The 68,799-nt window shown below is 34.1% G+C and overlaps 9 protein-coding genes across 23 annotated transcripts; 4 read left to right on the top strand and 5 right to left on the bottom strand.

The window, feature by feature from the left end:
* The first annotated feature begins 2,300 nt into the window (after nt 1–2,300).
* On the top strand, nt 2,301–6,091 carry LOC100811284 (MDIS1-interacting receptor like kinase 1). Its single transcript, XM_003553462.4, has 2 exons — nt 2,301–5,299; nt 5,537–6,091. Exons 1-2 carry the CDS (start codon nt 2,644–2,646, stop codon nt 5,947–5,949), a joined length of 3,069 nt encoding a protein of 1,022 aa, XP_003553510.2. The 5' UTR covers nt 2,301–2,643; the 3' UTR covers nt 5,950–6,091.
* A 2,424-nt stretch (nt 6,092–8,515) lies between these two features.
* On the bottom strand, nt 8,516–12,912 carry LOC100813788 (auxin-responsive protein IAA13-like). 4 transcript variants are annotated; one of them, XM_041012416.1, is made up of 6 exons: nt 12,799–12,912; nt 12,581–12,740; nt 10,892–11,226; nt 9,574–9,712; nt 8,820–8,881; nt 8,516–8,741 (listed from the first exon to the last, which is right to left on the bottom strand). In XM_041012416.1, exons 2-6 carry the CDS (start codon nt 12,682–12,684, stop codon nt 8,689–8,691), a joined length of 693 nt encoding a protein of 230 aa, XP_040868350.1. In that variant the 5' UTR covers nt 12,685–12,740; nt 12,799–12,912; the 3' UTR covers nt 8,516–8,688. The 4 variants fall into 4 exon arrangements, with proteins under 4 accessions (XP_040868350.1, XP_006603740.1, XP_006603741.1 ...); XM_006603677.4 differs by having other exon boundaries at nt 12,581–12,840; NM_001255834.2 differs by lacking the exon at nt 12,799–12,912 and having other exon boundaries at nt 8,595–8,741; nt 9,574–9,709; nt 12,581–12,720.
* A 980-nt stretch (nt 12,913–13,892) lies between these two features.
* LOC100813252 (uncharacterized) lies at nt 13,893–19,008 on the bottom strand. The gene is made up of 5 exons (NM_001255743.2): nt 18,920–19,008; nt 18,672–18,805; nt 17,921–18,055; nt 14,520–14,707; nt 13,893–14,327 (listed from the first exon to the last, which is right to left on the bottom strand). Exons 2-5 carry the CDS (start codon nt 18,728–18,730, stop codon nt 14,125–14,127), a joined length of 585 nt encoding a protein of 194 aa, NP_001242672.2. The 5' UTR covers nt 18,731–18,805; nt 18,920–19,008; the 3' UTR covers nt 13,893–14,124.
* A 3,836-nt stretch (nt 19,009–22,844) lies between these two features.
* LOC100812713 (uncharacterized) lies at nt 22,845–25,410 on the top strand. 2 transcript variants are annotated; one of them, XM_041012600.1, is made up of 4 exons: nt 22,845–23,122; nt 23,351–24,176; nt 24,694–24,866; nt 25,107–25,410. In XM_041012600.1, exons 2-4 carry the CDS (start codon nt 23,409–23,411, stop codon nt 25,228–25,230), a joined length of 1,065 nt encoding a protein of 354 aa, XP_040868534.1. In that variant the 5' UTR covers nt 22,845–23,122; nt 23,351–23,408; the 3' UTR covers nt 25,231–25,410. The 2 variants fall into 2 exon arrangements, with proteins under 2 accessions (XP_040868534.1, XP_040868535.1); XM_041012601.1 differs by having other exon boundaries at nt 23,017–24,176.
* Nucleotides 25,411–26,572: 1,162 nt separating this feature from the next.
* Nucleotides 26,573–33,429, bottom strand: LOC100812165 (nuclear transport factor 2). 3 transcript variants are annotated; one of them, XM_003554253.4, is made up of 9 exons: nt 33,050–33,429; nt 32,815–32,949; nt 31,337–31,643; nt 30,667–30,932; nt 29,912–30,104; nt 29,331–29,452; nt 29,172–29,237; nt 28,083–28,164; nt 26,573–27,183 (listed from the first exon to the last, which is right to left on the bottom strand). In XM_003554253.4, exons 1-9 carry the CDS (start codon nt 33,086–33,088, stop codon nt 27,038–27,040), a joined length of 1,356 nt encoding a protein of 451 aa, XP_003554301.1. In that variant the 5' UTR covers nt 33,089–33,429; the 3' UTR covers nt 26,573–27,037. The 3 variants fall into 3 exon arrangements, with proteins under 3 accessions (XP_003554301.1, XP_006604512.1, XP_006604513.1); XM_006604449.3 differs by having other exon boundaries at nt 30,667–30,929; XM_006604450.4 differs by lacking the exons at nt 32,815–32,949; nt 33,050–33,429 and adding an exon at nt 31,733–32,732.
* A 3,713-nt stretch (nt 33,430–37,142) lies between these two features.
* LOC100810738 (pre-mRNA-processing factor 39) lies at nt 37,143–46,862 on the bottom strand. 4 transcript variants are annotated; one of them, XM_006604448.3, is made up of 14 exons: nt 46,701–46,862; nt 45,920–46,397; nt 45,000–45,106; nt 43,943–44,172; nt 43,146–43,313; nt 42,653–43,016; nt 42,029–42,172; nt 40,746–40,898; nt 40,541–40,657; nt 40,013–40,093; nt 39,727–39,882; nt 38,257–38,553; nt 37,507–37,620; nt 37,143–37,399 (listed from the first exon to the last, which is right to left on the bottom strand). In XM_006604448.3, the coding sequence occupies exons 2-14, from the start codon at nt 46,374–46,376 to the stop codon at nt 37,298–37,300; spliced, it is 2,490 nt and encodes an 829-aa protein (XP_006604511.1). In that variant the 5' UTR covers nt 46,377–46,397; nt 46,701–46,862; the 3' UTR covers nt 37,143–37,297. The 4 variants fall into 4 exon arrangements, with proteins under 4 accessions (XP_006604511.1, XP_003553509.1, XP_014627291.1 ...); XM_003553461.5 differs by having other exon boundaries at nt 45,000–45,103; XM_014771805.3 differs by having other exon boundaries at nt 45,920–46,391; nt 46,701–46,839.
* Nucleotides 46,863–50,329: 3,467 nt separating this feature from the next.
* LOC100810212 (plasmodesmata-located protein 1) lies at nt 50,330–52,522 on the bottom strand. Its single transcript, XM_003553460.5, has 2 exons — nt 51,442–52,522; nt 50,330–50,598 (listed from the first exon to the last, which is right to left on the bottom strand). Exons 1-2 carry the CDS (start codon nt 52,181–52,183, stop codon nt 50,465–50,467), a joined length of 876 nt encoding a protein of 291 aa, XP_003553508.1. The 5' UTR covers nt 52,184–52,522; the 3' UTR covers nt 50,330–50,464.
* Nucleotides 52,523–55,143: 2,621 nt separating this feature from the next.
* Nucleotides 55,144–64,064, top strand: LOC100809678 (probable inactive histone-lysine N-methyltransferase SUVR2). 6 transcript variants are annotated; one of them, XM_006604445.4, is made up of 12 exons: nt 55,144–56,353; nt 57,010–57,128; nt 57,298–57,507; nt 57,607–57,639; nt 57,754–58,234; nt 58,844–58,995; nt 59,199–60,017; nt 60,176–60,438; nt 61,564–61,630; nt 61,749–61,799; nt 62,137–62,236; nt 63,740–64,064. In XM_006604445.4, the coding sequence occupies exons 3-12, from the start codon at nt 57,325–57,327 to the stop codon at nt 63,763–63,765; spliced, it is 2,175 nt and encodes a 724-aa protein (XP_006604508.1). In that variant the 5' UTR covers nt 55,144–56,353; nt 57,010–57,128; nt 57,298–57,324; the 3' UTR covers nt 63,766–64,064. The 6 variants fall into 6 exon arrangements, 5 of the variants coding, with proteins under 5 accessions (XP_006604508.1, XP_006604507.1, XP_025983029.1 ...); XM_006604444.4 differs by having other exon boundaries at nt 55,144–56,795; XM_026127244.2 differs by having other exon boundaries at nt 55,144–56,935.
* A 1,898-nt stretch (nt 64,065–65,962) lies between these two features.
* Nucleotides 65,963–67,249, top strand: LOC100811636 (60S ribosomal protein L23). The gene is made up of 4 exons (XM_003554252.4): nt 65,963–66,082; nt 66,182–66,466; nt 66,572–66,613; nt 66,990–67,249. The coding sequence occupies exons 1-4, from the start codon at nt 66,070–66,072 to the stop codon at nt 67,070–67,072; spliced, it is 423 nt and encodes a 140-aa protein (XP_003554300.1). The 5' UTR covers nt 65,963–66,069; the 3' UTR covers nt 67,073–67,249.
* The last annotated feature ends 1,550 nt before the right edge of the window (nt 67,250–68,799 follow it).

Genomic DNA, 68,799 nt, shown 5'->3' with positions numbered 1-68,799 from the left:
CAATTAAAATAGAAACTCATGTCTCAATGTCACATCCTATCAGAGCATTGTGTCCCGATGTCCTCCATAAGATTCCTTAAAACAATCCACCTAATCATTTACTTCCATGAACACAAGATTCGAGATCATCACAAGATCCAAACACAAACAACGCACATGGAGTGAGTTATCACATTCCTAAACAGACATAGATAAACAAAGACACATACATGTGGTATAAGTATAAAAAGCTCAACTTATCACAATTCGCATCATTTTACCACTCATTGCGTAACATCATTTGTCCCAAGGATTTAATCACAAAATTACATTTCACGCCTTCACATTAATCACATGTTCAGAACAACAAATCTCAAGTACAACACAACATCTCACACTCACACAATTCATTACCCACCATCACGTAGCAAGTCACAATGATCATTACATAAGCATTATGTATCAGATACACTAAGACTCAATCTTATATGCAATGTGGTATCATGTCAGTGAAAAACAACACCAAGGCGCCTAGGAGTTCATAACAAAATACACCACACAATGGGTATGTCAAGTCACTTTCACTAAGTGAAATCATAAGGTGACCAGCCAGAATCACTCTGTTTTGTGAAAATTCTCCAACCATATGGGATCGACATAGGCTCAAAGGAACACTCAAACCGAGTGTATTTATCCCTAAGGTCTAGACTCCAAAAAATCCATTAGGATTTTACCTTCATGATCTAGTTCCAACCTTAAAATAACTTTTGCATGTAGATACTGCTAATGAATTATATAATACTCACGACCTCACACTTATTTACAAACACATTTAACACAATACGTTACAATTTAACACCTCAGGTTCCTAACTTAGAACCATACAGTTTCATTTTAACACCTCACGCATTGCGCTACAATTTAACACTTCTGGTCCCTAACTTGGAATCCTACGTTTTCCTTTTAACACCTTGTGCATAAACACTTTTCTCAAAGTAAACACCAGTCGAGTTATTATATCATTCACAACTCACAACATAAGTAATATCACCTCAAGTATTAACCACGCACTTATTCACAACCAAATTTCATGTCCACAATTTTAACATCTCACAATTTAACACATTCAATTTATTCCTTACACACAATTTCAATCACAATTTCATCCCAATATAATAATTTATCAGGTTAATCTAGTAAATCTTGTCCAAAACACAAACAAATTATATAAAAATGTTCCTCACAACATGGGGAGTAAAACCCCTTAAACAATTTCATATAATCATATCAAAATCATAGGCCAAAAACATCAAAAGCACTCAATTTTATCAGCCAATTCGTATCATGGCATCAATTGATCCATCAAACACAACAATCTCATAATTATAATCATAAATGAAGAATTACAATACAATAAACATCTCAAAATAAACCTCAATTTGATCCTTTAAAGATCCCTACACATATTTATTATAACCTCAATTGCAATAAAGTCATCACTTACCTCCAAGCGAGCTCACGTGTGTAATTCGACAGCGATAATGGCATCTCTAGTGGTTCCCTAAGATTTCTCAAGTTTTTTCTCTAGTTGTCTACTAGGGTTTCCAAGCGTTAGAGAGAAGGAGAAGGGATTGAAGTCTCTATTTCACTGTCTCCGTACGAGGGACAATTCTATCTCCACAGACAATCCAATGGTGGAGATGTACGAAAATGAATTCCCAACCTGATGTTCAAATTTCACAACGATCCAACGGTTAACAAGTCCGAGATCATAGTTTTACTAGAACAGGTTTGGTGTATGCAGAAAAAAAAAAGATTTTGGAATAGGAAGAAGAAAAAACGAATTTAAAAGAAAGAGAAAATGTAAAGACTTATATCTCTATTTATAGTTAAGGTATTCTCAGTATATTATTTACTCTATTTTTTATTTTTTTATTTTATAAAAGGAACTTTATTTTACTCTTTATCAAATAAATAAATAAAATATTTTTTATTTTCTAAGAACATATATTTATTTTATTTACCTTAAAATCATTATTTTAATTAATAAAATTATTTCTCCTTATTTATTTAATTACAAAAATCTTATTATTTTCCTAAAACTCTACTTATTTTTAAATAAAATCATTTTTAATTTATTTTAAAAACACACAATGTTACACCTTCTCTCACAATCTTGTTGGCAAGAATGTGATTACCGTAAAATGGAATTCGAAATAAAAAAAATAAGAGATAAACTCTGTTTAAATAATAAAAATTTACTGCATTATCCCTCTTCAAATTGACAAGGATGACAACCAAAAGAGGAAGAAGTAGAAAACTAAAACAGCATTAAGAGCCATATTCTCTCCCATGTTTTATGTCGGATAAACTCCAAATAGGTCCAAAGTTTCACCTATCACTACTTGCACTGTTGCACACTACTAGCTGCTTTGAAATACCATTTCATAAAGCTGAATGAGTAGTTCTTAGAATTGACCGAAACAAATCAACTGGTTTATTTATTGGTCATATAATACACAGAATCGTATGCATATGTTCTTCTTTCAACCACTTCTTCACAAACTTGGCATATTACTCTCTGCCAGTTTTGTGTCCATCCCCACAACCTTCTCCCTCAGTTTCACTAGAATGCAAATGATGGTGAGCCATTAACCAAGCAGAATGAAGAACAAGATGCAAATGAAAATCCAGATTTTCATTTTCTGGTACATTGGTTGTTTCTCTTATGGTTTTGCCGCTGCTGTCACAAATGAAGTATCAGCTTTGCTTTCTATAAAAGCAGGTCTCGTTGATCCGTTGAACGCCCTTCAGGATTGGAAACTGCATGGCAAAGAACCAGGACAGGATGCATCTCATTGTAACTGGACCGGCATCAAATGCAACTCAGCTGGAGCTGTAGAGAAGCTCGATCTCTCCCACAAGAATCTCAGTGGCAGAGTATCCAATGATATACAAAGACTTGAGAGTCTTACTTCTCTCAACTTGTGTTGCAATGCCTTTTCAACACCATTGCCAAAATCCATAGCCAATCTCACCACACTCAACAGCCTTGATGTAAGCCAAAATCTCTTCATTGGTGACTTTCCATTAGGCCTTGGAAGGGCATTGAGACTTGTGGCCTTAAATGCATCCAGCAATGAGTTCTCTGGTTCTCTTCCTGAGGACCTTGCAAATGCCTCTTGCTTGGAGATGCTTGATCTCAGAGGCAGCTTCTTTGTAGGGTCAGTTCCAAAATCATTCAGTAACTTGCATAAGTTGAAGTTCCTTGGTCTATCTGGCAATAATCTCACTGGTAAAATTCCTGGCGAGCTGGGACAACTTTCATCACTGGAGCATATGATCCTTGGATATAATGAATTTGAAGGTGGCATTCCTGATGAATTTGGAAACCTCACCAATCTTAAGTATCTTGATTTAGCAGTAGCCAATCTTGGTGGTGAGATTCCAGGCGGATTGGGAGAGCTCAAGTTGTTGAATACAGTTTTCTTATACAACAACAACTTTGACGGCAGAATTCCACCAGCAATTGGCAACATGACCTCTTTGCAGTTGCTGGATCTTTCTGATAACATGTTGTCAGGAAAAATTCCATCTGAAATAAGTCAGCTGAAGAATTTGAAACTTCTCAACTTCATGGGCAACAAGCTGTCTGGTCCTGTGCCTTCTGGCTTTGGAGATTTGCAACAACTGGAGGTACTTGAGTTATGGAACAATTCCTTGTCAGGGCCATTGCCTAGTAACCTTGGCAAGAATTCACCATTGCAATGGTTGGATGTATCATCCAATTCACTCTCTGGAGAGATTCCAGAAACTCTTTGCAGCCAGGGCAATCTCACCAAGCTTATACTATTCAACAATGCATTCACTGGTCCAATTCCATCAAGCCTATCAATGTGTCCTTCACTAGTTCGTGTTCGAATTCAGAACAATTTTCTTTCTGGGACGGTTCCTGTGGGTCTTGGGAAGCTTGGGAAGCTTCAAAGGTTAGAGTTGGCTAACAATAGTCTTTCTGGTGGAATTCCAGATGACATTTCCTCTTCCACATCCCTTTCCTTTATTGATCTCTCAAGAAACAAACTTCATTCTTCGCTTCCTTCCACTGTCCTTTCCATTCCAGACTTGCAAGCTTTCATGGTCTCCAACAACAACTTGGAAGGTGAAATCCCAGACCAATTTCAGGACTGTCCATCACTTGCAGTTCTTGATCTCTCATCAAATCATCTATCTGGAAGCATTCCAGCAAGCATTGCTTCATGTCAGAAGTTGGTAAATTTGAACCTCCAAAACAACCAATTGACTAGTGAAATCCCAAAAGCATTAGCTAAAATGCCTACATTGGCCATGCTTGATCTTTCCAACAATTCTCTGACAGGTCAAATACCTGAAAGCTTTGGAGTTTCTCCAGCTCTGGAAGCACTCAATGTCTCATACAATAAGCTAGAAGGTCCAGTCCCAGCAAACGGAATACTAAGAACTATAAACCCAAATGATCTTCTCGGTAATGCTGGCCTATGTGGTGGTATCCTCCCTCCATGTGACCAAAACTCTGCATACTCTTCAAGACACGGAAGCTTGCGTGCAAAGCACATTATTACAGCATGGATCACTGGAATATCTTCAATCCTAGTCATCGGAATTGCAATTTTGGTAGCAAGATCTTTGTACATAAGGTGGTACACCGACGGGTTTTGCTTCCAAGAAAGATTTTATAAGGGTAGCAAAGGGTGGCCCTGGAGATTGATGGCTTTTCAGAGGCTTGGTTTTACAAGTACTGACATTCTAGCTTGCGTCAAGGAAACCAATGTGATTGGCATGGGAGCCACCGGGGTTGTTTACAAGGCCGAGGTACCGCAATCAAATACAGTTGTGGCAGTGAAAAAATTGTGGAGAACAGGAACTGATATTGAAGTAGGAAGCAGTGATGACCTTGTTGGAGAGGTGAATGTTTTAGGGAGGCTAAGGCATAGGAACATTGTCAGATTATTAGGATTTCTTCACAATGACATCGATGTCATGATAGTTTATGAATTCATGCACAATGGCAACCTGGGAGAAGCCTTGCATGGTAGACAAGCAACAAGACTACTTGTAGACTGGGTTTCACGGTACAACATAGCTCTAGGAGTTGCACAAGGACTTGCTTATCTCCATCATGATTGTCATCCACCCGTTATCCATCGAGACATCAAGACAAATAACATATTGCTTGATGCAAATCTTGAGGCAAGGATAGCAGATTTTGGTTTAGCCAAGATGATGATCCGGAAGAATGAAACAGTCTCCATGGTTGCTGGATCCTATGGCTACATTGCCCCTGGTGAGTTACTAGTTCTTCAACCTTACTCTTTTTGTTATTAACAGCTAGATTAATTTCCAAACCACTTTAGAGCAAGTAGGATATATAGTTAAAACTTAAAAACATCAGAGAACATATATTTCAGTTAGCATGTCATTAGATGTTTATATTTGTGAACATTGTCTATAGTCATGTTTGCTGTTTCTTAGATGTACAAGACTTATATGCATGACACTTGAATGATTTAATATTTGGCAGAATATGGATATGCCTTGAAGGTGGATGAAAAGATTGATGTTTACAGTTATGGAGTAGTTTTGTTGGAGCTTCTCACAGGAAAGAGGCCATTAGATTCAGACTTTGGAGAGTCAATAGACATAGTAGAGTGGATTAGAATGAAGATTAGAGACAACAAATCTCTAGAAGAAGCATTAGACCCCAGCGTAGGAAACAACAGGCATGTTCTAGAAGAAATGCTTTTAGTTCTAAGAATAGCAATTCTTTGCACTGCCAAGCTCCCAAAGGACAGACCAACCATGAGGGATGTCGTAATGATGCTTGGAGAGGCAAAGCCTCGGCGAAAGAGCAGTGGCAATAGCAACGATGTAGCTAACAACAAAGAGACACCAGTTTTTAGCACGTCACCAGTTAATGATAATAACCTTGTGTAGGAACTAACAATAAGTTTGTTCTGTCCATCAACCAGTTTAGAGATGTAATTTTGTAATCAGCAATGCGTATTTATGTTTAAAATGTTAATTGGTATATCAAGATCTATTGATTTTTGCAAATAAAATTTCTTTTGTATCCTGATTTTGGTACAGAGCCATAGATTTCAAATAGAAACCAAGACAAAGCAATTGTACCTATTATCCTTTGAATAGGAATAATAACTCTGTAGACGTACTAAGGAAGTAAACAAAAGTAACTTGGTCTGAGTTTTTTTCTTTTCTTTACCAAGTATGAATGTGAGGAACTTTCTTTTGCAAAGATCTATTGTATCGGTGCACTTGACAAAGTCATGATTCCCCTGTTATTCATAATCCCAATCCTGGCAAACATTAAAAAAATAATCACCAGAGAAAATAGTGCATCAAGCTCTAGCCTCTTTATTTTTCTTGCACTAGGCTTTTTTTATTTTTTATTTTTTTTCTCTAGGCTCTTAAGAAGTGTTAGACAATTTTTTTTTTAGAGATCACAAATTATCCTCCACTAGTGACAAGTAAAACTATCATAGATAACAAAATTCTCCATCTAAGTATTTATATGAAAAGAAGAATCACCACTCCAAAGCATCTAAAAGACTACGTCTAAATTGAGCAAAAGGAAAGCAGGGCAGTATGTTAGCTTGATCTTTGAATTGTATTCTGTTAGTTAGTTAGTGCTTGTTGTAGTGGAGTAGTGGTAGTTTGTCTTTTCTGTTGGTAGTGGAATAGTGGAGCATTTTCATAAATTGTTATTTCTGTTGCAATCACTCTATGTAGCCTTTGGGCAAGCAAGAAATTAAACACTCTTCCTTTACCTTGTTCTGAAGGCTCTTAATCTAAGTTTTCCTCCCTGTACCCACCAGTAACCCAACTCCTTGATGCATGCGTTTGGTGGTAAAGTATTAGACTCATAGTAACAAATTAAAATTAAAATCATACCGTTAGTCAATGTTCTCATTTCTGGTACATTTATTCAAGTCTATATCGAAGTCGTATCAACACAAAAATGGCTGTCAATACAATATTCACAGCCGACAGATGGCCGAAATTCCAGGCATGAATTCTTTCTAAATTCGACAGGATTGCTTGTATGTTTTTGACCAAAACATTGTTGTAAGACAAAGAAATGTATAGTCTGGACCACTATTAATGTGATAATATAAGTGAGGAATATGATTTTAATTTTAACTTTGTTAAACGCAAAAGACAGAGCTCGTGAATCATGGATACTATCCTTTAGCAATAACGTCCATCGTGCATATATATCATGCATTCCCTTGGGTTCTGAATATAGCAATAATAAAGTCAAGCAAGTTGTACACAGTAGAGACCAGACACAAGAGAGGTAAACAAAAAAATGAGGAATCTTCACACCTTCCCCAAAAACATATTTTGTAAACCACTAACATATATTAATTTAGACTTAACTACACTTTTTATTTCTGACTTTTTAATTTTTAAGAGATTTTACTACTGATGAATTAATTTGATACTTGTCATGGACTCACATATAAGTAATTTTATTATATTTAATGTTATCATTCTTAAACCATCCTTCATTTAATTCTAATTATATTTGCAAGAATTTTTTTTATTTATCATATCAAGTTACAATAAAATGCATTTTAAAAAATAATTTTATTTTTTACTTAAGATTAATAAAGTTAAATTAAGTCAACTATTTTTAAATTAATATAAATTTAATTATTTTTATTTATATATAAGTCAAGAGGAAGTACGTCCTACTATATACTTTTTATATACTATTTAAGAAACTTACAAATTTTTTCTTTTTTCATTTGTCCATTAATAAGAGCAAAAGTTGAGAATAAAATTTTCTAAAAAAATAAAAAATAGGAGTAAAATTTACCAAAAAGTAAAAAAGTTAGGTGCAAAATTTGTTAAAAAAAGTTAAGAGTAAGAAATGTAATTATGTTAAAAGTAAAATGATGGAAGGTAAAATTCATAAATTTTTTAAAAAGTAAAGGATAAAATACATCAAATTAATTTATTGAGAGCCAGTCAAAATTAAAGAATTGAAGATAAAAAGTTGAATTAAGTCATTAATTTAACAGATATTTTTATGAGACTACACATTTTCTACGAATGACAATCCCTAGTCAAGTCAAATAGAACCACTGTAAACAGCGTGTAACTATTTTAACTCAAATCTGTATAGGAACATCCCAAGGTATAAAAATAATAAGTATGCCAATCATACTAGCTAACCAAAGGTTGGTTTGCATTTTTGCAACAAGTATTATGCGACTCACTATTTTCAAAAGAGTGCTGGCAAATTTAAAGCAATGGTTCCCGAAAACAGCTCTTATTTCAACTGAAAATTTGAAATACAATAGCAGGGAAAGAGAAGGCAATCAAAATTTGATAAGAAAGCTAGCATACATCTCATATTTACATTTACATTATTAACAAACAGCAATCCCTTATATGACAAACATTACATGAAAATTTATGGGGCCTGTGCCTTTCAAGTGATATACCAAGAGAAATTAAACAAACACCATTTGAATTGAATCCAGAAACAAAAAAGCGAGGTTTGATCATTTAAAAATAAAAATCCGTTACTCACAGTATTAATTAACTTCCCTCTTTCTGTTTTTTCTCACATTTATATTCCTTCAACTCATGTTGTACATTTTAGATCATAAGTTTTGTGTATCCTAACATGTAAAGGTGCAAACATTATCTATATGAGCTTGTATTCGATCTTCTGTTCTTTTCTTCCAATCTTGGAGCTGCAAAGTAACTACATTAGAGAAAGGGGAAAAAAAAGTAAAAGAAGTTATGTTAGGAATAATAAGGCATCTATTTACCAAGTCCATTATCTTCAGGTGTCCTCATGATTCTTAGCCTCCTCACAGAGTTAAGGAACATCCTGATTGCAATTTTAAGGACAAAGGTAGAAAAATATCAAACTAGATAAAACAAGAGGTCCTACGCCTCAATAAATCAATTGCAATTCTCAAATCTCAAGATTTGTTCTAGTTACAATTGCTCACACCATTGCCCTTGTTCCAAAAAAAGGCCATGACGTGGTGAACTCTAGTAAATGATATGCTGGATAGTGCACTGAATGGTGGCTTGAGTGTTATGATATTCGAATAGGCCGTGCAATCAGTACCAAATAGTTATATATTTAAGTCTTATATCTTGCAGCTAATTTCTGGCACCATCAATTATTCATATAGAGTCCTGGTCCATCAAAAGCCAATACAAGGGTAACAGCAATAGAGTAGAAGTTTAAAGGTTTACCAAAAAAATAATGAGTTGACAACATATAATACTAAGGAAAACCATGTTTGTTTCTGACAGTTATTAGCATTAGAGGCATTGAGATTTTTCAAAAGGGCTAAGGGTCATCAAGATAGCAGCAAGTACTTCCTAGCACACAGATAAATTCTTAGATTTGCCACACCAAATGAAACAATACATTTACTATTTGAAAATCAATCAACAATGCAAATTTTAGCTGGATGGAAAAATATACTGCACGCCAATGATATCACTACAAAGGCAAAGAAATTTTGACACTAAAGTCTAATTGATGAGTATGAACCAAACACTTACCACCAAGGAACATCTCCAACAAGCACCCAGTCTCCTTCCTTGTCTTCATAAGTGAGCACAAAGTCAGAAGAACCATCCAGCAATTTTGAATGCCCATCTGTTCCAACTTCAGTACCATGATCTTCTCCATTTGATCCTACTGACAATGATGTCAATGCCATTAGGAGAAAAGAGAAATCAAACACATTGGAAAGACAAAATTAAACTCTATGTTTTATCTCAAATCAATATACACAAGACACTGATAGGAAAAAAAAATGACATGTCAGTATTTTATTGATGAAAACAAAATATCAAGTTGTTATGTAGTTTTGTTTCATATCTTTGAAATTTGTTATATTTTGATAGCTCATATGTTACAGAACTGAAATAATGAGAGTCTTGAAAGAAAAGGAATACATAAGATATTTATTTTGTACACAATGAGAAAAATAAAAAGAAAGGTAGAATAATAGTTTAAACCCCTACTGCTGTCACCTTCATAATGTAACCAACATGTGCTTGTCAGCTATTCAACCTTTTATCAGCTACAAATATACCTTTTGGACAATAGTCAATCATACATACGTTTAGATTTGGCAAAGTGACAAAAAGAGGAGGAACATATCAACTTATCGTCATGATTCATGTCATGCCAAAAAAATCCACTTCAGTGGATACCGGATGGTAAAACATCCATTCATGTACCTTTTGGGCAATAGTCAATCATACATATGTTTAGATTTGACAAAGAGAAAAAGAGGAAGAAGTTATCATCATTTCATGTCAAAAATATCCATTCCAATGGGTATCGGCTGGTAAAACCCACCAGTTGGATTTGTGGGGCTCATTTTCCACCTACTTATTAAATGAGGTAAGGGGAGGATACAGAGGTATCCATATACACAGATACCCTATATGTGAATGCACCTAAATGTACTAAGTTTAGCTTTTAAAATTAGGTGTTTTGATTTATGTGTCGATTAACTTTTAGATTTTGTATGTGCTTTAAGAAATATGGAGCTGTTGATCATTAGATTTTGTGTGTTGAGTTATTCAATTGTAACTTTGTATATCTATGGATATCCTTGGAAACCTTTAGATTGTTGTCAATCTATTCAAATTTTAGCAGATATCCACGCAGGTGATTGTGCACCCCTACTCTGACCTTTTGCATTTGCATCATATTTAAAGAGGACTCAAGAAAGAAATGACAAAGTTAACTATATATTCACCAAGCACATAAAATCTCAGTGATCTGGAGAACATAATATAATTCCATACAGGAGTTGCATTTTCTTTATTAGGAATATGATTCATGAAGACAGAAAAAAATCACCTTTGTGAGTGAGGACTGTAGTTGATTCATCAAACATATCCTCCAAGGTTTGAGCTAAGGTTTCATAAGAATCGTGAGCACCCAAATCAACCTTCCTTCCGATTGGTATCCCGTCCATTTTTACTTTCACAAACAGGGAAGTCCTGAGGTTTCCTTTTTCTTTGGAAATAATGTTGCTACTATCACTGCCACCATCTGCACTCTTCCTAACCCCAGCACTATTGCTTGCTCTTTTGTCAAGTGTAGAATTGAATACTTCTGTGGCTGGTGATTTTGCATGGCTATTATAGCTGTTCATTCTATATGCTCCAAGGGGAGGCCATCCAACAACTTGACTGAATAAAAAAAAAAAAAAATAGTCACAACTCACAACGGAAGTGATAATCCCCTCAGCAAAGAAGTGTTTAAAAAATTGACAACTATTTGATTTATTCTGTTTTCTATAAAGGGTATGACACTGAGAACATCATTGAGAAAAATTAGAACCAAAAATATCACAAAATGAAACAGTACCTCTGTCACATGGCAAACTTTTTGTTGAGAAATGTAACCAATCACTTTTATATAGTTAAACCACTACAATTAAAAAGTTAAAAAATTACCCTACAACTGAAGAATTTTAGTCTACTGATGTAAAACTATAACTCTGCGTGCCTCCCTTCACAACGTGGGTAGTTTCTACAGCATAAGTTGAGTTGCTACTTGCTACTATACTTTTGTTAAACAAGGTTGTTAAAATTTACCCGACAAACCAAACAGATAAAACCTGCCATAGTTAGTAACAGTTCTTGGAAATTTTCAATTGTTTTACTAACAGCCAGACTGAATCCTAAAGTACATGTAGATTGTACGAATCATTGCATCAAATTTTAAATTTTGTCATTCAAGATTCCAACACTTCTCCCTTCAGTCTTGTCCAAGAAAATTTATAGAACTTCACTCAATATCTCAGTCATTCGTATATATATCCATGAAGAATGTTGACTTTCAACAATATTACAGAACTTAAAAAATATGTATAATACCACTATAATAAATATTACTTAGATACTCTTTTTAGTACACTTTATTATTAGTCACATCCCACATTAGACATGATCCTTTTAGAATTTAGGTTTAACTCAACTCTATAAAATTGACTTTTATAATGAGGATTGCCTAAGTTTTATTAATATTATCTCTAGTCTATGTGAGATCTCAACCTCTTAAGAGCCAACGAAGTCCTATGATGCTTCACTCAGCCTTTCTAGTCAGTCCAGTCATAGGTATCTCTTTTCGACACATGGGCAACCAACTTTGATAAGCCACAATTAAGGCTATCTAGCCATCTAGGGTGACTGCAATTAAAGTGACTTTCCAAAAGATCCAATAATAAAGAATGTATAAACACTAAGACTACGTTTAGATATCCGATGATGGTGAGTGAAAGGAAATGGGATGCAGCGGAATAGAGTCTCATCGCATAGATACTTTTACGATTGAATGAATGGAAATATAAGAGTAGTGTTAGAGTGGTTCCATCCTATACCCGAAAACGAATGAAATTTTCATTCCACCCCTTTCTGTAAACATAGCAGACATATTTAATACACTAATTTGTTTTTTAGATTTTGCCTCCATACGAGATCAAGCTCTTGTAGCATATAAATAAATTGGAAAAGAACAAGAGCAATGAATTGGTATTGTTACCTGGGAGCGGTAATGGGAAGAGAAGTGAAGGAGGAATTAGCGGGGGCATAGGGAGAGAGAAAATTCAAGGTCAGATGAAGAATCCTGAGAAGAAGAGTTGTCATCTTTAGACATTGAAGCGGCTTCTCTGCTCTTGTCTCAAGTTGTGAAGTGAGGGAATATCTACAACAAGAAGAAGAGTGGCGTGGTGAACAAGACTCTTTAGACTTGAGACTCATTGCCGAGTGGCCCACGTGTTTGCTTTGTTTATCCCTCCAATCCAATCTAATGGAAATTGGAACTCAAGACTAAACTTACTTCTTAGGAAGGAGAGGTGCTTCGTTGGTTGTAACTAGCAAGTGCGGTAGGACCCACATAGTGCAATCCGACAAGACAAAGGTCAGGGAGGAAAATATACCATGTTCCTGTCTCTTTCATGCATCCTTCTCCACACCTCGCCTTTGTCCACGCCCCAGGAGACCGCCATCCCTGTGGAGCCCATCATTTACACGTGGAATGTACAATATGCTCATTTTTATCATAATAAATGATCACGTCTTGCTATTCTTATGCATTATTACCAATGGATCATTGATAATTCTTCCCGTGGTAGACACCCTGATGATACGAACAATAATTTCTATAGCATTTTAATGGCTAGATATGAACACATGTTTGGTACTTCCAACTTCCAAGAGGAAACAAATGAATGAAACAGTGTGGAAGAAAATGATAACACATTAGTACATTGCTTTTGAGAGAAGAGGGAAGAGGGACAATATATAGGGACTTGGTAAATTTTAATTTTTTGTAATAGTCGTCCTTTGGAAAGTGAAAACATTGTTGACAAGAGGGGAATATAATTATTATTTGGTTGCGGAGGAAAATACAATTATAAAACCATTGTACAACTTTGTATATGAAATCCCTTTCTACTTCCTCGCGAGGCACCACCCTTCCTCGGTCTCTTCTCTTCTCTTGCATTCATTGTGCATTTTCGCCGCCATTGCAGAAACCACTACCCCCAGCAGAGCACTTCAGTCAAGTAAATAGTTTATGCAATCAGGATACTTTCACTGTTGTACAGTTTGTGAACCAAAGGATCGGGAGCTTATCTATTTTATCAAGGCATTATCTTGTAAAATATAAGATGCATGAAAAACACGGCCTAGCAGTATATAACTATAACTACATATAGTTAAGTAGACATGAAGGTAAACGCTGCCAACTGACAAAGTCACCAAACAAAAACTACCTCACTTTAGTAGTAAAGGAAATTACAATCTCAAAAAATAGTTAGCAACATCAAAAGGAAAAAAAGAACAACGCAAAATAAATAAAATTTACATCATTGCACAAGGCAAAATTTATTTTCACAATGAAATAAGACTGGTGAATAATACTACAACACATTACCAGAAGAAAATTTGAAAATAAATTTATTCTGTCGGCCAAATATTGACGCCCACCTAGTCTAAAAATCATGTAAATGGTTTAGAACATAAAAATGTCAAAAACTTGATTTTAGATGAATTAAATATTGTGTCAAACTGCCAATTAAGCTTTTATTGCTTAGAACTCAATTTTGCCTTTGAATTTTCTGATGGATGAGGTGTGCACTCGGTGCAAGTAGTACAAGAAAGAGGCTTGTCAGCAAGATTGATCCGCAGTGTTTGGTGCTTCTCCTCATTCCCAGGTACATGGAGGAGAGCATCCATGATTAAAATGTCCCAATCACGAGGAAGGAAAAAGGAAGACCAAGTGTCATCTGTTTCAAAGAAGCCAAACCAATCATAACTTCAATTAGCTATCAAACTGGCCTAGGTGTTCACTAGCAAAAGAATATAATCATTCAAGTAAGCAAGCAGATCATAGTAGTTATACAGATTAAAACAGTCAACTGGCAGTTTGGCAAAAGGTTGTCACTCAAATTGTAGAGATAAATTTTCAAATTGCTAACCTCCATTTCGAACCGCCTTCAGCTGCAAGACACCAGTGCCTTGTGGTCCAGAAACAGGAAATGAGCATGAAACAGAATGTCTTTTATGAGCTACTGAAAGAGATGCATTGTACCATGGACCTTTAACAATTGGTTCTCCAATAGCATCTATTAATGCCTGGTTCTTGCTCACTTTCTCCATCGCCTTGCTGAAAATGTCACAGTTAATAATTTTAGGGGCTGCCACCAAGGTGGACAAATTTTCAATTTTGAAATATAAATAACAAAAGTTGAGAAACTTCTTTGGTGATAAGTCATATGTATTACTAACAGTCTCATAAAAGTATTCATGAAGCTTACTATCTAGTATCTAATATGTAAATATGAAAGAAAAATAAAAATAGAATAGGATTTACAAGGTGGGATAGGATGGTTAAGAATTTGAAAGTAACGATTATTTTAATCAAAGTTAGAGGGCTGCTCCCATTTATGTAGCAAGATATCACAACACACAAGGTAGCTATACTTGTAATGCTGGAGAGTAGATGGAAAAGGACAACAACAACAACAACAACAACAATGCCTTATCCCACTAGGTGGGGTCGGCTACATGGATCAACTTCCGCCATAATGTTCTATCAAGTACCATACTTCTATCCAAATCATTAAGTTCGAGATCCTTCTTGATAACCTCTCTTATAGTCTTTTTGGGTCTTCCTCTGTCTCGAATTGTTTGCCTTCTCTCCATCTGGTCTACTCTCCTCACTACAGAGTCTACCGGTCTTCTCTCTACATGCCCAAACCACCTAAGTCTATTTTCCACCATCTTCTCTACAATAGGCGCTACTCCAACCCTCTCTCTAATAGCTCCGTTTCTAATTTTATCCTGTCGAGTCTTACCACACATCCACCGCAACATCCTCATCTCCGCTACACCTACTTTAGTCTCATGTTGGCTCTTGACCGCCCAACATTCTGTTCCGTACAAAATCGCCGGTCTTACCGCAGTCCGATAAAACTTTCCCTTTAGCTTGATCGGTACCTTTGCATCACATAACACCCCCGATGCTTTTCTCCATTTCATCCATCCTGCTTGAATGCGATGATTCACATCCCCTTCAATTTCTCCATCATCCTGTATTACAGACCCAAGATATTTAAACCGTGTGACTTGAGGGATAATATGGTCTCCTATTTTCACCTCTGAGTTAGATACCCTCCTACTTTTGTTGAACTTACATTCCATATACTCCGATTTGCTTCTGCTTAGACGAAAGCCATGTGTTTCTAGAGCTCGTCTCCAAGTTTCCAACCTCTCATTCAACTCCTCCCTCGACTCTCCAAGGAGGACTATGTCATCTGCAAAAAACATGCATCTCGGCGCTATCTCTTGGATTTGTTCCGTGAGGACATCCAGAATTAAGGTAAAAAGGTAGGGGCTAAGGGTTGACCCTTGATGCAAACCAATTGTGATGGGAAAATCGTCTGACTCTCCACCCTGTGTCCTAACACTAGTCGATACCCTATCATACATATCTTGAATAGCTCGAATATATGCAACCCTAACCCCTTTCTTCTCTAGAGCTTTCCACAAAATCTCTCTAGGCACTCTATCATACGCTTTCTCCAAGTCAATAAAAATCAAGTGCAAGTCTTGTTGGTCCATGCGATATTGCTCCATCACCCTCCGTAATAAATAAATCGCTTCCATGGTCGACCTTCCCGGCATGAAACCAAATTGATTCTCAGTAACTTGAGTCTCCTTTCTTAATCTCCGTTCGATCACTCTTTCCCATAATTTCATGATATGACTCATGAGCTTGATTCCCCTATAATTTGCACAATTTTGTATATCCCCCTTGTTCTTATAGATTGGCACTAACGTGCTTCTCCTCCATTCCTCCGGCATGCGTTTTGACCTCATAATTTCATTAAAGAGTTTGGTGAGCCACTCAAGACCTCTATCTCCAAGAGTTTTCCACACTTCAATAGGTATGTTGTCTGGCCCCACCGCCTTACCGTTACTCATTCTTTTCAACGCTTCCTTTACTTCCTGTTTCTGAATCCGACGATAATACTTATAGTTCCGGTCCTCTTCTCTTGTGTCTAGACTGCTAAAGTCGTATCCATATCCATCATTAAATAAGTTGTGGAAATACACCTTCCACCTTTCCTTGATATCTTTTTCATGCACTAAGACTTTGCCTTCTTCATCCTTAACACACTTTACGTGATCCAAATCTCTAGTCTTCCTCTCTCTACCCTTAGCAAGCCTATATATAGATCTTTCTCCGTCCCTAGTTCCTAGAGCTTGGTATAGTCCGTCAAAAGCTTGGGCTCTTACCTCACTCACCGCCTTTTTGGTTTCATTTCTAGCTATCTTATACTTATCCCAAGTTTCAGAATTTCTACACCTAGACCACTCCTTGAAACACTCCTTTTTTACTCTAACTTTGCTCTGAACACTTTCATTCCACCACCACAATTCTTTACCCCTAGGTCCAAAACCTCTAGATTCACCCAACGTCTCTTTAGCCACTTTAATAATCTCTTGGGACGTCTTGTTCCACATATCATTTGCACTTCCTTGTGATTGTCCACACCATCCCTCCCATATCTTTTGTTGGAAGATTCCTTGTTTCTCACCCTTCAAGTGCCACCATTTGATCCTTGGTGCTACCATAGGACTTCTTCTCTTTGTCCTATCTCTAATTCTTACATCCATAACCAAAACTCTATGTTGGGTAGTCAAGCTCTCTCCCGGGATAACTTTACAGTTCAAGCAATACTTCCTATCAGACTTTCTGATAAGGAAGAAATCTATCTGAGAACATGTCCCTCCACTTTTGTAAGTGATAAGATGTTCTTCTCTTTTCTTAAACCATGTATTGGCTAAATGAGAAACTTTTATAGTTAGCATACTAGACGTAGAATTATTATCTCAGTCTTCGAGATCCAATTTGCATGCACCACCTTAGCGCCTTTTTTTCTATGAAAAATGAAAATGCCACAAGAGTTATTTTGAAAAAAAAAAAAAAGATAGCTACAAAATTTAGATGCTAAACTCACCTTATAAATTGATACTTCCCTAAATATAGCCATCGCATTGTTAGTTATTACTATTACTATGTAGGAGGCATAAGAGAATGAAGTTTCAGTAAAACAAGGAAAAAGCTTTGGCCTCCTTGAGGAACAGCTACTCGACAATGAAGATGGGAGATAGGAAATATCATAAACAATGTAACTTGAATCAAAAGGTCTATCTTGGGCATCTTATTCTAAAGTCTAAAACCAAATTATGTTAAAATGCAGCCCTAAATAGTTTTCTCAAGTCTGCCAAATGCATTCCCAAGAGATTAAAGTAAAAAACTAACTATCATCAACTCTTAACACAGAATAACCCGTTACAGCTCAATATATACCGGCTACATCCATGATAGATGGCAAGGTCATCAAGGGCACTCAAAGCAACACCACCTGTAATAGTAATCAAGAAAAATGACACGGCCTTTTTACCATAGTATTTTCCCGTCTCTTCATCCACTTTCTTCGTGGAACTGCAAGAGTTTAAAAAATGGTAGTCACAATCAAGCACCATAATACAGTTCATATTATGATCACAATTTCAACAAATTAACAATAACAAGTAGTTCATGTTTTTCACTTACAAAAAAAATCAGCTGAAAAAAAAAAGAGTATTATTTTGGCTAAAATTAACATTGTTAGTGCAAAAAATAGACAAAAGGACCATTTTAGCTAACAAGATACTAAAGGAACCAAGATAAAACTTTTTAACATTTAACGGACCAAACTGAAACAGAAATTCACATGAGGGACCAAAATTATAGCCTATTATCTTACTTCCTTTGTGTTTGGACTCATCTCACTAATTTGGGTTACAGAATATGATGATTTTGTTGAGCTATGATGCCTGAAATTTCAAAGCGTGAAAATTTGAAGGCAGAATGAGTCTATGAGTACACTCAAAATCCACAATTTTCACATACATATACTTTATAAATTGGCCTCTAATAGAAACACAGAACTCAAAGAAGTTACAAAATTTGAAACCGCCGAACGAATTTACGAGTATCAAGCAACAACAGCTAAATCCATATACAAGATGGAAAAAAAAAAAAAAAAAAGGAATAGAAGAAGCAACAGAGAGCTTACGTGGAAATCTGAGGTTTTGGGGAGAGTTTGAAGAAAGAGCTTAATCTCTTGGCCAACATGATCAATCAACAAATGTGTCGTATTACCGCACGACGCTGTCGGTATCGTGCGATTTCGCGAGTTATCAAAACGAACTACGAGAAATTGCGATGTTGTGTCGTATATGGATGTTAAAATTAGAATTTGGAGATTGTATTTGGGAATGAAAATGGAGTGAAAGCTCAATTTGTGAAAAACCCTAAACTTACAGGATGGAGATTGGAGAAAGAGCTGCGACACTGTCTGGTCTCATCTTTTGTTCTTCTTTCTCCGGTTTAACTAAAACCTATTCTTTTGTGACAAAATGAAAAATATTTTAATCATAAAATCCAGCATTTACCTAAAGATTTTTTGTTTGTTAAAAATGGTTAAGCTGGGGATTAGTGTATCCTCTGTTTAGAGATATTGTTACAGTGCTACTAATTACATTTTTCTTTCTAATAATTTTTTTTAAGAAAATAAACTTTTGCTTTAAGATCACAACAGACTACAAAGCTCTTTTTACCCAGTTTTAATACAATTACGTTATATTTTCAAAACTAATATTTGAGCACACAAATAAAAATAAAATAATTTAGCATTTGATTTAGTCGATCTGTAGTTAATTAATTGTGTTCTTGCCTTATAATAAACTTTTTACTCAAGTCTCTTACACACTTATCATAATCCACATAGAAATAATATTTTTTTTATTTATATGAATCGAAGATAAATATCGAATAATTTATAATAATTAATTGAGCTAAAAATTAATAATGAAAGACATATTAAAAAGCTAAAGACAATGTCAATATAAATGGAAATATGAAAATTGATTAAAATAAAAATAATGCTTAATTTGCGTATTATCTTCTAAAATGAACAAATAAAAAAATAGAAGAAATATTGTAACAATTATATGTATTGACTTTTATTTTTAGCAGTGGGCTAAAACCTAAGTATATATTGATGGATGTAAAAAGGTCATTTAACATCGTTATTAATTGTTTGAAAATTTAACAATCGAGATTATGATAAAAAAATTACAAATATAAATAATAATTATAAAATAATCAAAAATTATTTTATAACTTTTGATTATCAATTTTAATATTTTATCCAATAAAATACCTCTGTTGCTTAAGAAAACAAACATGATGAATGAATGAAATTTCTGTGTTTAAAATTAATATAAATGTTATATTTTAATTTTTTTGGATTTCCGTCAAAGATCCATATTTATGTGTAAGTTTAGGTCCAAATTTTCAAATAATAAAGAAGTAAAACTTAGGCACGTTCAAGACTAGAGTAGAAACACTCAACCATGCAAATGGATTGATAACTCCACCTGGAATTTCAAGACATCATTAACCTATAGTATGTTAAAAAAAAAATTGAGAATGAAAAAATCATGTCTATGACATAAATTTATATACTATTATGAGTTTTTGAAAATCAAGTTAGAAATGTAAAAAAAAAAAAAAATCATACAAAATGTGAAATCAAGTGTGAAATGAATTATAGTATTAATAAATATTTTTATAGTATTTTCATGATATTGTTTCTTTTTAGTTCAATTAAAATAATATTTTTTTTCTTTTTTTTCTCTCCTTTTTATGCAAAGAAGCTATTCTATAAGTACAAATTTTTAAAGTTTTAAGATAACGAAAACTCTTGTGTCACCTTTCTAATATCAACAATTTTAATAATGTCATTAAAATTCTTCAAAGGCAGCATCCACACACTTACCATCTTATCCTCCTCCATTTTCAAGTGCACAAAACAATGAAGATTTTTCCGCCGAAAATTGAATTGGAATTCTACGAATGAATTTTGGATCTCTACGTTTCAAAATTATGTTTCTGTTTCAGTGCCTCCCGATTTCAATAGTCATTGACAGGAGATCATTACATATTTACATTCAAGGGAAATTTACCAACATTTTTTTATAAAGATGATATACATACCATTCATGCAACAATTTATTAACATTACCATTTTTTTCTTTTTCTCTGTAATTATGACATATAATAAATGATGTATGAGGACACAAGCACAAAAAATAATTATTATATAAATTGTTGTATGAATTTTTAAATAACATTTTATTTTTTATTAAATGAAATTTATTTTTGATCTATAAAATCAAAATGATATTATTATAAGTTTTAGGGTCTTGTAACAGTATTCACCAAGAGCATTAGTAAAGAAATTAAAAAAAAATTGAAAAATTTGTTGCTAGTGTTTTTATATGCACATCTACATATCTATTTAAATTTATTGATTGAAAATTATATGTGCTGTAATAGAAATATCTAAGAGTGTATTTGAATGAGAAAATTTAAAATTCTGATAAATTTTAAATTCTAAGAATTTTAAATATTTCAATTAAAATTATTTGGATAAAAAAAATCAAATTTGAAAATTTTTAACATTTTAAGGATTTCGAAACTTTCAAATAGAAGTGAAGTTAGTAAGAGAATTCTAGAGAATTTCGAAACTTTCAAATATCTTAGAAGATCATTTTAGCATAAGATAATTTTAATTTTTAACCTTTTAAAAGAAAATTATTTAAAATTCTGTTTTAAAATTTCAAAAATTTAAATTCTTCACAAAAAAAAAAACATCCAAACATTGAATTCTAGAGTACAGAAATTTAAATTTTTTAATAAATTATTTTTCTCAGCTAAAATTTTCTATCCAAACACACCTAAAAGTAATAAGGAAGCTATTTTTATGCATTAAAAAACATTTTCTCTTTTACTATGTACTTCTTAAACTGATATTCTTGGGATAATTAGTATTTACCTAAGTTTTATTGGATACTTATTTAATGAGTTTTACATTAATTTAATTTAATATTCCTTATGTTCCTTTTTATACGTCTTTTAATATTGTTACGTAAAATCCAAAAATAAATAAATTATTATTTTTAGTAAAGTTGTCATTTCTAGCTATTAAAATTGTTAAATAATTTAAAACTTAGAAAATTTGTTATCATATCCAATCTACTATTTTTAACTAATAGAATTTTTGTTAAAAATTTCAAGTAATGGTACCTTGGGTGTATTTTTAAAAATAGTATAGTTATAGTTTGTTAAAGTATTTATTCTTAAAAAAAAATGAGTGTACGTTAGTCATCATACAAACATTTTTAAATTTACTTTTTCTAATGAGTACCTTAACAAACTTCGTTCCGAGTGTATTTTAAGAAAATTATAGTTACAATTTGTTAATATGTTTCTTCTAAAAGTTTTAAATTTATATAATATTTCTTACAACACAAAAGAGAGATAAGAAGAAAAGATTAAAAAAATGTCACTCAAATCAAATGGGCAATGTAATTGAAAGAGAAAAAGTTGTAAAAACTAAAAAGTATTAAAAAAATATAAATAATATAACTTAATTTTTGTTTTATAAATGTGGAAACTGACAAAAAAAAATGGAAGACTTATTAACACGAAAGGTTGTAGAGCAGTTTCCAAAAATGAGAAAAGTGAGTTTTGATTTTGTTTCTACAATTGAATTTTATAAGGAATTTGTTACACGAATCACCCAATATAGGTGTCGAATAGAAATATAGAATAGTCCAAGAAACATGTAGAGAACCACGTGTACGCCGGAGGTGTTTGAGTCTTCTTTTTTTTTTTTTAGTCAATTAAAACGTGAATTGGATTAAAGTTTCATAAACAACAAATACAGCACATTCTCGCGTGCCAGCTAAGGATCCCAATGGCTTGGAGGGATGTGCCCTCCATGTGTATGGTTGGTATGCTTCTTTTTCTTTTTTTCATTATTTTTTTCTTAATTCTTTAGGTCACCAAGAAAAAAAATTGATTAATTTAGAATTTGATAGAAATATAAATAAAATTTAATTAAAAATTATTTTTATCAATAATTAAATTTAAATAATATTCAAAGAATTTAACGTTAAGATAAGTTATAATCAACCACTTATTTAATAATGATTTATTCTTTTCTCTTCTGATTTGTAATAACCGATAATGGTCTCATTTTAATTACTACATTGAAAACAAAACAAAGGTTGTCCTTTTCCTAGTACTTTCCAACTTCCATATGCACCGTCCGCTATGCCAAACCAAACGACACTATCTCTTCAAGTTGATAGATATTTTGCTTGCTTCTGGTTGAATCGTATCATATCAAATGTGATCCAAATGCCCTATCCACCACACATTCACTACCCAAATAAACTTTTTTTTAGGGAGAAAAATAAACCATTTTCTTTTTGTTTCCTAATTAAATTAAAACTCATGTTCACACCTCACATTATATAAAGGGTCCAGCTTATAAACTGCAATGTTTTGATTTGATGTCTACTGCTAGAAAATTCTCTCCCTTCCAATGATCATCTGAAATTACATAGGATTATATTTATAGGGTCATCAAGAACTCTTCAGCATTAAAAAAGGGTATTGTTCTTTTCTTGTTCTCCTTCTTCCTTTCCCAACCAAAACATTTCTTTTGTGTTATTTACTGATTCCTCTCAGCATTCAGCAATCAGCATCATTATTACTTTTCCTTGTAGCCATATCAATTTGTTTTCTGTTTCAAAAACCAATATGCCTTATGCCTTTCTCTTTTTCTAGCTTTATTTTCCTGTAGAAGTAAGTAATTTACAGTTTGTTCTATTTTCTCAGTGATTTATAATCAGAAAACAAGGGACAGCCACACAGAAGTTATCTTGAATCAGAAAACATGATGCTAAGAAGCTCTTCAACACCAGTTCTTGGATCCCTCCTCTCATCCTTCCCAGATAGTCCTAACAACAATATTCACTCAGAAACCTGTCATGCACTTAAACACTTTCCACCAACCAGTGTCCCACAACCTTATCACAAACTTACTTGCCACCAAACCCGGTCCTTTGCATGTGGTTCTTCTCCAATCTCTCCCTCAATTGGTGAGCTTGAAAGGCAAAACAAAGGCTTTAGAAGAGTCCAATCTGATGGGAACTTGCAAGACTTGGCCTACTTTTCTTGCAACAATGAAGAAAGGTTGGAGTATTTAGACCCTTCCAAGAGGTTTTCAGCTAGACACAGGAGCTTGGTGCTGGAGACAATTCCTTCTTACTCTACTGCTAAGCACAATGGCTTGAGTGAAGAAGAGGAAGATGAAGAAATGGAAAGTGAGAGTGAAGATGGGTTCAGTGTGGTGAATGGTGGAAAGGATGTGATATTCAGTGAAGAGGTGAGAGTGAAGAATGGAGTTTGTAGGGTGAGTTTTGGTGACCAGGAAGAGGTTGGTAGTGGTAAAGAAATGTATCTTGCAAAGGGACTTGGTGTGGAGTGTTGTGGCGATGGCATAGGTGGTTGTAGAGGCGGCGGTGGTGGTGATCATAATCCCTTGGGTTCTGGAGGAAATGATGGAGATAGGCATGCAGTGGAAGAATATTACAAGAAAATGGTTAAGGAAAATCCTGGGGATCCATTGTTTCTGAGGAATTATGCTAATTTTTTGTATCAGGTTAGTTCTATTTCCTTCTGTTTGAAAACAACTCTCTAATTGTTTAAAGGAAGAAAACTTGGATACAATTTTTAAGTGTTATTTGTGTCATTCTCTAAATCATAATTAGATTTCTACCTTGTTAATCTGCATAATTCTTTAATACAAATCTTTGTTAGGCAGATTATCAAAGTGAAACTCCAATTTTGATTGAAGAACAACACAAACAGCACCTTGTTTAAAAATTCATCATGACAGCCTATTTGTTGGGTCATACTAAGCTACTATTTACAACTTTTTTCAGAGAAATTGGTTAATTTATAGTAAGTAAAATAAAAAAAAAGTAGAGGTGCATCCAGAGTTGATTTCAATTAAATTATTTTGTTATTTTAACTAACTTTAAATCAACCGTTGATGTTTAGTATAGAACAAATTTATCTTCAGAATAACTTGAAACAGATCATCATAATCGTTTACAAACACAAATACTTGGTTTTATTAGTGTATTTTTTGGTGATGGTTTTTGTTGTTTGGACAGTACAAACAAGACTGTGAAGGAGCAGAGGAGTATTATTCCCGCGCCATACTTGCAGACCCGGATGACGGAGAAGTTCTATCACAGTATGGGAAGTTAGTTTGGGAGCTACATCATGACCAAGAACGTGCCTCCAGCTATTTTGAAAGAGCAGTCCAAGCCTCTCCTGAAGACAGGTGTGCTGCATGTCCTGTGTTTGATGACATTCAGTTTATGTTATGTTCTATCAAGGGATTTAGCTCAGTTTGTTGAACAGGGTGCACGAGTTATTGTAAAATGTCTTCAATTCCTATGAATCAAAAAAAGATTGTGTTACTTTTTAACCAAGTTGTCATGTCATGTTAGCTTACCTACATTAATAAATATTGGGAATGAATGAATGCATTGTAACAATAGTTCATGGTTTTATGTAACAGCCATGTACAAGCAGCATATGCTAGTTTCCTTTGGGACACGGAGGAAGACGAGGATGGTAGCAACGAACCACAATGTTTGCCGCCACATTCTCTTCAAGGAGCTATAGCTACTGCAGGTGCTTGAATTGGTGGTGAAGTTTGTACGTGCAAGAGAGTGTCTCATGATGTAAACAAGTTCTTATATTGAAGCCAATGTTGTAGCTGTTGAGAAAGCAGTAAATAACTGAATGCATAAACTCATGTGTAGTAGCACTAAGACAAGCGACCACCCTTTTAATTAATCAACGTGGCTTATTTGGGACTACTAGTACTTGTATGTTGGTTTGTTGCATCAAAGGCACTGCAATTTAAGCAACTTTACACGGTGCTATTAAGATGGAATCAGAACATGTTCCAAAAGCCAGCTTGAACGCTCGAGAAAAGGTTCTAGAAGACCTAAATATGAACGGAAATTTGACAGGCTAACTATTCTGTTCTTGTTTTTCGCAAGGGAATCAGGGATCACAGTTATGGTTGTGGAAGTTGTAGGTGCAGTATTATGACCATGGAGAATATTTCATGTTATTAAGGGTCTTGACGATAGAAGGAACAGGAAGGATTGAATGTTATTGTTGAATAGGTAATACGATATTTTGCTGATTGCTTGCATGTGTTGTGAAGAAACACCCCAATCTAAACTCTAAACTGTCAAATTGGATTTTTTTTTTTTTTTACATATTATTGGTATGGAAACTTAGTTGACAATTTTTAGCAAATTTTTTTTTCTCTTAATCAATTTTTTTATCTAAGACTTAAAGTCAAGACCTTAGGAAAATTAAGTCAGTCAATGTCACATTGGTTTGTAAAAAATGAGAAAAAATTGAGTTATATTAAATGAAATCGCACTATAACAAAGACATGCACCCTATAAACTTTAGGTTTAAATATAATTTGGATCTTTAATTTTTTAAAATTCATGATTTTTTAAAATTCATGATTTTAATCCTTTTGAGCATTAAGTATATCACATATTAAATAAATAATCTTTTGTGGCATTAAATTAGAATATCATTAGACAAATTTGATGAAAGGACCAAAATTATAAATTTTATAAAATTAAAGAACTAAATGTCAATGAAAGAATCAAAATCCATAAATTTAAAAAAACGAGAATAAAATATCTTTATTTTAAAATAGAAAACCATATCTCTATTATAAAATAAAAAAACCAAAGTTATAGATTTTAAAAAATAAAAGAAACAAAATTACATTTAAGCCTAAACTTCATTTGATTTTCAATAATTACCTATTGAAATAATATGGAGATTTTATTTATAAAACATTGCGAGACTTTATGTAGTAAGAAAAAAATGGAGAATAATATTTACTTTTATATAGAGTATAATATTTATATTAACTTGTAAGTTTGAATAATAGACAAATCTAGGAAAGCATTCTAATCAATAATTAAATGACGAGATTGGTTATTTTCCGGTCAACAATACCAAAAATTAGAAGGAAAGAAATTACAAGATTCTCATGGTACTCTCAAAACAAGTCAAAGGTAACGAGGTGATGCACACAGAAATGCACCGCAACATCTGATAATTAAGCACCACCTCTATTGATGTCTAAACCACTTTGTTACTTTCAACACCCCTCTCATTAAAAGGCCCCCACAATCCAATACAAATACAAATAACCAAAACTTCCCACCTGAATGGCATAATAACTAACATTCAAGGGGAACCAACTGATCTATGCTTGCAAAACAAACTAGTTTAAGTCTCAATGGCTTTTACTTGAAAAAGACGCACCCAAAACGTTAAGATTACTTTATCTGAAACCACAGAAGCAAATGTTCTGTAGTAAATACCCACACCAAGCACAGATTTCGCTAATTGTATAAGCCCTTGAATGGTATCCCTGTGCATGCTTTTGCCACATTTTCCTCATCGTGAACCACGCTGAAGATAACCATCACCTCTTAGTCTGGTGTAGTCTGAACCATCCTGATAACCTCCCCTTCCCATGCTCCTACCACCAAAACGCCCTCTCGGAGCATCTGCTTGATAGCTGCCTCTGCCTCTTCCCCTTCCTGATCACCCAAAAAAAAGGAAATGGATGTCAATATTGCAAGATAATTTTTGTTGCCAGCACTAAGAACCTCATTTATGTCAAAAACAAAAATCTAGGCAACAAATACAATAAAAGTATAGAGCCAGTATTGATACAGCTGCCACAAATTTCAGAAAAACAACTCCCAGTATCACAAGACGTTCCTTTTGGATACAATAGCAGCAAAAAACTTGAAAAAATTCCTTCTTTCATTAATCATCTCATTACCTAAAGTTTAGGTCCTAATCACAGTACTTTCAGTTTCACAAAATGGAACCTATCTACTCACATGTAAGTTTTATCAATAACAAAAAAAGTTAACAATGAAATTTCCGCTCCCCACCAGATATCATCATCAAGGCCCCAAACTACAATCACCATCACACCCCGTCACACTAAGATCCTATGATGCATAGAACAGCAACAATACAGTGGTTAAGATCCTCTTAAGTACAGCACCAGCCACAACAAAGTGTTTCAAACTATATCCCCACAGGTGTGAAAAGCTATAACAATTACCAGTGTCAATAGCATGTACAACCCAATAAGTCTTCTCCAAGCACGTGCCATATTGCCATGTCATTTAGAACTTAATACTTTAGGGTTTAACCTAATACCTAATAGATATACATGGGCATTGCAGTACAAAATACCAAGTGCTGCCACAACAGCGATGCCCTAGCATGTACAGCGATAAGGCAATCACTCTGATCACTAATTTATTGCACAATTGTGTGTTAGGTGCACTCCAACACTAGCAATTGCAGCAAGCAACAAACACTTTACAAAGATTTCTTATTAACCATTAAGTAAAACCCACATAACTTGAGAAGCTAAAAGTTTTGAGAGTAAGAGACAAAAAGTGAAGTAGAACATTACTTCCTCCCCGAGCTGCACCGACACTGTTTGGCCTCCGCTCCTCTATGTATACTTGTCTTCCAGCCAATTGGAGTGGAGAAGACTACAATAAAGAAAAAATGAAGACAGATGTGAACCAAAGAACATGTTAAAAAAATAATATGGGCAATCTGCATAACAAGACAATTGAATGAAGCAGCATTAGATATTTATTTTTTGGTTAAACTAAACCACACTCCCCTCTGCTCTAAATTTAAAAATTAGACCTTCCTGAGAGATGAGTAAGTGTTGCACTTCAGTTCATTTCAATATCAACAAGCTTATTAAGGACATTTTTTCTCTCTCTGATTTTCAGCATCATCAACAACTAGTTTCAAACTCCTACTCTGGAACACTAGAAGATGAAATCAAATCCAAGCAATATCAGGTGTGGTGTTTAAAACTTCATTTCATCTTCTAAAGTTCTAAATTGCAAGTAACAATGAAAGTTAAAGAGAAAAGAAAAATGTCCCAGAAAGGCTTGTTTATCGTTGTTGACCGCCACTAAGAGGTTCATTTACACTAAAATGAATTTGAGTGTAGCATATTACATCTTTCAAGGGAGAGGAGTGTAATTCTAAAATTAGAGAGTGGTGTAATTTAAACATCTTATGGAAAGAGAGTGCAAATCACCTATATTTTGTTTAGGCAAAAAACTTAAAATTCATTAAGATGATAATAATTGGCTTCACTTGCACTACAAATTCAACTGATGAAACTACAACCATGGTTTTTCTTAAACATAATAAATAAACCATTGAATTGAATCAGGAAACCTAAAAATACAAAACAAAATTAGTCAATTTAACTCCATAGCCCTATTAAACATCTGATAATCACAACAACAAAAAAAACAAAGGAACAAAGAGAAGTTCTTGCTTTAAGCAACAGAGAAATTGATGTTATAGATTTTCTGTAACAGATAGCACAGTAAAGCAAATCAACAACAAAAAGATCCAGACATGTTTAATGTGTTTCTCTATTAATTAAGGTACTCAATAGTTAGATAATTGAATAAATATTAGGTTTAACACAAAAAAACAAAACAAAATAAATAGAATAACTACAAACCTGAAGTGCATTTTGAACACCAATAATGTCTTCAAATTCAACAAATGCATAGCAGACTCCAATTTCCTGCACACGTCAATTTCTACTTTAGTTTTTTTTTTTCTTTTTTTCCATAGATGGATATATGAGCATTCAGTGTAATCCAAAGAGAGGAGCTACCTTTCGGACCCTAATGAATATTCCATCTGGCTTAATTCTGCCAAAATTCTTAAATTCTTGGTCAATCTCCACTTCAGTAACATTAGCAGGCAAGTTTCTAACATAGACAGATGTTACTTCATCTGGAACAATTAAGATCAGAAATCAACTAGATATTTTAATTATAAAAATTCTGATACAATATAAAGTTCAAATATTAAATGATGTGAGTCATGCAACAATGTTAATGAAATGCAGTTTCCAAAACGCTAGAACAAAGCAACTATTTTACCATAAAAAGAATGCTAATATTTTCATTTCTAATACTCTGGATCAAAAGGTTTATCCCCCTCCTAACCACCTCTGAAGTCTCTGCCAAAAGAAATTTGGCCTGAGAAATCCTTCCACGAGTAGAATTGTATAAAAAAAAAAAATAGACAATTTTCACTCATCATGGGTAAAAAGTGCAGGAAGACCTCACTGAGAATGAAAGAACAAAAAACTCCCACACATCATTAGCATAAATGACACGAGTATTCAAACATATGAAGACGCCAAATATGCCAAGAAAAGGATTGTAATATCAGGAACATAAACTAAACCTTCTTCTAGTGCATAGCCTTCTTCTGCTGCCTCGGTCCCTGACTCGGGAGCATACATAGATGCAGAGCTTGACTGCTGAACAGCAGGCTGTGCTACATGGTTCAACTCTGGAGGAGGTGGAGCACTTTTGAAAGAATGTGGAGCATGCTTTGGAGCAGCTGACAACACTGGCAGCCCTTTGGAAACTCGTAACTGCAAGTTCATTGTAACATGATTAAATTAAGACAACACGAAAGTTAAAAATATAAACCTCCTTATTTAGGTTTAAATCCAACATACAGCAAAGGACAATGAATTAACACTTTTCCAATATTTGATGCCTAATACTACATTAAAGAGAGAAAGAGGAACTTTCAAAGCAATAACTTCCACCAAATAAGAAAAATGTATTTCTTGACGACCTTAATCTTTGCCTCCCTTCATGGTTAGATTTTCTTCCAGCATCTAAGAGACATACAATTTCTGCCTACGGCCAAACCCACAGAAGCAGATAAATGAACACTAGTAGCCCAGCCAAAAGTCTACATCCCTAGAAGTTCTCAATGAGTGTTGCAAGACACATTTTTTATTGCAGATGATTTCGAGAATTAGGACTATGCAAATATAAAAAACTACCTAAAAGATTGTTTTGATTAGAAAGTGAATATTGGTTACTCCGGGGGTGTGGTACCTTTTTTATGGATAGTGCATAGTTACACACAAAAATCAAGTAGTCAGCAAAAAAAAAAAAACATGTAAAGAAAGTATTACATACAATAGATGCATATGTTTTCTTAGGAGGCTCCTCAAAGGACTCTTCCACAAGAGCAACAGGGGGTTCTTGGATAGTGTGTGCAACGGTATGAATTGGTGGAGATGCCTCCTGTACGGAAGTTTCCTCCACCACAATTTCGGTTTCAAGTTCTTCTTGTAGCTGCTGCTGGTGCTCAGGAAGACTATACTTGTCCACTGGATCATCATCTATATGAACTGAGTTGGCATATTCCCTGGCTTCTTCCTCTAAGCCGTAGTCTGAAACTGCTAAATCAGAAACTCTGGACTCAGAAAAAAATATTTTTGGCAATGAAAAATGATGCAAGACATGCACAATATTTAACTGATGCTTTATATACATGAAATTTAATTTTAAATCGGAGTGAACAGGGACTGAGAAAATCTGTCACACAAGCAATCATCTTATGGTTAATAAGAAAGGTATGCATAAACCATAAAATTTGTTCGTAAACATTGTCACCAGGAAACCTATATACTATCCAGCTATGCCCTACTACTTAAAAAATATTTTATTAAATAAGAGCCATTGGATGCACACAGATCATGAATCTCCAAACCAGATGTTAGGATAACAGACTGCAGCAAAAATACTTCCAGTTAAACTAGTCAAAAACAAATGTCATGAAAACATAATTCAGCAATTAATTTACCTGGTGGCTCAGCAAGAGAAGCAGAAAGATGTGGTTGTGTGTCAATCGTTTCGGATGCCACTGGTACCAGATTTGGGTACATTACTCCATCATCAATGAAATGAAACATATCATTCATTACAAAGTAACCCTTCTCCTGAGGAGCAAGAAAGAAAGTTTGAACAAACTTCCGCTTCCCACCGATATCCTTTATCTTCACAAAACCTGAGGCCATCACAAGCACACCTCCATCCCAAGAGTCAAGAGAATTGATTGTCTTGATCTCAATTGTAGTAAAATTCAGTAACGAGACAATTGAATGAATTTGCTGCATGAGGGAAATCTAACACGTCAGCTATCAACCAGCATTTTTACCAAAAACAAAGAATGCAAAAAAAAGAGAACACCAAGAAATACCAAATATAAGGGTCTGTTTACTTTGAGTCACTTTCAGTTACAAAAAATGCTACCTTGCTTTCACTTTGTTTCCTGTTTTCAAAACTTTGTACAAGAAACAATGGAAACTGGTCTTGTAGCTAGATCATGCCTAAGGAAACAGGAGACCTAGCCCAAAAGCATTTAGTGTCAATCGTTCATCGGACATAAGACGACCAATGCTGCGATCTTAGTCTCTTCATTCTTACACACTCAAGACTGTGGGGCTGGGTGCCCCTTCAGCAGGCTCGGTCAGGTGTTCACCTTGAGGGAGCCACTAGCTCAGTTCTAACCGACAGAAACGAACCGCTAAACATGCATTGGTCAAGCCATGATACCCCAAGCCACAATCTGGCCACAACCCCCCATGATACACATCCAGAATCTCGGGGTAATGGCAACATTAGAGACGATGAAGCATCCCAAGAATAACAGGGTCGTTCAGATGTGCTAAAGCCTATATCAGCTGGACACTGACCTAGACGCGGGACGGATTACACTTCACACTAAATGCTTTTGGGCTAGATCTCCTGTTTGCTTAGTCACGATCTAGCTACAAGATCAGAAACAAATTTTTATCGGTTTATGTTTTTATTCTGTTTCCATTATTTCCTATACAAATCTTTTAAAACAGAAAATGGAAAACTTTTTCTTGAACGAAACGCCCCCCTAATAAACTGCCAAAACAGAACTCGATTCAAGTAACAAACAAAAAAAAACTTTCTAATCAGAAAGCTGAAATGCCAATTAAGCACCAGTTGTCAGCATCAAAACTAATAGTATCAGTACAAACCTATTAAATCAGTAGGTATTAGCAACAGTCAATACATCTAAAAGTAAACCAACCTAAAACCAGCATCAATTCATCAGTGCCTCGCTACAACCGCCATGGAATAGAATTTTACCATCATAGTTACAACTTGCCACATGTTGAAATAAATCTTTTTTTAGAAGCTTGTACATGTTGAAATAACTCCCATAACACGAGTAAAATAAACAGAACACCGAGCTCGCAAATGTCAACACATCATAAATAAGAGAGTTGAGCGATGCGTAAAGCATACCAACACATCGTGCGCGGTTTCAACGGAGTCTCCGTCAACGCGAATCATGCTGCTGGAATCGGAGTAGAACTGGTGAACGAGATTCGGTTGCTGGCGAAGAATCTGGTAGTACTGTCCCACGAAGTAGGAACCAACCTGGAACCAGAGAGAATAAACAACGTTCATTCACTTCACGCATATCTAAAAATGAAGAAAACAAAAAACAAAACGAGAAAGAACGAAAAAAAAAAAAAACCTGTGCGGCACTAACGGAACCGGGATACGAAGACGCCATCTCTAACAAACAGCGTTGAAGCTCAGAGCATTCAGCGCTTCTCCTAGCAGATCCAGGAGAAGGAAGGGAGAGCGCGCGAAAACCCTAAATCGAAAAAGCAGAAAAAGGTTGTGGCGTTGGAGTCGGCGATGGGCCGGGAAGCCCGAAGAAGAGGCCCAGCAAGAGGAGAGAGAAACGAGACTTGGTTTTAGAGAGAGAGAGAGAGATGGCTGGGAATGGAGGAGGGTTTGGGGGTTTATAGATCGGAGATTGAGAATGGTGCGCAGCGCAGAGAGGAATGTTAAAAAATGAGGGAAGTGGTGAAGGAGTGAGAGATTCTTTTTTATAATCTATCGGCGAGTGTGGCACGAAACCGTAGCCCTCGGATTGGGTATCTAAGATAAAGTGTGTGGAGTGTCAACGGGTCAGATTGTTTTCAAGTGAATATTAATGGACGGGTTGGATTTCAAGTGTTAAAAGGCTGGATTAATTGAAGTCTTTCTTTGAAGAATGGTAGTTGTTGGATTTGAATATGTTCTACTAACCAAGAGTAAGAGAAGAAAGACACCCTCACAAGAGGTTTTTAGATCGATTTTCTGCACATCTTTTCACTCAGTTTAGTGGGATCAAAATAGATTAGAAATTGAGAAGAGTGTGGATATAGAGAAGATGATAAAAAATCTAAAGCATGTCTGGAAAATTGCTTACACACCTCCAAACATTTGTTGGCTTAAAAAAAAAAATACAAAGGGACACTACTTTGGAGAACGTCTGTTCATTCCCAACGAACAAATTTCCAAACAGGCACGTACGTAGTTGTTTGGTATAGGTTAAATAAAAAAGAAACAAGTTAAAAAATGATAGATTTCACTTAAAAAAAATTCTTCGCGGGAGTAAGGAGAAATATAGTAGAAATTGGCGCACACGCCTTGTCATAATCGTTTGTGTTGCTTTTTTCACATTTGATAATTGCCGTTGGATCTTGATAAATGGTTGTGCTACTTTTTATAATGAGTTTTTTATTTTCGTGTTGAATTGTTGTAGAAAACTTTAATAGACATGAAATAAGTATCACTACAAAAAGAGTGTAAGGCATGTTGAGCAATAATATTGAGACCCTCCAACACTTTGAAAGTTGCATCACTGTTTAATTTAATTAAACCTGAATCGGGAGGAACCCACTTAGCTTTATATATCAAACCAGTGGTGTGTTTTTTTACCCAAACTGCTGATCTCTTAATGTCTTGTACAAGAGCTGAAGCTCTTTGCAATACTTCAAAACCTGTAGCTAACTGCTACCTGAACTAACTCATTCTACCTCCAGCATATTCGGTTTAAGAGTGGCTCCAAAAATTTGGCACCAACACATACTATGACATTCCTTCTTCCCTGAAGTTATATTTCTATGAATCCAAGAAGGCACATTCAGACCCCCACAAAAGAAGGTAGACTTGTGCTTCCCCAAGCAAAGCGCCAAACTTCAGCAGACTTTGTACAATCACGGTTTGCATGAACTAATGACTCTGGCCCTGTATTACAATCTGCACAGGTTGCATCCACCACACCCATATAATGAGTTCTATTGCTTCATCTGATAATACTGCCTTTCTGTGTTATATAATAGTGGATGGTTTGTGAAGGTAATAAAATAATGATAAAGAAATTATAATTTACAAATGTAGTTATAAAAATAAAATAGACACAAAATATATATAATAATAGATAATAGATAACTAAGATTTGAAATATTTTTAACTATAGTTTAGTGTCTTTGTGACGGTGTTTGTTTGATGAAATGCTCTTACATTTTTAAGGATATTATTCTCAGGAATATAATATGAGAATATCATTTTCGGGTATTTTAAAATAATATGTTTAGTTATATTTTAATATTTTTGGGAATAATTTTTAAAATTTAAAATAACTTAAATAAAAAAGAAGTTACATGTGTATTAGACTTTACATTCCCAAGGAAATATCACTTTCTCACCCCTTCTCATGGGAATATAGAGGCAAGAAAACATGATAAAAAGAAAATTATAACATTTCCAAAAATCAATAATACATGGAAATTTTTTAAAAAACTTTTAACAAACATAAAAATATTTATTATCATCTTTATATTATTGAGAATTCATCAAGATTCCATGAAATAAACGAGACGTGTATTTAAGGTTATATTTTTCTTCGTGTATTTGCTCTTTGTATTCTTCTTTATGTTCATTTTTATTTAAATATTATTTTTTTATGAAATGACGAAGTTCACTCTCCTAACATGCATAGGTCAACAACTATAACTAAATATTATAAACAAAATTCGTACGTACATATATAACTATATAACTATATATATATATATATATATATATATATATATATATATATATATATATATATATATATATATATATATATATATCTTCAAAATTTGAATACGGTCGTAGTATATAAATTCAATTTTTCCATAGTTGATTCTAATGTTTGTATTGAAGGATGAAATAATAAAATAGTTATTTTTACTATTTTAAATTCTTACTATAATTTTGGGACATAGTCAACTATGGTAACTATCCATACTATACAATGGTTCGTTTTTTTAAGTGATTTTTTAAATAAAATAAACCGTTTTAACTTTTTTAATATGTTTGTCTAAATTATTTTTATAATTTTTTTTTCTTTTTTCAACAAATAATTTCTATCTACTTCTCAAAAAAACTTTTTAATTTTTTTTTATAAAATTAATAAAACTAGCATGTACCTTGTCCAATCTTTTTTTTTTTTTGGTACTCTTTCTTCCCAGTTCGTTCTTCACTTAGATACATGGATTGTTCTAATTTTGTTTCATTCGATGGGTAAGTGTACATCATTGATAAACTATCGTACGTGTTCTCTTTAAGGAAATTTTGACTCCAAACACCTACTTCCAAAAATCTGTCGGTTTCTTTCAACTTTTAACGTTGGTTTTATTTCACCTTTTTATGTTGAAAATTTATTTATTTTAATAATAAAACTATGTCCCCTTTAAAGTTAAGTGTCAGGTGAGCAGCTTATAAATAGCAAGTACGGTGACTGTTATTTGGACAAATTTAGAAAACAGAATTATGTGGATAAAACGTCCTTCTTTTTGTGCATGTTAAACTACATACATCAAGATCTAAAAGTAAGTGATCCATTAATTCCATTTTGCTCAACTGACATAAAGGATAATCCAGCCGACAGATCCAGTCAATTTTTTTTCACATTGAATCCCTAAAAAGATTGCAATTTTTATTTAATTCCTAATTTTACTCTTCTAATTTCATTTTTCTTATCAAATAACCCATCCTGCTTGTATATACCAATTTCTCATTTCATCCTGTAAATAAATCAGGTGAAAATGAAATCTAAAAAAGACTAAATTGCAATTAGGTGAAAATGAAATGTTAAAAAAAAGACTAAATTACAATTTGATTCCCCTATTCCCCCCAATTTTAGTCCCATTTTTTTTAAAAAAAATAAATTTAATTTAATTTTCAATTTTGCATATATTTCTTCTATTTTATTTTAATGAATTAGATTAATTTTTATGATATATTAAATATATTATGTTTATAATTCAATTGAAACAAAAAGAAACATACAAAATTGAGTATTAAATCAAAATTATAAATTTTTTAAAATAAAATAACCAAAATCACGAGAGAAAATTGAACTAAAGTCATAAATTAAGAATTATGAAAAAATTAAAATTACAATTTAACCTTAAAAGAACCATGATATTTAGAGACTACAGAACAAAAAATAAATAATCATAATATTTAGAGAATCCTAATGGAAAACCAAAACTAAAGAAATATCTGATAAAAAATGTTTCATGCAAAGACTCGCTTAAAAAACTGGAGACCGAGTGAAAAACGACCCCTTTGAATACTCACCAAAAATAAAACACGAACTCTTTGAATATGCGATTATGCTAAGGTAATTTTGAGAAACCCATATTTACTTAGTTCCACATTAAAAAACAGGCATGCATTAACCGGTGAAAAGAAAATTACAGAAAAAATGTACATCAAAATAGCTAAAATACAATTGCGAATTAGTCAAAATGATTTTCTATCTTCAGTAGTATAACTTGAAAGTTTACACTACACCTATGCTCCAGATTCCCTAATATCATCAAATTACCTATAATATCAAGGAAAAAAATTACAGGAAGCGAAAACAGTGGCCATCTCATTTTGTCAGGTCAGCTCAATAATAACTCCCGTAATAGGCTTGAGGAACCGCAGAAGGTTGCTGTGCAGGGGCTGCTGCTGCAACAGGTTGTGCATAGTTTTGTTGAGGAACCGCCGGCTGAAATTCGGACAAAAGAATCAACATTAGACAAATTTTGCAATTGTTTATGTTTTGTTTATCAAGATCAGAATATATATATATAAACAAGAAATACTGCTGTGTACCTGTGCAGGATATGCAGGAGGATAGGCTCCGTATGCAGTACTTTGTGGAACTGATGTAGGCAATTGCGAATTTACATAGTTGCTCCCATATCCAGCATAAGCCCCGTAGGAAGCCTGTATCAAATCAGAATGAATCAGTTCAATACATATATGACCTGATCAACCATTTAAAACAATTGCGGATAAAATGATAACACAAATTGATGACCACAAAATAATAAAGAAGTTTCACGGAAAGAACCACTAAACAATGAATTTAAAGTAACACCTAACTCATGATTTAATAGGTGCACAAACGCACAATGACACAAGCAGCAGAACACGAGTAAAACAATTGTTAACTCCAGAATACATATATACATCATTTCAGTATATGAAAAGTATTAAGCATAGCATAAGTGCATTCCGGACATGGTTTTCATGTAGATAAAGATGCATGAAGCAATTTTATACAGGTACAAGGCATATTAAGTTAACTTGAAACATTATTTAAGAGGCAGAAATTCTACTTCAACAATGTGAATATGCTGTGCAGCTTAATGGACAGGGTCGTGTTGCATCTTACATGCCCACATCCATTTCTAATAACACAAGCAATTAATATTGCATAATTTCATATTAACAAGTATAACAAACAGAAGTGGTAAACATTAAACCATTTGACAGACTACATGTCTCAAAAAAAATCTCCAACATCAGTGGGTCACACATATAAACCCAATTAACACAAAGGAAAGGATACTACTCTACCTGCTGGGTGTAGCCAGCAGTCCATTGTTGCCCTTGAGCTTGAGTAACTGGAGGCCAAGTTTGAGGTTGAACTCCATAATTAGTCCACTGGTTCTGCGCATTTGGATATGCACCCATCGCAGATTGCGCAGGTGACTGAGCAGAATACGATCTTGGCACTTTTGTTTTGTCCGAAACTAAGAAATCCTCAGCATGACGTTTTTTCAACTCTGACATGCTTCTGTGAGGCAAAAACAATTTGGCATGCCTATCTTCAGCTCTCTTGATAGATTGAACATCACCAAAGAGATTTAAAAACTGGAGGGAAAAAACAGAAAGTTCAAAAAAATTAATAATACTCTATCATTCAAAATGTAAAATACCAAAAAGAGAAGGCAGGCCTTTAAAGAATCAGAAACACAAACTCAAGTAAATTAAATATAACAAATTCTTTGAAAATAATAACAGAAGACCATCAAATAGAAAATGTATTCATTTTAGATGTAATTATAAAGAAGCCATACAAAAGAACAAATATACATCAAACCGCCAATGGTATTTGACGGTGTACTATTATAAATTATAAATCAATTACCCTTTCAAAATCTGTTTACAGAGATAAAAGTTAAATTCAGGGAGGTGAAACATAAATATTATCACTGCTAAATTTCATCTGGTCACTCCAACATTTTCCCTGCGAACAAGTTACACCTTCCATTTTGATCATGATTTTTCAATTTTCAAATCAAATCTTTATTTTCCCTAGACTTATCTGAAATTCCATATTTGTGGCATATATCATAGCCCAATATGAAAATGATCCGTGGCCAGTGTAAAATTTTCAATAACTTTATTAAAACTAGGTTAGTACACCTAATTACAGCAACACACATCAGTTCTCCAATAAGATTAGTTCTATGAACGAGGTTAGTGTCAAAATAGCTAATCCTGGTCATTCAACCTTACATGGATGGTCAATATTAAGTTTAAATAAAACCTATCTTGATCATTATGATCTAGATTAGCTCCACACATACAGGCACAAATGCATGCAGATACCCACACTCCTAAGTCCTAAGACACAAATGCACACACTTGCCTGCAGACAAACACAAGTTATTCAAATTTACCTACCATTATCCACTTTGGTCACTTAATCATACCTGCTACAACCTGAGGTGAATAATTATATAGGTAAATTGTTGGAAAAATATCTAGATAGTTGTTTGATAAAGTAATGTGGTTGGTGTGTTCAAATTTCAAAGTGGGAATCTTGCATCACTCATTAACAACGAAGCCTCATCTCACATGGCATAGTCAGTCACAAGAAACAATCAACCCATTCAACACTCAGATAACCCAATTACCCAGCGTGAGGAACCCACACACACGCGCTCTTATCAAAATAGTCAAAAATTAAACACGGTATTTTATTCCTTAAGGAAATTCTTTTAAAACACATGCCAGAACCCTCTTCTGACAACGACTTACCTCCAGAAAAATACTAGAAAGTTCCTCACGCTCTGTTGGACTAGCTACACCAGCACTCTCTGAGTTAGGCATTATGAATTTGACAACCCATGACTCCAAAAAGTCGACACCAACACGCTTTGGCAAAGGTTGAATAGCCTCAAAATGCAATAAAGCCTGCATGTAACAATGAATTAAAGAATCTCATTAAGAGATGAGGAACACTTAGAAATACGAAGAGAAAAATCGCCAACTACATAATAAGAGTGAATCTAGAGGGCAATGGAAAGTAAAAGTAAGGACAGACCTCAAGTAGTGGCTTTGACAACAAAACATTCTCAAGCCCCTCAACTAGAATCTGCCTTGCCTTCTCTGCATTCCCAGAAGCCTAATGACAAAACAAGACAGAATGATTTAAGGAACAAGACAAGACCATTTCCACATAATTGAGCTATATTACCAGAGGTATAAAACTATAAAAACTGTTATAGTAAAGAATAGTTGTCTTAAGTTTGAATTTGTAATTCTTTTCATAGAATAACTTGGATGCTTTAAATATTGGGTATGTATGAGAAGCATCCAAAGCACAATAATCAGTATCGTTTAACAAAATGCAGGCATGTTAAGAAAAAACAAGAAGCTAACTTTAATTAATGGAACTACCTGTAGGTCGACTTCTAATACTAAGGCAAGAATTAAAAAAAAAAAAGTGCATGTCCAACCCATTGAAAGCTTTAAATAAGAACAGATAGCATGCAATATGTTACAGAACATACCAAATATACAAATTGTGAATACTGAGCAAACAGCAATGCAAATATGTTATGGAACATACCAAATATACAAATCGAGAATATTGAGCAAACAACATCGGCAATGTTTGTGAATGTTCTTTTCCTTTCTCAATAGCAATGGCATGTTCATACAAAGAGAAGGCATCTTCCATTTTTCCCTGCAATATCAATCAATGGAAAAGCTGTAAACAAATACTAAAATTAAGTCATCACAATCTATAAAAACACTTTCACAAGCCAGCATACCAGTCGGTATTCCATATTGGCATGTTTGATAATTGCTTCAAGAAGACCAGGAGAAGTTTCAGTATGCACAAGTTGATACGCAGCTCTAGCACCATCTATATCTCCAGTCTGCTCCTTGAACCGAGCACAAAAAAGATGTATCTCTGGTTGTCTCTGCATTATGACAAACAAAATGACTAAATTGCAGAAAAACTAAGGGAAATTCTTTTCTGGCACAATAAGTGAGTTATGACTGTAATCTGTACAATTTGACAACATGCTAATTATGCTTATATTTAAAAATTATTACTGAACATTACATTGTTTAAATCAAGAAAAAGACAAAAAAAAAATGGAAGGCATGAAATCACTACCTGACACGCCAAAAAATATGGTATATATATAAAAACACTAATGGGCATGCATATGACCTAACAAGTTGAATTTTTAGGAAACCTGATTGCCAATATAAATTATTACTGCCCCCATTCTTCATAAGCCCAATTTCAAACATCAGGTAAAATGGGTCCATACATTTTAAAAACCCATGCCTCAAACAAAAGCGAGCTAGAACCCAAAAAATAGTACTAAACCACCATTACTAAGCCTTCACCTAAAGAATGGGATTTTGATAATGTTGTTTGCTGTATATGGAAGATTCATTTTTCTCACCTTGGCCAGGCCACCAAGGGAATAGAGAAGACAGGTAAACTTATATATCCACAAATTGCCCACAAAGTATCTTCAAACAAATCCTTTCTCACATATAGATGAAATAGCAAAATATAGAAGATGAAAAAAAAGTGTACAGCCTTAAAATACTACTTTTCTATTTCTAATCAAAATACACTCAAGGAACGTCATCATTTTCTCACAATGGTTAGAATTGACAACTGGTCCCAGAAGTCACAAAGGTTTCTTTGCTTGTGAGTCACAAGCAAAGAAACCCACCATAAGTATTCAACTCTTTTTGAAACAGGCTGCAACCATAATCTATTTCATTAGGACAAAATTCTAAAAAAATAAAATCCCTTATTCTGAAGCATCAATTATAACCAACTACTTTTGCTTGAATAAGACACATGTTTGACTATGAGTGTATCATCACACCATGTTCGAGTTTCAAGAACTATTGCTAGTAATAGCCAACTACTTTATTCATGTAAAAACCAACATCAACAAGTGGCCATGTACTGGAGTCCCTTAGATGCATTGCCCTCTCACCTCACTTCAAAGCTTAAAAACTTGAAGAGATGAATACAACGATAAATGCATCTGTATGACTGATATTTAGATGAAACTACCTTAACAAAGACTTGGGTTGCTCGAGCAAGAACATTATTTGCAAGATCCATGCTTCCGCTGGCTTCCATACACAAAACATAGCGTATCCAATACTCCGGATAATTGGCGCATGCAATGACACATCTCTCATACAACTTGACAATCTAAATCACAAAAGACAAGACAATGTTGTAAAATTGTCGTTGTTGATATAGACACAAGAAAAATCAATAATATAAAACATTAAAGGAAAATACAAAGCATCAAGAAATACTCCTTAGCGGGACAGAGAGGACCCTCAAATATGAAAGGAGGGACCCTCCTAGCCTGCGACAGAAGATTAGAAAGATAAGAAGACACCTGCATGCATAACATTCACACTTTAAAAGAAATAAACTTTTACAAACACATGATGAACCTAGAATGTCCACTGACAAATTAGGGTTTGAAGTACTTAGCCTCAAGAAACCAAATTGAAGGCCCATGCTTTAGTCTCAGTTCAATTTCCCGATTAAAAAGTTGCTTCATCCAACAGATTAGCCAATAAAACATATTATACAACAGATATTACTTACGGTGGTAAGTCAATCTATAACAGGACAAACTAGGAACATAATGCACTCTTAAAAGAAACCATATGTTACCTTGCTCAAGTCCCCTTCCCTTTCTATAAAGTCCAAATAGTTATGCCAATTCTCAAGCTCTCCAACATTGAGGGGCCGTACATGAAAGTAGGGCCTCCTGATAGCTGTTTCAAAACCAATGATCTTAGAATCGAACTCTTTAGCTTTCTTATACATCTCTTCTCTAATGGCGATATACTTCTCCAACTCTTCTGCTTCTGTTAAGCCAGCACTTACAGATTTAGGAGAACGCTCTGCACCATCAGGATGAACTTCTCCCTCAGTAGCTTGGCCAGTAGCCTCTGAAGCAACTCCTGCCACTGCAGCAGCTTCATCAGCAGTTCGTAACTCTGATAAAGGACGATTTCCAGCTAACTCTTTGAAGCTGCAATGCCAGTACCACCAAGGAAGTAAAATTAACCCCCCAAAAATGAGAAAGTATGTGCAAACTATACACAACAGTTTTTTTCCAAAAATAAATTGGAGGGGAAATAACTTTAAAACAAGGAATCACCTGCTGAAATACCGATCTAATTGTTGATTTGGATTCTCTAATATTCTGGTGTAGATCACAGCAAGGCAGGCCCAGTCCTGCTGCATGTACTCATATTCAATGTATTTATCCCAGAGGGGAAAAGAAAGATAATCTGTTCCAACATAAGCTAATCCTCGTTCAAAAAGCCTGAAACAAATGAACACAGTCCTGGTTAATATGTGACTTGATTTCAAGCATCTATTTACTGATGCACATCCATGTATGGTAGACAGCAGCACTAGTGTTCAAGGAGAACAAACAAATCACTCGTAACATCATGTAAGACATCCAAACGCTGCATTTACCTTCCTGCAATAAATCATACTATGTCTCAGAAATGGAGCAGTCATAGAGGCCATCTTAGCCCTTAACCAGACGAGATCTTCTCAGCAGCAATTTGCAAATTGATACACCTCAGAGTGTCAAAGATAAAGAGAGCTACCATTCCAACAAGGGAAAAAAACCCAGAAAACTATGTACTTTGAAATCAAATGAAAAAAGTAATTGGAGAAAATGATCCTAAAATTTTCAAACTACCACAAATAGTGGACTTAAAACCAAGTATTTAAACATCAGAATGGAAAACATTCTGGCATGCAATCCCATCAAAGCTTTTCCGCCATACAAGGGAGATATCACTGTTGCACGGATTCTGAAATTGGGTTAGATAGCAGGCAAGAAACAGCTGAGCCTAGTGAATGGAAAATCAAATCAAAATCTACCAATGCAAAAAAATAAATAAATAAAAGGATGACAAACAACTAAACTTCCATTACCTACGAACAGTGTTTGGATCCCCATATGTGCTTATAGCAAATATGCAATAATGCAACCACATGTCCACTGAATATGTAACCCCTTGAACAGCACGCTCATACACTTCAACAACTTTATCGATAGAGCCAAGACGTGCCTCATGGTCAGCATATTTCTTCCAATAACCATAGCACAAGGGGAATTCTGCTAGAAAAGCATCATAGACTCTTCGAATCTTCAAAATATTGTCCTTCAATGAAAAAATCAGAGTTTCACAAGTATCAGAAAACAAAACAAGGACAGTAATGATAAAATATACAACATTAAGGCATTAACTGAACATACAATTGCACAAATATTAAACATCCACAAAAAAACGTGGACAAAAGAGGGGGGGGGATGTCAATTGGTACAACAACTAAAAGAACATTCTAAAATGAATCTAATAAATTGCAAAACATGGTTGTTTGATTGTCCATTGCAAAAATCAAATACCAGAGAAATAACCCAAAAAAAATTATATTCAATGTAGACACTTTTAATTAATAGTAATACATAAGAAAGAGACAGATTTAACAATATAGCATAATGGCATGCATATTAAATCATGTTTAACAAATCTGAACGCACTGTGAATCAGTCATTTATTTACAGCCAACCTTATCATAATACTGTCTCATCCTAACTGTTATCCGGTAATGAGTAACAAAAATATCTCAGAATTCTCAAAAAGGAAATATCACAGGTATTTGGCTGAAGCCAACTTCTTGAACCCAAAAAAATCCAAAAAGTGTTTATCATGTAATAACCAGAGACACAAGATACATAACAGTAACACTCCCCACACCAAACAGTGTCTCTACCCCAACAAAAGGTCAACCCCCATTCCCTATATGCAAACTGGAAGGATTCGGATACGGCTATGACAAACCTATCATATTCAAATAAGATATTACATCAAACTGAAATTCAAAACGCCAATAAAATAGACAAGTCAAAAGCTTCCCGTAAGCTTCACAGGTGAAATATGTAAATAATGGTAAAACCCAACATGTAATTCAAGTCAACATAGCATACCTCTGTCTTCTCTGTCTCTTCAATCAAGGAAGTCCAGGCAGTGAAATCTAAAGAATTAGCTCTTACAATATTCCACAGTCGGTCTTCTTCAGCAGACAAGGCAGCTGCTAATGGTAATAAAAAATGAAAATGAATGGGGTATAGTCATAATTTGGTTCGATAATGGTGTGTTCATGAACAATAGCAAAAGCATTACGAACACAAAAAAGTTCAAAGACTCATACATATACATTAAGCATTGGATTAGTAATATAAAGAACATCCATCAACAGAACAGTTTCAACATCAATTTTAATCCTTACAATAACTGAAGGAAAGAATATTTACAGAATTGGCTCAAAATATATGGTCTCAAAATTCCAAAATCAAAGTCGTGCTCCTTATTCAATTTATCAATGATTGAGAACCATATCAAATTACAAGTTTAAGCTTGGCTATATATCAAGCCACTTGAAATTAAAGTGAACAGAAATACCAAAATAGCATTATGTATCTACTCTATTAGTCCTGAGATGGTGGTAATAAACTATTCTGTTGATAGGAACATGTAAACTAGACCACTTGTTTACTGCTTTATTAAAGTTTAAACTCCACTACCAATGCATGAAAAGTAAAGTTTCTTCCTGTAGATAATTAAAACTCGTTTCTTTTTCTCTTATATGGCCAGTGATGAAAAAACACTAATTATCAACAATGATATGCAACTTGAATAGGAAAATCATAAAAAGAAATAGCTGCTAGGTCTGGCATTAGATATTTGCTGGTTAATAAATCACTTAAATATTAGGTCTTGACTCTAGATTATGCACCTACAAGTTTTGCCTCTAACCTTAACTTCTGCTGCTGAATTTTTTGTCCAAAATAAAATTTAAAACAGGATAATTCCATTCAAAGTAAAAAGGTAAAAGATAAAAGCACACCATAACCATCTGCAAGCTGTTTCTCATCAGCCGACCCATCAGCATTCTCCAACGCATTCCCGTTTTCAAGTCCCACGGCATTTGCCACTGCACCAACAACACCGCCATTTACGGACGAGTTGTAGTCGGAAACCATAGTAGACTCGGCGGCTGTGGTTCCAACCCCAGCAGAGGCCTCGTTAGCATCAGCCGCTGCACCAGCTGGCTTGGAATCACCAGTTGCACTGAAATGAGCTTGCTGTAGGACGGAATTCGGATCTCCAGCATACGCATTCGTGTCACCAACATTAGAATAACCATATCCGTAAGTTGAGCTGGCCTGAGCAGCTTCTCCAGCGGATTGATCAACAGCAGCACCTGCCTCGGGAGTAGGATTTGACCCAGTCTCAGCATAACCAGCCGAAGCATATGCCTCAGCAGCAGATGCTTCAGTGACCACCGGTTCGCTATCTCCCATGCTTGAATAAAAGGCCTTTACCTTCATCAAAAAATCAATTAGCGACAGCATCAAACGGAAAACCTCAATCGAAAAGTATATTCTTGATTTCCTAGGCGCTAGGAGAACACAATGATTACAGTATCAAGTTATAGCAACAATAATTCGTAATGTAAGATCAACCGCACCAGAGAATCTAATGCTGGCATCATCACAATACAACATTTGGGAAGAACAAAAAAACAGATAGCTACAGCAATATATTCACAGATATTTTCCAATCAACTAAAATCCCTAGGGTTTCAAACGCTAAACCCTAATCGAGTGTGGGAACGGTGCCAGTACCTCAAGGGAGAGAAACGGCGTCGTCGCAGAGAAGAGATAGGAGCTCTCTTTATTTCTCAGAGAAATTGAAACCTCAGGTGGCTGTTTTTGGTGGTAAATCGAGAATTGGAATTGGAACTAGCGAAGTAGGGTAATAAAAACATGAGGATGAGGTGCCGTTTTTATATAGCGGAGAAGTGGGAGTTGGCGGCTCCATGGCGCATGATGCTGCTGTTAGATCAGGTGCCGTCCGTGATCGATAATGATGCGATCTGAACCGTCCGTGGCTATCATGCCGAGGCTGCTGAAATGGGCCGCGACAAGTGACTCTTGGATGAGAGTTGATATTCGCACTACCAAAACGTTGGAAATTACTCGAGTACCCTTTCCCACACCCCTCCCCTTCCCCTCTCAGCTCATAAACCATTTTCTCACCCCAAACAACTCCACCACTGCACCACTCCAGTCCAAATCTGAGTGCCAATCTAGTTTTGAGCATCATGAGATCACACGCATCCCACCCACATTCAGAATCACCATCGCCAACATCATCACCTAATCTAAGTCGGCATTGAAAGTGAGAAATTAATGATTAATATTTATCGATTAATAATAATAATAATAATAATAGTAGTAATAGTAAGTGATTTATTTTTTTCTTAAGTAGGACAAGTTTATCAAATATTTTCTTTTATTTTTAAAGGATTTTCTTTATTTGTATAACATTTACATTTTTCTTTCTTCATTGAAGAGGGTTCTCTCATTTGATAAGTAAATCATTTAGATATTTTCTTTTCAAATTATGATATTCCTTTCGAGTCTTGACTTCTATTCTTTCATACTGCTTACACTGATTATCATAATTTTGTCCTAATCTATGTTACCCCGTTGCTAAAGCATACTAGTTAATTTAGCATTTTTGTGATATCCTTAATTCTGATCTCTTGCATTGTATATAGCGAGAAAATGCCGTTGATAACTTCAGAGCTGGAAAACATGGATACTGATGTAGTTGACCGTGGCATGGATTTCAAAGGTGTGAATTGTGTGATCAATTTATGGTTTCCCTGATTTTGCTGCTGCATATGTCCACAGAATTAACCGGAGGATGAAATATGAAGATACAGAATGAGTAGTTGCTAACCAGGTTACACCTGTCTCTTTAATGAGTTGACCTCCCTCTGCACTAATCATTAGCACACCGCGCAAAAACTTTCATTCTTCGCCACTACTTTCTATATTTAGCCACGTTTTCATTGAAATAGGCTTTTCTGCTTGTTTTTTTTTCTGTCTTAATTGTGTTAATATTTAATTTTATGATTTAATTTTGAAATTGTGTGATTTTCAAGGAGATAACACAGAAACAGCAGAAAAGCAGGAAAGTCAGGTCCGTTTCCATTATCATTTGCTAATTTTATTTGTGGGTGGCTGGTAGATATTTTTTCCTAACCTTCTTTCATTTTAAATTCCTGTGCTTATTTTAGGAAGTCTGACATAAACATAAATAAAGAATGGCATCGCTAGTTTCTAGTGGACATCTCGTCTTTAATAATGCTGATTTGGATTTTTTTTTCACCTTTCTACCTTTTTCCCACTTTTATGTCTAATGTTTTTATCACTTTTTTTATTAAGTGCATAAAAAAGCACAATGGTCTAATGGTCCAATATGTAGTCTGGTTCCACCTTTTAAGAGCACTTCTGATTTCTTAATAACTAAGAAAAAATATTGCACTTCTGTAACATTCTATATAGTCTATATACAGCTTACAGAGAACGACGCAATGAGACATCCAATGAGAAATGCTGCTGTGGAAGTCTTTAAGCTTTACTATTATAAATTTCTGTATTTATTTCAGTTTCAAAAGGACTATAAAAGTAACTTATTATAGCTAGCACAATGCATAATTATATGCATACCTTAACTTCCTTTCAAACATTTGTGTTTACCCTATCGCCATTTTCTGTTAATAGGTTATGAAACTCCCACATTATTTAAGATGTAAATTAACTGTGTCAAGTCAATTTTTATGAGGTTTGGCTATAATTTTCAATTTTAAGATTAAAAGTTTAACTTATTCATTTAGAGAAGGGATACGTTATTTAAAAATTGACTTCATTTTCTTCAATAAAAAGTAATTTATTTTCTTTAATAACTCTAACTACATATTAAATTTAATTAATCCAATAATTAATAAACATATTTTTAAATGTGTATGCTAGTGAACCTAAATTTATATGTAATCTAAAAATAATAGGTTAAATTAAATTTGTCATTTTTTTATTCGCAAGTTTACTCCTCTTACTTTTACAGTTTTCATCCTTAGATTTTTTTTAAAAATTATTATTTTGGTTCAATTCTCAATTTTATATACGTTTTATTTATTTTATTTTGATCTAACTGAATATTAAAATCTAACATATTTATTTAAACTATTATAAAAAATAATTTAATTGAATAGAATATAAAAAAATAAGCTTATGCAAAATTGTAAGTTAAACCGAAATTGTTGATTTTATGAAAAATAAAGTAAATAAGCGTGTGCCTATTCTTTCTCATTCCGAACATCATAACTAATGAGTTAAACAAAATCATGTAATCTCATTTCAATGTTTCCTTCTATGAATATAAAAAACAATACAATATGTGAGTGGTAAATAAACACATCCGGAATAATAAAGGAAGAGTAGCAAGATTTTTACCTTTAATTTTCTCTTGTTTTGCCTAGCATGAGATACATATGACGCGTGACTAGGTAGAAGAGAGGATATGCAAGGCAATTGCCAGCAACTCAAGTGCATCTTTAGTTGTGTTTGTTACGTATTTTATAAGATAAATATATTTGTTTTTTTATTCTGACTTTTCTTTTTTAATATATGTTTTATATACTAATATTTGTATATAATTTAACTATAAATGATAGAATACAAACAGATCTATCTATATAGATACGAAAAAAATATCATTTTACATGTTAAGTTCCTTGGTTGGAAGGTTAATATACAAGGAATCAATTTTATCTATTTCTTTATTTTTGCATGAATTTTATGTTAACAACAAGGGGACAAAATTTTCTCAATTCTTATCGACTAAGCATAGTGAGTCGATTCTTTTTAGTGACATATCTAAAAATAATACATGTTGTCATGTGCATTATTTGATTAATAATAGAAAACACAGCTAAAATAATATAAATTTTTAAAAATATATTGTTTAATGTTAATTATCTTAATATAATTTACAATATATGACATAATAAAATTATTACACTCATGTGAATTCAAAATACAGATAAGATTAAATTACATAATGTAAATTTGAAACACATGATATTATACGATTGTTACAACTAACATATATTAAGAAATAAGAAAAAGAAAAGAATATTTGTATCTTTCTTTCAAATACTTTATACCTTAAATAAAAAGTTATCTCACGATTCAACAAGAAGTTAAGTTTTGTTTTGTCCTCATCTAAGTAATTTGTATTGTTCCATATATATTTTTAAAATTAAAAATGCAAAAGAAAATGTTTATCCTTACTGGAAACAATAAATTTTATCAAATAAAACTTAGCATTTCTGAAAGAAAAAAAAAATGTTTCTTTGCTAGAGTCATATATAGTGGGGACAGAGATCTATAGCAGGCTTCACTTTCTCCCCAATCCATTTCATAGCATAAGAATAAGAATGACAATTCCTTTGGATGAGAACTATACAAATTAAGGCAAAGGTATATTGAGCTAAGATGTTAAAAAGCAATGATCTAGGAATCCAAAAAAAACTTTATCAACGCTTCCCACCTCTTCTCTTCAACACCGACTTGAGAAATAACAAACAAACAATCAAGAATCCAAGAGCCGCCACCCCTCCCACCGCAAGTGCCACTGTCCTCTCAGTGTGTGGATGCCCCCCTCCTCCCCCTATCCAAAAACCAAACACACAAAATATTCAATCTTTTTATTAATTTTTCTAACTAAACAAAAACTACCACCTACCCAGATCCCGCAAATCCCTTTCACAACCCCACTTATTCAATCCCCCCTTATGTCACTTTTCTCCAATATTTTAAATCAATCACACCAAAATATATAATACTAAATCATTTCATATCCACAACACAATGCATTTTATTTTTATCAAAACTTTCATACATTTCTCTTTGTATTTTCAGTACTAATTTTCAATCAATAATGAAATTTCACCTTCATAATTTACATCATAAAAAATTCTATTGAATTTTAATACAAATTATTAAAATAAAACTCTAATTCTTATTATATAATGATACTAAAATTGATTATGTTTGAGAAAACTAACGTGAAAAGTTAACTTATGAAATTATGAGTGTTTGGTTAAATTAAAAATTGTTGAAATAATTAGAAAGTTTAAAATGAGAGAAAAATAATTTATTTAAAAATAATAACTAAACAATTAAATAAATATATTAAAGATAAAAATGAAAAAAATATAAAAAACTAGAAACTAATATTTTAAATAACGTTTAAAAAACACTAAAAATTATTAAAAAATTTATTTACAAAAAATTAAATAAAATTTTAATACATTAAATTTTTTAAAAAACTAACTAAAAGGTAAAAGGTGATTTGCCATATCTTAAAAGAACTTCCATATAAGTTTTGCCAAAATCAATAAATTATTCATTATCGATCTTTGTACACCGGAATACTTATTTAAATATGGCAGTAGTGTTTCTATTGTTAAATTATTGAGTTGATTTTCATTCTTGAAATGATTAATCTCACCTGAGGAAGACGATGAGGCGGTGGGAACACCATTGGGGTAAAAGCTATAACTAAGAAAACAACTCTGGAGATAAACCTGCGCTGAGATAGAGTCACCACACTGATCCCTAGCCTGTTCCGCACCACTCTTGATACAACCTCCACAATCCTCATTTCCCAAACTACCCTCGCACTGTCCCAACACATAGAGACTCTGGTAGCTCCCCGTGTAGAACAAATTTCCGCTGCTCTGCACGCCGTTCTCCGCCATCCCAAACGCCGCGTCCCTCCTCGCCTCGAACCCCCCGCCGTCGACCACCTTGCGGGCCCCGCACACCTTGTACAGCAGCTGCGTCGCGGAGACCACCTTGAACCCGACCACCTCGTACCGCAGGTAGCACCCGCTCAGCTGGACCCGCGCCGCCGCCACGTCATCTCCGCCGCAGAGGCGCTTCACCATCCCCGGAATCTTGCTCACGCAGGTGTAGCAGTCGGAGTTGGAGAGGTCTCCCCTGCATTGGTACGCGCCGGTGAGCGCGTTTTGGGTAGTCGCGGCGAAACCCTTCTGTGCCGACGCCGAGACTAGGGAGTCCAACAGCGGTTTGAGGTTCTGGGAGTATTGGGCTTGGAGTTTCTGGTCGGCGCAACCTTTGTAGATCAAGTTTGTGTTGTCTGAGGAGGTAGGTGTAAGAAGAAACAGAGGAAATGAAATACTGAGAAAGAGGAGCGTGGGAATGTGGTGTTTTACTTTTAGTATACCCATCTGGGAGGTTAGTGTGCTTTTGTGTGTTGGTTGTTGTTTTATATGCAAGCAGTTGTCACTTACTAACTAGGAAAGAGAGGAATTAATGTATGATGTGTGAGTTTTGAAATGAAGGTGAGGTTAAATTATTGTTTGGAGTCTAAAGGGGAATGCGATTTGATGATGTGGTTCTTCTGTTCTGTTGCTGTTAAGGGAGTCTATGAGATTATTTTGACCAGAGGCATCAAAGCTAACTTTTTAGCCCAGCCTACTAAGTAAATAAGTTAAATAAAACAAGAATAAATTTTGCAGTCAGAGCAGAGGCGTGGGCCGTGCTGCTGTGTGCCTATGTGTGGTACGGGCATTCCTTTGCACAGGGAAATTGTGCATTCAGGGTTTTTTTTTATTTTTTCAAAATTACTCATGAGAAATTTATCATCTATAATTCGTATCATTTATACATATTTTTTATTTTTTAAAAATATGATTTACAAATTAATAATGCAGATACTATGACTTTTAGGTTATTAATATAATATTCTAATTAATTAAGTTAATAAATTAATTATGTTATAAAATAATTAATATTGTTATATATAACATTAAAATTTCTTATATATTTTTAATACATATATAAATCTACATAATAAATTTTATAATAATTAAGTTTGATGTATTAAATATATTAAAATAAAATTTATTATGTAAATATATATGTATTAAATATATATTAAAATTTTTAATGTTATATGTAATAATATTAATTATTTTATAATATAATTAATTTATTAAATTCATTGACTAAAGCGTCATGTTATTAAAGTGAAGGCTATAGATTTGGATTGGTAATTTATATGTACGTATTTTTTTTAAAATATTTTATAAATTAATTTTTTTAATTTTTAATATATATTTAATGTACATATAAATTTATATAATAAATTTTATGATAATTAAATTTATTCTAATAAATTTAATACAATAAAATTAATTGTCATAGGATTCGCATATTTATCAGGAATAATTTTAAAAGAAATAAAAAAACGTTAGATGCACAAACAATGCGGTGTGGTACCGGTGGAACCCGGGACGGTTTTGAACGCGTGAGACCCGCTAGTGTAAGCAGCTTTGGGTGATAAAAGAAATTTTAGACACGGTATCGTCGTTATTGGAATTACTGTCTGTTAACTAATGCTGTCTTGCACGAGAAATTAATATTTATTATAGAGGGACAAGAACAAAATTGGGAGGATAAAAATAAAGGGCTAGTATGTGTTAGTATTTGAATAAATAGAAAAAAAATAAAATTTTTCTTTATTTATTTGGATAAGTTGAAAAGCCAATACAGAGAGAATAACTAACCATTTGTTAGACGATAATGTGATTAAGGTTTTGCTGCATTCATGAGGTGAGATAACGATATATTTAATTGGATAGTATATGTTTGATTTCTTATGTGTGCCAAATTTTCTTATACGAGTAATAATCACATACTATAAAAGAAATTAGTTTCCAATTTGATGAGTTGAGGGACTCTTATCATTTTTAACCCAAAAAAAATGGTGGCATGACATTGCCTTTTTTATTATTTTACTTTGTTGTTTTAGCAATTCAAAATTGTAGAAAGTATTTTTTAAATAATTAGATAAAAGTAAAGCTGTCAAAGCGGGTCAGCCTGACCCACGTGGACTGGCTCGCAACGGGTTGAACTAAAAGTGGGCTAGCCCAACTCAGTCCACTTTTGTGTGGGCTAACAAAATGTCAGTCCGGCCCGGCCCACCACAGGTTAGTGGGTTACGCGGACTGACCCACTTTTCTAAATCAAATCCAAACATTCAATATTAAAGTGATTGAAGTCTTCAAAATAAACATTCAACATTAAGATAATTGAAATTTAAATGTCATCAAAAATAAACTTCTAAACTATTGAAATTAAACATTAGAGTCATGTACTGTGAAATCCAAAACAACTTCTTATTCTTTCTCAACATCACCATTAATTTCATCTACAAAGACAAAAAAAATAAACAATATCATTAATAAGTCAAATAAATAAAACGACACACCAAGAACAAACTAAAAATTATGGAAAAAGAAATGTAAATTACCACTATCTTTAAAACTATTTATCCAATTAACAAATTAACAATTGCTAATTCAATTGAGCTTTGCTATTGTTTGAACTTGCTCTATTACTAACGTGAATTGTCAATTGGGTTGCTAGCTACAAAATAAAAATTTAATTTCTTAACAATTATACATTTATAATAATAATAAAATAAATAATATATTAATTAAATTTGATGGGTTGACGGGCTGGCCCACCAACCCATGGATTGAGTTCACCTAATCCACAGACTAAGTGTGTTGGACTGACCTCTAACCCGCAATGGACCGGGCTGGCCCACGAGCCCAAACCCATTTTGATATCTCTAGATAAAAATCATAAGTGATACTCTAAGCACGGTCAAGGTGGGCAACCGCCCATGATCTCATATTTAGAGGGGATGCAAATTTTTTTATTTAGTCTATATAAGTATTAATTTTTATACAATATTATAATTTAGTAATGCCAACGTGAACATGAAGAATTCTTTCTGTTCGGTCAGATTACAAGATGTAAAGAGTGATAAATTATGAACATAAAAAAAATAATAAAAGTTAATATTTTTTTAAACATGATAATTCTCATGGTCTGATATCTTTGATGTCCTAAGCAAACAAAAAGTTCATGCCTTCATAATTATTGAAATATGGTGCTTTTGAAATTTTGTTACAAAACCCATTCATAATTAAGATTAGTTAAAATAATAATAACGATGAATAGTTAAGAATCCATGTAAAATAAAAATTTAAAGTTGGGCAATATTTCAAAACCCTACTCATTTTTAATCTCTTTATTTCTCTTTCATCTTTATCAAGGTATCAAACACACTATAAAAAAGAATAAATACTCAAATTCATTACTGAAAAGTGTAATTTGATAACATATGAGTTCTTGAAAGATGAAGAATTATTATGTTATCTTTGAATGTGTAAAAATCTCAACAAATTAGTTTTGTGGTTACTTTGGTCCGTGAAGTCTAACGTTTTTGTTAAGGTGAGCATGGAGGACTAAATTGTCATGAGGAAGGAGTGATACATGTGTTGCTAGTTCGATAAGACCAATTTATCATTTTTAAAATATTTATAGATTATCTTTGTCTTCCATGGTAAATATCTTTGTCTTCCATGGTAAATCCACCATAATTACAGATTAAAAAATAGTAACCCTGAAGGCATCATAACCTCATTCTCCGACATCAACATACACTAAGGACGAATCCCATCTCTCAAAAACCTCCAACATCTTATCCCAAGCTTCCTTGTCGTCATATTCCTTATAACTGTCGTCAAATACAATGACAACTTTTTCTCCAACACCCTCATCGGCGAGCTCGTGGTGGTGAAGCCCATGGATTATGCCTACCTACAGGGCTTCATAAGCGCGCATGACGGTGACGGTGAGGTTCCTCCACACATGCTCTTTTGCACTCGCTCCGATTCCCTATTTTTATGGAGCACTAGACCAATTTGGAGGCGAGATCTTGAGGTCGAAGGCATCATCGGTGTAGAACTGTAACATGTTGCTTTTGGCCCCGGAGCCTTCGTCGGGTTTTGGGTTTGCTGGTGCTTGCGCAATTCTAGAGCTAGTTTTTTTTTTCATAGATCTAAGATTGGCGAGAAACGTGATTGAGTTTGGATTTATGACTCCAACGGCGGTGGAGCTCTGGTGCGGCGATCTACAAAACGTCATTGTTGCAACAGATAAGAGTATTTGTTTTTTTTAGATTTTTATGTTGAATTGCATTAGATCTGGGTTCTCTTATTCTCCTTAATCCTGGATTTGTAATTTGTAACTCTATATATGAGTAAACGGTGCATTTTATGTTGTGTTTCTAGGTGTTTTATGTTTTTGTTTGTCTGTGTTTATGCTCTTGTTGTTGGTGAAGAAAAGGGAAAAAGGGATGATAGTGGTGGGCTTGGGGGCAGTGTGACAGTGGAAGAAAAACTAACGTTAGAGGGAGACAAACATCAAAGAGAATGAAAATGGCGAGGAAAAAAAAAATAAAAATGAAATGCCATCACAGAAATTCGTCTTCAACGATGACGGACAATGGTGTTAACGATAATTTTTGTTTGAAGAAGACGGTAAGTTGAAGAAAACAGTATAATCAACTTAATGTGCTAAAATTAAAAATTTTTACTTGAATTTGATTTGTGACTTCAAAATGATAAATTATTCATAAAAATTTGATGACAAATTGATCTGTTGAGTCAGCATCTCATGTGATGCTTTTTTCTCAAGACAATTTGAGTTGTCACGTCAATAGAAACATTAGATTTTATGGATAAAAATAACAGCAACACTAATATTCGGTTGGCATATTTACATATTGAGGGATAAAAATATCTCTGATCACATATGTCAACAAATTATTACACCTTTGAGGGAGGAAATTACACTTTGTGGGACGAATTTGATTATTTATTCCTATAAAAACAACGTGAAGAAAGCGTGAGCAGAACGCGCTTCCTGTAAAACCTAGCCATCCAAAACCAGCAATCACTCCAAGTGCATGTAAAATCGCAGGTAAAGCGAAACCACGTTACTCTCACGCTTTTCTTTCTTTTAACACTCTTAATTCTGCCCTATTCTCGCATTCACCCCCAAAACTCCTTCCCTCCCACACCCACAATCAAAAAATCAAATTTCACCGTTCAAAAATGCAGGTTACCTTACATACGTGCGAAGCTCTTCTCCTCCTCCTCAACATTTCTGACCACGTTTTTCTTGTTTCTCGCAGGTTTAAGGTTTCTGTTTCTCCATGCAATGTGTCGTGTGTGTGTGTGTTCCATTTCTCGCTTTGACTTTCGGTCTCACTTCCTTTGACCGTTAATTTCGGCTTTTCTCGGTCACCTACAGGTATGGATTGTTAATTAAGTTTCCGCCGCTTAGATCTTCTCCATTTCTATACCTTGTTTTTTTACAAGTTAATTACCTAAACATTGTTGAGAACTGTAGCTTAATCATTATTATTTTGTATTTTTTCATATCATTGAAATTTAATTGTTTTGCACTTGGGACCCTGTAGGGGAAAGTTACTGTTGGCTGATCTTAAATGGCGCCCAATCCAAGAGTGGTAGCGGCCTTTATGGCAATGTCGAATCTCGGGATTCATGAATCAAAAGTTAAACCAGTGTTGAAGAAACTGCTTAAATTGTATGATAAGAACTGGGCACTCATTGAAGAAGAGAGTTATAGGGCTCTGGCTGATGCTATATTTGAGGAGGAAGAAAATAAGGTGTATTTCGGATCCATCTGCTTATCCAGTATCCACATTCTGGTTTATTTTATCCATTATTTAAAAGACTCTGATCAATTTCCTGGTATTGTTTAACAGGTGAACGAGCCAGACCAGAATATTAAAAACAAGGTTGATGAACCAAACTAACATTTGTTATTCTATGTTGCTGAGTTTGTCTGCCTTTTTTTACTGGCTCATTAGCCTATGACTGCTGAAATGTGTTCTGGCTTTTCAAACATTCAGGACGGAGTAGTGGACGATGTAGAAGCTCATACGCATGAGGAACCTGTGCGGCCTTTGAAGAGGTTGCGTTTGAGAGGCCAAGAGGGTCAATCTTTGCGCCCTCTGACTAGCAGTGGCCCCAGCTCAGCTGCATTTCCATTGAAAATGCCTAAATTAGAAGACGGGACAGTGCCTGAGAGTAGTTCCAGACTGCAGCCTCAAAGCCTGGCTGCATTATCTGATGGAAATGCAAGGATTGGTGCTCATCATGTTCCCCCACAAGATGCTGTTGTCGACAAGGGAAAGAAACCTATATCACCTCAAGTTACTCCCAGAAGGAGAAGGTCCCTTTCTGAACCACTTAAAGAGTCAACAGTTGAAGGCCGAGCTGCTCTGTTGGCAAATAACAAAATGCCTCATCCATTTATTTTGATCAAACCCAAGGATGAGCCTGTTGATGATATACCAGATTATGAGATTCCCCTTGCAGTGATTCCTCCTGGTATTCAACTCACTATGCCTTGTTGAGAAGCTTCTTTCTTTCTGTCCATTTTTTGTTGTTGTTGTTGTGGCATCTTGGTGTTGACTTTTACTTTCATGGTCCACTTTTATTGAATTCAATGATGAGTACTGTATTTTGTTGGTAGTATAATGCTGCGGAGTAGGTGGGTTATTCTTCGGAATATATAGGAAAAGTCTTTAATTCCAACATACCTCAAAAGAAGAAAAGAATTTAATGCACAATTTTGGCTGAGCTGAGAAATAATTTTAGTTGAATAGAACCTGATTAATTTTCCCTCCCTGGAGAAAGGATGACATTTCACCAGAGCCTACCATGTGCTTCCATTTTGCACACACAACAAGTCTGTAATTGCATACAGTAGTAACAGTATAACTTTTGCTTTCCCTGAAAATATATGATCATCTCTGTTTGCTGTTGCTTCTTTATGTGGAAGATCCCTGGTTCCTGGAATCAGAGATTCAGAAATGCCCTTGTATTTTAGACTTGAGCCAAAGAAATGTTACTTCTGTGCCATTTTATTGTTTTTGTTATTCTGTTTCTAACCCCACATTAAACTCCATTGATGAGTTCTATTTTGATTTATTTTAGACTCTCCAATGGGTGCAGTTGAAAAGCAAGATGTCCATGACACTGTTGTATCACAATGCAGAGATGAAGACGTTGAACATGAAGATGTTTTTCCTTCCTCAAATGAAGAAGCAACTTCTAATGTATATGTAGCTTTGTCATCTATGGGAGAGGTAAAAATTTCTCTGAGCTGCAGCTCAGTTCTTGGGAAGTGAATTTTCATTTGCTTTCTCATGATTAAATTGTAAAAATAATGGAGGATAAATGTGATCAATCATATAGGACTACTCTGACCCTTATTTCTGTCCTGAAATTGTTGAGAGATACGTGTGACTGCATGTTGGAATTTGCTACTGATTCAAGTAATAACTCACAGGAACAATCTGTAAAGATAACACAAACTGATGATGTTTCAAAGGAATCTGAGACCAATGACTCATCAATTGTCAGAGGAAATAAAGATTCAGTCATTGCAAATGGGTCAATCAGTGTTAAGTCTTCTTCGGCCGTGGCTGAACTTCAAGTTCCTAGTTCTATACCCAGCCCGAGTGATCCGGATGATGCTGTACTGGCTCCCAAGAAGGTCGCAATGAATGGTTTCTTACAAAGTGATGGTGGAAAGGAGCTGGAGGATCCTATATCCCCAAATTCATGTACTTTAGTGGTTGTTCAAAAACATCAGCTTACAACTGATGATGTAAGGGCAGTTCATGATGTTAATGACCTAACAAAGGGAGAAGAAAGAGTGAAAATTTCATGGGTGAATAACACCACTAATGATTTCCCACCACTCTTTCACTACATACCCCGAAACCTTGTGTTCCGAGATGCTTATGTTAATATTTCTCTATCTCGTATTGGGAATGAGGATTGTTGTTCAACTTGTATGGGCAATTGTGTATTGTCATCTAATCCATGTTCTTGTACAAATAAAACTGGGGGTGAATTTGCTTACACTGCAAAAGGCCTACTAAAGGAAGAGTTCTTGGACGAGTGTATTGCCCTCAGCCATGATCCTCAAAATTATTTCTATTGCAAAGCATGTCCCCTTGAAAGATCAAAGAATGATGATTGTTTAGAACCATGTAAAGGACACTTAAAGAGGAAGTTTATTAAAGAGTGCTGGAGCAAATGTGGCTGTGGGAAACATTGTGGCAATCGGGTTGTCCAGCGTGGGATAACTTGCAAGTTGCAGGTGATTGTTTAAGTATTCTTTGCCACTAGTAAAGAAATGTATTTTCTTCGATGTTGAAATAAATGGGGTCACAATATTACATTGTTTATGTTCTCAAATGCATTTTTTGCTTGATAGAAGTTTATTTAGATATGCTTTCCCCATAATCTACTGCCCAGGTGTTTTTGACTTCAGATGGAAAAGGGTGGGGTCTTCGTACCTTAGAAGATCTTCCAAAAGGCGCATTTGTATGTGAGTTTGTTGGGGAAATTTTGACCCTCAAAGAGTTGCACGAGAGGAACCTGAAATATCCCAAAAATGGGAAATATACATACCCAATTTTATTGGATGCAGATTGGGGTTCAGGAACTGTGAAGGATAGAGAAGCTCTTTGCTTATATGCTGCATCATATGGAAATGCTGCTAGATTTATTAATCACAGGTATTGGAATTTCTCATGTTTCACCAGGTGTCTTGTAGTAATTTATAGAAGTTTTATTCGTAGAGACTTTTGTTCTTTTAATATTGTATGTTTAAAATAATTATTTTAGCTTTTATTAATGATTTCTTAATGCGAGGTTTATTGAAATTAATATTAGTAATTTGTAGCTTGGTTTGATACGAACAGCTGTTTGCCTCTGGTGACTTGGTTTTTACAGTGATTGTAATGGCTTGTTTTAGACTTTAGTTTGTTAAAATCAATTCTGCAGTGAATAGAATTGATTTTGTGATCAAAGAATTTTTTTAGAGTGTGTTTGGTTAACGAAAATATTTAATGTTTTCATTTTTAATTTTCACTTTTTATTATGAAAATGCCATATTGTTTTCATTTTGTTTTTGTTTTTAAAAAATTGTATATAAAATAGTGAAAATAATAAAATCATTGGGTTCATCAGTACAGTTTTTACAACTATTTTGTCATTCACATACTTTGCTTTTGTGTGTTTTATGATATGGTGGGAAAGAGTAGATGATTGAAGAAGACAAAAAAAATTCATTTGTCTGGTTGTGATTCGAAATCAGGTGCAGCATAGAAAAAACACATGCCTTATGTAAGAAGACAAAATATAAACATGAAATGATTCAATTAAAACAAGATATGTGAAAAGGGGTTTTTTGGGGGGGGGGGGGGGTATTCTAGGGAAAATGCCTTCAATTTTGATATATATTAAATAATTTTATTGTGGAAGAAATCAAGAGAATTATTGTTCTAGTGTAGACCATTTTCCTGTTGATTTTACTTTTTGACAAGTGAGCTTCTAATTATCCTGAGAGAAAAGGAAAATGTAATTGTTATATGCTTATGTTATTGAATTGCGTAGAGAAAAAGTACTTAAAGATGAGGCACTTAAAGATAAAGCTAGGATGGAAGTGGTTCACTTTTGTTATGTATAGATTAAAAATTAATGGCTGCATTTGAGCAGACTGAGGTTCCTTCCATCTGCTGTTTATGGTATGTTAACTATAAACATCCATGAAAGAGTGACTATGCAGACACTGGACTCATTATCAGGCTCTGGCTATTTTAAATCAGAAGATTTTTTATATTTCTGCTTCATTTTGGCAGATGTTTGGATGCAAACTTGGTTGAGATCCCAGTTGAAGTTGAGGGCCCAACTCATCACTACTATCATGTGAGAAGTCAGCAAATCCACTAATTCCATTTCCACTTTTTAATTACCTTTGTTGGTATTTGGTGAGACAGACTACTATCATTGCTTACTGATGTTTTTATTGTGTTCTACTGTGCAGTTTGCCTTCTTCACATCCAGAAAAGTAGCAGCACAGGAAGAGCTCACTTGGGTGTGTGAGTTTGGTTTGTGATATGTTTGGTGAATATATTGCATTGATTGTTGCAGTTTTTTAATGGTTCATATTAATTGGTCTTTCTTATCAAGTTGGGTATATTAGCCACAGAGGTTGAGATAATTTGAGTAAATCTTGTTTAAGACATGGTTTTATTTGTTACTTGCTACTAATTTAGTAAATGCCACTATGTATACTGGGTAGTTAGGTTGGCAGACCATTTGTCACCAAACATCATAGGTTCTTATTTTTATGTATTTCGCTTTCTTCAAATTGTGTAATTAGTGTGGAATTTATTTCTCTAGAAAAACTTATGAGCATAGTGTTTCTGCAGGATTATGGCATCAACTTTGATGAACATGATGATCAGCCAATTGAGCTGTTCCAGTGCAGATGTAGCAGTAAATTCTGTAGGAATATTAAGCGATTAAATAGTAAGTTCAATCTTCCATTAATGTGTTATTTAAATAAATTTGTTTCATTTTCAACATAAAAAAAATATGACCTGTTATTTCTTTTTTGGATGATTCAACCCCTACACTGTGCCTTCTTTACTTTGTTTCATAATTTGTTTTGAATTGTGTATTTCAGTTTTCACTCTCTAATAGTTATGAAATAAACGGCATCCCTTCCTGAGTTGGCCAGTGTTTCCATTTGATGGATGCTATTCTTTTTTCAGCACATCAATACCTGATCAGTGGTGTCGTTTAATATGTAACCATAACAAAAGTTTGTAAAAAATGAATTATTACAAACAGATCACCTGGAAGTTGTAATAGTCAATTGAAGGTGATCTTTGATTGTCATTAACATTATGCTTTATGGTTCATAACCTACTCATCATTATGCATGATTGATAGTTTGAAAGGCTCTGGTCATACTGAAGTTGATATTTTTCACTTAATTTTTCTTGCTTTGTTTTAAAAATTCTTTTGGTTTTGAGTTTGTGCCTAGCATATACTCATTTGGGGGTTATTTGATCATATGGCTGATTTGGCCTAATGCCAAACTGCCCTAGCATTAAATGATGCTCATAAAAATTGAAGACTCATGATCATGTTTGTGCTTTGCTTGCTGGATGCTTCCTTCTTGCTATGTTCTATATTCTATCACTGTTTGTCACAAACTCACAGTCCTATGCTTATACTGAAGTGCTCAGAGTTACATTGGTGCTGTATTCTGTGCATCTTAATTACATTCCAATTTGCCTAATATACAAAAGTATCTATCTTGTGGGCTAGAAAGGGGTGAGTTATATTTCAGTAACTGTGGATTGATGAGTCTAGGGCCTCTGGGCATCATAGACTTTAGTTTGATTTCAGAAAGTATTGGTGGCACTTGGCATTACAGGTAATTTATTGTAAGTGACAATGTATATATAATAACCATAATGTTGATTATGAGGTGGTTTTGCCCTATTTCCTTTTTTGGAAGAGTTTTACATCAGGACCCTTACAATTATTGGCCTGGTTGAGTGATGGTGAGAATTCAGACTTTCAGAATAAATTTGACCTTTGGACCAAGCTGAACAGTTGATGTTTGAGCTCGGTTCAGTGTTGTTGCAAGTTGCAACACACTCATTAGTTAGTAAAGTGGCCTACTCTGTTTAAATGGCATGTCTGTCACTGATCTTAGTGCTCTACGTATACAAAACATGACTACAAATTTGACTTGTGACATATCTACTACATATTTTGTTAGTTTGTCTTGTATATGTGTGTGTGGATGCTTCCATGTCTGCTTTTATGTGCATGTGTGGAAAATAGATAGGAGGTTTACTGTGTGGTGTGATTGACTCTTGCAAATTTCGGGACTAATTTGGAAGTTTGCTCATTCTTTCTTCATCCTTATCAAGTAGTGTATATGCTTCATTTATATTGTTTTTGACTTAAATTGTTGTTATGATGTTACTAATTCATTTACTCTTTCTATTGCAGGATCCATGAGATCGTCAAGTTCATGATGGCCATTCTCTGGTAAACAGATTTTTTGGTCTGATGCATGCCATCGATCAGTAGTAACAAGTTTCAACCTACTGAATTGGTCTCTTTTTGTATTTTAGTTTTCATTATTTTGCTTGGAGGTTGGATACAAGTTACTATTGACAGCCTTCTAAAAACTACAAGGCAGTCATGGGACAGAATAAGAAAATAACCTCTAGGTGTTAATAACCCCGAATAGTTCTGTCAAATGCCAATGTATGATTCTGCCTCTGGGTTTTATGTTGTGCTGAATGCATGCCAGATTAATGGTTTAGAAAAACTTCTCGTTCTCTTTAATTTTATTTTATTTTTCTCTATTTTTTGGTTGAAAGATAAAAAAAGTGGAAAAGTTTGATTTTGCTATTGCTACGTTTTGAGAGCAAAATAACCGGTGCCTTCTTGGTAAACAAATGGACCAAAGTTGGCAAACACAATGCTGACCGTAGTTCCCAAAGCCAAAAATTAAAAGCATGGAGGTCTGTGATGGTGGGTAAAAAATAAAAACAAAAGCATGGACCTTTGTGAATTGTTATCGTTGGAAAAAACCATGCTACCAAGTTTATTATTCCTTTAACACGCAACAGTCATTAAATTAAGGCTATTCCCTCTAGCAATCTTATTTTTGCTATTCATACCTCATTTTATTTTTCAATTTTTATTTCCAAAAGTCTATTTGTATTTATTCTGGCAATAAATTTCCAGATTTTGGAAGTCTATTTTAATTATAGATTCTAATAGTTTAATTCTAAAATATGTAACAAATAAACTTACAAAAGTTTAATTTCGAAATGTGTAACGAAAATTTAATTTTGAAATATATAAATAGACTTTTGAAAATTTATTTCCAGCAGTTTCCGGAATATAGAAAGATTTCAGAAGTCTAATTCCAAAAGGGTAACAAATAAAAATGAAATTCTATAACTTGTGAATGACAATATTACAATACTAGCTAAAAAGAAATTTTTGTTGCCTCCCTCTTTTTTAAACTCGATTGCATCATGCGTTTTCACAACCAAATTCAAGTTGAATCAAGAAGAATCACGAGGACAATTGATATATGAGAGGGAGTATACACGAAAATGATGCACTATACCTTTAAACTCTGCCACAATTGACATTTCATGATTGAATCCGCTTTTTGTATCAATTATCATCCACTGGTGATGGTTCACAATTGCTCCGTATTAGTGGCATTGAGGAGAATCCGTAGGGTCCCTTTGGCAAGAGCATTTCCAAGACTTTAGGCACAACTCACAAGCATTCAATTGCTATTGTTGGAGAATTTTAGGGTTGAAATCGGCACAGTGGATGCCCAAGCAGTTAAAAGATACCAACTACATATAAGATCATCACGACCTTAAGTGAAGACCATCGTAGAGACAAAACATTTTTCTCATCCTCCTCTTGGTTCTCACCAATCTGCATATTTTCCTTAAAGAGATGCTAGAAAGAATAGACCTGCCATTTAGTATTTAAGATGAGTAGATGACAAAGACTAAATAATTTGGTTCTATGTAATCAAATTCGTTAATGGAATTTATTCATTGGTTGTTTACTTTTAATAGGCATATCTAACAAATAAAATTACATTACATCTTTTGTTTCATTTTTATGGCGGGTTTACACTACTATTTCTTTCTCTCATGTTTGCAACGGGGAACCAAAACTTAGCTTTTATACGTGACAGGTACTAAAGCTTACAATTTTCTCATATAGGAATTAAAACTTGGAAACAACTATAGGAAACATTGGAACAGTTTAACATTTTTATAAATAAACATTACATCTTTATTTTGTTTATAAAATAAAATTTTATTCATAAATGATTCATTAATAAAAAAATGAATATATTTTTATAATTTTTTAAAATTCATATAAAAATTATATCATGAATTTATTAATTATTGAAATAGATACACTAATCTAATTCTCATTGTTTTCATTTTCCAGAAAATAGGAAATAATATATTAAAATAAACATGCTTTTTTTGAGGTCATAGAATTTTTTTTTTTAAAACATGCAAAATGAAAACTATTTTCAAAAAATAAAATTAATAAATATATTTTTTCTTTAACTTCCCTTATTTTTTGGTCTAGAATTTTTGTATCACTTGTGCGTGTATAATTTTTGAAACATTGAAAGTGGCCCGGGGTAGTAATGGGCCTGTCTAAGAGCGAAGCCCAGGCCTACGGAGATTAAACCCTAGTCTGAGTTGCATCGAGCATGTATATATACATCAAAAGAACTCAACCTAGGGTTTGTGTAGTTCCACCGAGTAGCAACAATGTCGAAGCGAGGTTCGTTTTCATCACTCCATGTTTCAATTCCCTGTAATTGTAAAGTCGATTATCAATCATCATTAATAATTAATTAACTAAGCTTTGATGATTCATCAGGTCGCGGAGGATCGGCGGGAAACAAGTTCCGCATGTCGCTGGGTCTGCCGGTGGCGGCGACGGTGAACTGCGCCGACAACACCGGCGCGAAGAACCTCTACATCATATCAGTGAAGGGGATCAAGGGTAGGCTGAACCGGTTGCCGTCAGCTTGCGTCGGAGACATGGTTATGGCCACCGTCAAGAAGGGAAAGCCCGATCTCCGTAAGAAGGTGCTGCCCGCCGTCATCGTCCGCCAGCGCAAGCCTTGGCGCCGAAAGGACGGTGTTTACATGTACTTCGAAGGTTTTTCACTCTTTCTCTTCTCTTTCCTTATTATTGATTTCTTCTTTTATTATATTTTTGTGTGTTTTCTAATTGTTATTGACTCGGTGGTTTTTGTTTTGCCAGATAATGCTGGTGTTATCGTGAATCCCAAGGGTGAAATGAAAGGTATGGAATGCCTCTTGTTTGTGTTTTTGGTTTCTATAATTGCAATTAGAATTTTGTAGTTTAGTTTGTTTAGGGTTTTGTGTTTGAAGTGTTTTAGTTAGGCTCTGTTTAGATAAACTCTTGCATGATAAGAAAATAAGAAACTAAATGCATTGGCGTTTTTCATAAGCTGAAATGCGCTTTAAACTTGAGAAGATAAATGAAAATACAAGAATCTCAATTTCTTTGCTATCTTTTTAACTTACATAGAAGTTGATTCAAACATGCCTTGCTTTTGGAGTTTGTGTGAGATCAGAGTGTGATCTTACTTGTTGGTCTTGTTTCTTGTGTTAAATGGTATGTGTGGTGTTTGATTGGGTGTGACTTCAAATTGTAGGTTCTGCTATCACTGGTCCAATTGGGAAGGAGTGTGCTGATCTGTGGCCCAGGATTGCAAGTGCTGCCAATGCTATTGTTTAAGCTAGGATTTTAGTTTTTGTAATGTTTCAGCTTCTTGAAGTTGTTTCAGATATTGTTTTAGGTTGAATTGCAGACGATATTGGCATTTGGCACATATAGTTTGTCTTTGCTTGACTTCTCAGGGAGAAGTGTTTTGATGAGATTAATTGATAGTTACAAGAGGTGTTTTCTTGGTTATTCTTGTGATTTAGTTTCTTGTTTAATCCGCTTTACTTATTGTGAGTGCATGGGTTTTATTGGCATTTTGAATGATGTTGAGGGGGTACCTTGTTTTGCTTTGCAAAATGATGTACCAGGGTTGACTGGGTTGGCATAGGGTTCACTGTTCTTAGCAAAAAGTTTAAACATATATAATTTTGAACCTACCGAATCCTTGGGTTGGTGTTATTTAGCAACCAGAGAATGTCAAATTTGTCATGGTTTGGCTGTGGATAATTTGCTTGCTAGTATGGTTGGTGTTTTGCTGACAAAATAGGTGCGATAACTTTGAATTTATGTGTTTTTTTTGGCTAATTGATTTCTTGTTCTATTCAATATAATTTCTAGCTTAGGCTTATTCTATTGAATATGTTGTTCAAGGTGATTTAATCCTTGTTTTCACATCAAATATTCAAATGAACAGGAAGTACTACAACACATTCGAACACATTCTTTTTTAACACCCGTCTTTAAAAACAATAAAATCATTGGGGAAGTTCATTAAAATTATACAACCACCCAATTTTATATTTAAATAAATTTTAGAGCGAGCGTTACTAAGTTGTTAACATTGTTCCTCAAATGAATCCCCCCACCTTAGTCACAAAGTAAAAGGAAAAAAGAGCGCGGGATTATTATCAACTATGGTCGTTGAAGAAAAGTGCCTTTCCTTGGGCTTCTGAACAAATACCGTGCAAAAGAAAATCTTGTTAGACTACTTGTCGAACATTATCAAAGTGAATAGGAACATCTTACAAGTTTCAATGGTAAAAATTGTTAACATGGTATAAGTGTAGAAAGAAATTGATGTGATAGCTCCATAACTCGGGCTTTAATTAGGGGTTTGCAACAATGTTAATATTGTGTATGTATCTGCAGTTCTGCACATTGTAAGCTTCTGGATTAGAACTGTTTGTTGGAAGTGATAGTTGTTTATTAAGGGTAATGAGTTCGAGATGTTAGTGTTATTGTTGTTGTTAAAATGAGTTTTTTATAACTTAAAATGAGTCTTAAAATGAATTTTTGCATAAGTTAAAAATCTTTTAAAAATCTGAGAGTTTTTATAAATTATTTTATTTAGCTTATCTTCATTTAATTTTTTTTCTCTTAAAAGTGTTTTAGAATAAATTCATTCAAATAAGTAATTATTATTGTTGTCGATATTGTTATTGTTATTATCATATTTTGTTTTTTTTTTGTGAAGTTGAATATCATAAACTGATATAAAAAGAGAGGCCTTGGTTGTAAAAGACCATAAACTTACGTCATAGGTGTGCGAATATGATAACTAAAAAACTTTCGAGGAGTGACTTTTGACGGTGAAATTGGGAAAGAAAACAACATACTAGAGAAATTCATCAACATACTTTATCTTATTTATAATTTCACTTTGTTACGATACATTGGTGTTTTTTTATAATTTTTAATTTTTTTTTATCGTATCTTTCAATTTTATGTGCGCTTTACTGTTTACCATAAGATATATCCCCCTACTTGGTTTTAGTCTTTATTAGTGAGAATTTATTGCA

This window comes from Glycine max, chromosome 19 (genome assembly GCF_000004515.6).
Source record: "Glycine max cultivar Williams 82 chromosome 19, Glycine_max_v4.0, whole genome shotgun sequence".
Taxonomy (NCBI): domain Eukaryota; kingdom Viridiplantae; phylum Streptophyta; class Magnoliopsida; order Fabales; family Fabaceae; genus Glycine; species Glycine max.
This window is presented reverse-complemented; position numbering and strand designations above follow the sequence as displayed.

What these genes read in the sequence shown, in the direction of transcription:
- LOC100811284 (XM_003553462.4), top strand. Translation starts at nt 2,644, where the DNA reads ATGAAGAACAAGATGCAAATGAAAATCCAGATTTTCATTTTCTGGTAC. An exon ending in CTATGGCTACATTGCCCCTG is followed by an intron (nt 5,300 to 5,536) that starts GTGAGTTACTAG and finishes AATATTTGGCAG; the next exon opens with AATATGGATATGCCTTGAAG.
- LOC100813788 (XM_006603677.4), bottom strand. Translation starts at nt 12,798, where the DNA reads ATGAGTCTCAAGTCTAAAGAGTCTTGTTCACCACGCCACTCTTCTTCT. An exon ending in CTTCCCATTACCGCTCCCAG is followed by an intron (nt 11,227 to 12,580) that starts GTAACAATACCA and finishes TTTTTTATTCAG; the next exon opens with TCAAGTTGTTGGATGGCCTC. An exon ending in TACAGTCCTCACTCACAAAG is followed by an intron (nt 9,713 to 10,891) that starts GTGATTTTTTTC and finishes CATCATTGTCAG; the next exon opens with TAGGATCAAATGGAGAAGAT.
- LOC100813252 (NM_001255743.2), bottom strand. Translation starts at nt 18,730, where the DNA reads ATGTTGGCCAAGAGATTAAGCTCTTTCTTCAAACTCTCCCCAAAACCT. An exon ending in CCAAAACCTCAGATTTCCAC is followed by an intron (nt 18,056 to 18,671) that starts GTAAGCTCTCTG and finishes AAACTCTTGCAG; the next exon opens with TTCCACGAAGAAAGTGGATG. An exon ending in GAAGGCGGTTCGAAATGGAG is followed by an intron (nt 14,328 to 14,519) that starts GTTAGCAATTTG and finishes TCTTTGAAACAG; the next exon opens with ATGACACTTGGTCTTCCTTT.
- LOC100812713 (XM_041012600.1), top strand. Translation starts at nt 23,409, where the DNA reads ATGATGCTAAGAAGCTCTTCAACACCAGTTCTTGGATCCCTCCTCTCA. An exon ending in ATGCTAATTTTTTGTATCAG is followed by an intron (nt 24,177 to 24,693) that starts GTTAGTTCTATT and finishes TTGTTTGGACAG; the next exon opens with TACAAACAAGACTGTGAAGG. An exon ending in CAAGCCTCTCCTGAAGACAG is followed by an intron (nt 24,867 to 25,106) that starts GTGTGCTGCATG and finishes TTTATGTAACAG; the next exon opens with CCATGTACAAGCAGCATATG.
- LOC100812165 (XM_003554253.4), bottom strand. Translation starts at nt 33,088, where the DNA reads ATGGCGTCTTCGTATCCCGGTTCCGTTAGTGCCGCACAG. An exon ending in GTTCCGTTAGTGCCGCACAG is followed by an intron (nt 32,950 to 33,049) that starts GTTTTTTTTTTT and finishes CTCTGGTTCCAG; the next exon opens with GTTGGTTCCTACTTCGTGGG. An exon ending in CGGTGCAGCTCGGGGAGGAA is followed by an intron (nt 27,184 to 28,082) that starts GTAATGTTCTAC and finishes TTGGGTGATCAG; the next exon opens with GAAGGGGAAGAGGCAGAGGC.
- LOC100810738 (XM_006604448.3), bottom strand. Translation starts at nt 46,376, where the DNA reads ATGGGAGATAGCGAACCGGTGGTCACTGAAGCATCTGCTGCTGAGGCA. An exon ending in ATTCTCGATTTGTATATTTG is followed by an intron (nt 40,094 to 40,540) that starts GTATGTTCCATA and finishes TTTTGTCATTAG; the next exon opens with GCTTCTGGGAATGCAGAGAA. An exon ending in CTGCTGGCTACACCCAGCAG is followed by an intron (nt 37,621 to 38,256) that starts GTAGAGTAGTAT and finishes GATTTGATACAG; the next exon opens with GCTTCCTACGGGGCTTATGC.
- LOC100810212 (XM_003553460.5), bottom strand. Translation starts at nt 52,183, where the DNA reads ATGGGTATACTAAAAGTAAAACACCACATTCCCACGCTCCTCTTTCTC. An exon ending in CGCCTCATCGTCTTCCTCAG is followed by an intron (nt 50,599 to 51,441) that starts GTGAGATTAATC and finishes GTTTTTGGATAG; the next exon opens with GGGGAGGAGGGGGGCATCCA.
- LOC100809678 (XM_006604445.4), top strand. Translation starts at nt 57,325, where the DNA reads ATGGCGCCCAATCCAAGAGTGGTAGCGGCCTTTATGGCAATGTCGAAT. An exon ending in TTGAGGAGGAAGAAAATAAG is followed by an intron (nt 57,508 to 57,606) that starts GTGTATTTCGGA and finishes ATTGTTTAACAG; the next exon opens with GTGAACGAGCCAGACCAGAA. An exon ending in CAACTCATCACTACTATCAT is followed by an intron (nt 61,631 to 61,748) that starts GTGAGAAGTCAG and finishes TCTACTGTGCAG; the next exon opens with TTTGCCTTCTTCACATCCAG.
- LOC100811636 (XM_003554252.4), top strand. An exon ending in TGTTTACATGTACTTCGAAG is followed by an intron (nt 66,467 to 66,571) that starts GTTTTTCACTCT and finishes TTGTTTTGCCAG; the next exon opens with ATAATGCTGGTGTTATCGTG. An exon ending in TCCCAAGGGTGAAATGAAAG is followed by an intron (nt 66,614 to 66,989) that starts GTATGGAATGCC and finishes TTCAAATTGTAG; the next exon opens with GTTCTGCTATCACTGGTCCA.